Below are 72089 nucleotides of genomic sequence, written 5' to 3'. Positions count from 1 at the left end.
ACAACATTCTAAACAGCGCACCTAATTTGAGCGGTTCCATATGTGACTGAGATAAATCTTCATTAGAAACATAAAGAGGGGAAATCTAATAGCAACAACTAAGATGGGTTGCTAATATGACTAGGATTGTGCATTTGGCTTATGGACAATGAAAGAGTTTATGAACATCAATAAAGCAGGAGAGAAATGCTGGTTAGTGGCATGAGCAAGTCTTGATTAAATAATTACCTCCACATTTCTATGGCTGGACTAGGTTACTTTGAAGCAAGGTCAGACCTTCCTCATTATTTAAAGTCAAATGTTCAAACTCACATTGAAAAGTGGTGGTTGACATGCTGCTAGCCTGCCCATCCACATCGATGGGACAGCATTGGAGAACGGAAGTTTTAAGTTCCTCGGCGTACACATCACGGACAAACTGAAATGGTCCACCCACACAAACAGTGATGTGAAGAAGGGGCAACAGTGCCTCAGGAGGCTGAAGAAATTGGGTGAATTTTGGCCCATTCCTCCTGACAGAGATGGTGTAACTGAGTCAGGTATTTATCCACATACTTTTCCTTCCTCATGAAGCCATCTATTTTGTGAAGTGCACCAGTCCCTTCTGCAGCAAAGCACCCCCACAACATGATGCTGCCACCCCCGTGCTTCACGGTTGGGATGGTGTTCTTCGGCTTGCAAGCCTCATCCTTTTTCCTCCAAACATAACAATGGTCATTATGGCCAGACAGTTCTATTTTTGTTTCATCAGAACAGAGAACATTTCTCCAAAAAGTACGATCTTTGTCCCCATGTGCAGTTGCAAACCGTAGTCTGACTTTTTTATGGTGGTTTAGGAGCAGTGGCTTCTTCCTTGCTGAGCGGTCTTTCAGGTTATGTTGATATAGGACTCGCTTTACTGTGGATATTGATACTTTTGTACCTGTTTCCTCCAGCATCTTCAGAAGGTCCTTTGCTGTTGTTCTGGGATTGATTTGCACATTCTGCACCAAAGTACGTTCATCTCTAGGAGACAGAACTCCTTCCTGAGCGGTATGATGGCTGAGTGGTCCCATGGTGTTTATACCTGTGTACTATTGTTTGTACAGATGGACATGGTACCTTCAGGCGTTAGAAAATTGCTCCCAAGGATGAACCAGACTTGTGGAGGTCTACAATTTTTTTCTGAGGTCTGGGCTGATTTCCCCATGATGTCAATCAAAGAGGCACTAAGTTTGAAGGTAGGCCTTGAAATACATCCACAGGTACACCTCCAAATGAAACCATCCCAACCATGAAGCACGGGGGTGGCAGCCTCATGTTGTGGGGGTGCTTTGCTGCAGGAGGGACTAGTGCACTTCACAAAATAGATGTCTTCATGAGGAAGAAAAATGATGTGGATATATTGAAGCAACATCTCAAGACATCAGTCAGGAAGTCAAAGCTTGGTCGCAAATCGGTCTTCCAAATGGAAAAATGACCCCAAGCATACTTCCAAAGTTGTGGCAAAAATGGCTTAACAAGGACCCATGACTAGTGGAAGCAAAATAGTCCCATAACATCAAAGATCCACCACCATATTTTACAGTAGGGATGAGGTATTTTCTGCATATGCATTGTTCTTTCAAAGGCCAAACCCACCGCTAATGTGCATGGCTGAGGAATTCTATTTTTGTGTCATACTACAATTGCATCGGTTAGAAGTGCCAATACCATTTAGCAAACTCCCGGCGATGCTATGGTCAGATACCATTAAAATAGAGGTCTTTAGCCACGCTCACCAATGGTGGGTTTGGCCTTCGAAAGAACAATGCATATGCAACAAATACCTAATAACAATTGGACCACATAATCAGGAAATTCACCAGAAACAACCATTTAAATAATCTCCGGGGGGCATGCCCCCGGAACCCATTGACCCTGACCTCCCCCGAAACATGCAACACAAAGTAACAACCTTGAGCAGGTCCATGCTAGCTTTACACTTCAGGGCGTCACAGTAAAATTACATCACCATAATCTCTCTCCCTGCCTAGAGAGAGAGAAAGGGAGAGAGGGGGGAGATGGAGGGAGGGAGAGAAAAGGGGGAGAAAGATTCAGGGAGAGAGGGGGGTTTCCATGACAACCAGGTACAGGTTTAGTGACATCGAGCCCATTGGTGATCTGGGTGTTATCCGAGGAAACAGCGGGCCTCGAGGCTCAGAGACACACCACATTGGTCTGCGGACCTTCAAAAGGGGGACTGCGGCCCGCCACTTGCCCATCCCTGGTCTAGTTAATAACAGCCTAACTCCAGCTGAAGCATGCCGTATGAAGAGTGGGTGTATTTGGGGTAGCTATGCGTCACTGGCCTCATCTCCCTGCCAATTTAGCCTGTCCCCTTTATCCTGCCAATTAGTAAGATATTCTGGAGCCAATCAACCCCCCTCACTAGAATCTGTCTGTTGTGTTCAGATGGGCTGCCTCACTCAGTACAGACTCATCCTTTACTCATCCTTTATCAACAACTTAGACCACACGTCAACTGAATTGAACTCATCCTTTAGTGAGAAACAACTAATTTAAACAACACCTCAACTCAACTTCATATTATACTGATACAACAATTTAGACTACACTTCCATTCAATTAATTTGTATTTTTTTTTATTGAGGAACAACAATTTAGACTACAACTAAATGCAACTCAGCCACAGAGTAGGCCTATGCACTCCAGTTTTACTGCCACACACTTGCCACTGAGGACACCATTGACATCATTATGACTGGGACAAGCAATTTGAATGCCACTCTTACTTAGTACCCTCCATGGGTTTCTGCCGCTCACCTCTGGCATGCAGTGTCTCTCGAGGTGTGGTCTGAGTGAGGCACATGGGTAACAACAAACAAAGGCCCCCTCCTTCGCCATGGTTCTGATGACATGGTTCTCTAAGGTCCCGAGACACCTGGTCTCTAAAGCATGAAACACAGCGAGAATCTCACTGCCGATAGACTGCTGAAATGTACTTATCACAGTGGGAAACCGTTCCTTCTCTTGCTAGAACAAAAGCGGTACCTGCTGCATGCTGATCTGGTAGCGACGAACCTACAACAATGCTTCTCAGTGGCTAACAACTTGACTTTGAGCCGATCAGAGAGCACAAACCCCAAATTATTTATTTTTTAAAATAGAGAATTTTCTCCGTACATCCACGGATGAGCCAGTCACACTTCATATGCAATGTAGGCTATGGGATAGTAGCTACTTCCTCCAAGCTAGCTAACAACTGTAGCTAGTATTGAAATTATAAATAAATCACAATGGATTAGCTAGTTTCCATGAAACAGCTGCCTGTGTTATTGCAGTGTCCTTAGCTAGCTAACTAGCTAGCTATATTGTGCTAGCTAATATGCTAACATTAGCTAGCTAGCTACTTAAACATTTTGCTATGGGCTGGCACTGGCAGAATGGAATTAGGGAAAGTGAATTAAATTGTTTCTTCGTCATCTTGCTAGGTAGTTATCTAGATGTGGCCATCTGGGTAGTATCAAAAAGGGCTTTCTACAAAATAGCAACATTAGCGCAGACCATAGCAATACGGACAGATATGCGTTGCCAAACAACACTACTGCCACCTTCTGGTTTGTAGTATTTTAACGCCCTTAATTTCGAGCCCTGGGTCTGACACTGAGTCACATGACCTACATAGAGCCAATAAGCAGAGGGCTTGACTCACCTGGGGGTTCTGAGGGTGTCATGTAATGGGAATGACATTATTAGTGACTCCAGGCCTTCGGGGGGTGTTATTGTGTGTGTGTGTGTGTGTGTGCTAGCGTCCTTCTATGCTCGTCTTTCCCAGGTCCCATTGTGTCAAGGTCATCCACCAAGACCCACAGGGGTAAACTAAACAACCTCTCTAACACTCTCCCGTCTACAATCTGAGTGCCTGGATCAAATCACTGTCCCACATAAATGGACCTGACCTCACAGTGGGACTGAGAACCCTGGCAGTTGGCTGGCTGATGTGAATCGCCATGATTTATATGGCACTGTGTGTTGCTAGCAGGAATCAAGGTACACTACATTAAAAGCTTCTGTTACAAAGGTATATGACTGAAAGAGGGAGGCCAAACCAACTCAGAGCATCTGCAGCACTCTGGAGTACATGCCTTTTTCTCTCTCTCTCGCTCTCTGTCTCTCTCTTGCTATCTCTGTCTACTCCTCATCTCTCTCTTTTACATTACCCTTCAGGATTTCTCCCTCCTAATTCATTATTAAAGAGGGGAGAGTGCTCTGCTGCAAATGGGACTCCAAACTTTTAAGTGAGGACTGGGGAGGGTGAGGGTCACAAAAAGAAAACAATGTGTGTCCTACCCAGCTAATCACACATTAAAGTGTGCCTTGCCTTAGAAGGTGAGGGAGAGTTGTGCGTGTTGTGATCTGATTAAGGAGTTCTGTAGACATTAGAGTCAATCTTTGATCCTGTCCATCTTTAAGAGGCTACACTTCATACAGTATCTCAAAGAGCTGTGTGACTGACGACACACTGATGGTCCACAGACCTGAGTGGGAAAGACGGACTTTGACATTGCTCGTTCTGATACTGCTCATTCTGATATTTCTTGATTTCTTTCTTTTGACTTTTTGGATTATGTGTGTGTATTGTTTTGTATTGCTAGGTATTACTGCACTGTTGGAGCTAGAAATACAAGCATTTCTCTGCACCTGCTATAACATCAGCAAATCGCTGTACTCGCCCAATACACTTTGATTTGGAGAGAGAGAGAATGAAAAAGAGAGAGCATGGGCGAGCACAGCTCTTTTATGTAAGTTAAGCCAGTTGTAACTCAAATTCCCGGTATGGGACCTGAGTGGGCCCAGGATTGTCATAATTCTCTTTGAGCTGAATGGCAAATAACATCACAACATCTCATATTGGTGGGTGTAGGTGCCACTCAATAGGGCTGTAATGACATTGGGAGAGCGGTAAAAAATAGCAGGGACCACAGTATGTCTGTGGTAAACCTGATTTGCTTAAACGGCCGTCTCTGAACCTGTTGGATAACCATTCATATGTCAAGCACCTTCTAACGGCTCTCCTTTTCTCCCCCTCTCTCTCTCTCTCTCTCTCTCTCTCTCTCTCTGTGCCACTCTGTGGAGATGGAGGGGTAATGGTGATTGGCTGGATTCATGGCTGTGTCAAGGCCACTGTGGGGGCGTTGGATTAGATTAGCTACATCTGTGCCTCTGACACTTTGCCTTTTGTACCAGGGCACAGAGGAAAACAGCATTGGTAAATTGGGTTAATGGCAGCAAATGAAATGGACAGAAGGCATATAAGTGTGTTAGGATCTAAGGCTTCATCACATCAGCCTGAGAACAGAGGAGACAGAAGGCAGTTGAGGAAATAACTGTCACAAGTGCTACTAGGAAATATCCCTTGCTACTAAAAATAACAAATAGAAGCTATTTTTCCAATGGTTGGTTCTATATTAAGAAATCATTTGTATGTATGCAAGTAGAATGCAGGTACAACAAAAATTGAAAGTTGACAGATTGACTATGTAAGAGAGAGAGAGAGAGCACATTGCCCCCCCTGAGACTCGTCTAGGTGGTGAGGTGAGGACCATCTCCAGGAGTCAGGCCACTGAGCCCTGCTCTCCGCAGGTCAGGTTAGGTTAGCCTTAGTGGTAGCGGTTGGCTAACAGTGAGGTATATTTTTATAGGGCAGTATTAGTGCTCAGCTAATAGGTGTGCCTATTTATTTTTATTACGTTAGCGGTAGTGTTCGGCTCACAGCTCCAGCTATTTTAATGGGTTTGCGGTAGTGCTTGGCTAAGTCTATTTGAATGGATATGAGGAAGTATTTGCTTTGGATTGGATATAATACCATTCTTAATTATAATACCATCCAAATTGGATATAATACCATTCTCTTCATATCAAAGCTATACTGATCAGCTCTTTCACTGAGATGGGGTTACAAGGGAAATATCTTTGCCTGCAGTATATCTGCTGTAACCACAGTTTGTAGCACGGTGATGGGTTGATGTGTGTGTGTGTTTGTGTGTGATGAGTCAGTGTGTGTGTGTGTGTGTGTGTGTGTGTGTGGGTACATGTGTGTGAGAAGGGCCTGTTGTTGCCCGTCTGTCCCGCCCCCGCTCTGTGCCTCGTATGGAACGTTGTGAGCTATGTGTGTTACTCCCAGATGGCAGCCGTTGGCAGGGGGCTCTGTTCTTGTGCCACACACACACACACACACACACACACACACAGACACAAGCAGGCTGTCTGGCACATGGGCTGGCACACACCTCGCCAACATGAATGTAATGCAAACTGTGGCACAAATGGGTCACAGCTCTCTCACATTCGGACAGGTCCAAAACTCCTAGCAACCTGTTTTCACCTGGCCTAGGTAGTACAGGACTCAATGTGAGCATTGAAACTCAATATAAGGAAGGTGTTCCTAATGTTCAGTACATTCACTGTCCTTTGTGAAATGGTGTGTGGTGATGGTTTTATGAAAATGTATTTGAGCACAGTTTTCAGTGGGAATATTACAGAGCGGCATGTTGTTTGTGTGAAATTGTCTGTTGAGTACTGATTTTTCCCTGGAGTGGTTGCCAAGCCTCTGAACCTGCTGGATAACCATTCCCATGTCAAGCACCCTCTAACAGCTCTCCTTTTCTCCCTCTCTTTGACTTTCTCTCTCTCTTTCTCTGAATCCCTTTCTTTTTCTCTCGCTTTCTTTTTCTCTCTCTCTCTCTCTCTCTCTCTCTCTTTCTCGTTCTCTCTTTCTCCCCTTACAGAAAAAAACACATGATTTCACATATGACACAACGTGAAATTGTGTGAAAACGTGGTTTTGGAACACTTCACTTTTTTTAAATTTTATTTCACCTTTATTTAACCAGGTAGGCTAGTTGAGAACAAGTTCTCATTTAAAAACTGCGACCTGGCCAAGATAAAGCAAAGCAGTTCGACACATTCAACAACACAGAGTTACACATGGAATAAACAAACATACAGTAGAGCAAGTCTATATACAGTGTGTGCAAATGAGGTAGGATAAGGGAGGTAAGGCAATAAATAGGCCATGGTGGCGAAGTAATTACAATATAGCAATTAAACACTGGAATGGTAGATGTGCAGAAGATGAATGTGCAAGTAGAGATACTGGGGTGCAAAGGAGCAAGATAAATAAATAAATACAGTATGGGGATGAGGTAGTTGGACGGGCTATTTACAGATGGGCTATGTACAGGTGCAGTGATCTGTGAGCTGCTCTGACAGCTGGTGCTTAAAGCTAGTGAGGGAGATATGAGTCTCCAGCTTCAGTGATTTTTGCAGTTCGTTCCAGTCATTGGCAGCAGAGAACTGGAAGGAAAGGCGGCCAAAGGAAGAATTGGCTTTGGGAGTGACCAGTGAGATATACCTGCTGGAGCGCGTGCTACGGGTGGGTGCTGCTATGGTGACCAGTAAGCTGAGATAAGGCGGGGCTTTACCTAGCAGAGACTTGTAGATGACCTGGAGTCAGTGGGTTTGGCGACGAGTATGAAGCGAGGGCCAGCCAACGAGAGCGTATAGGTCGCAGTGGTGGGTAGTATATGAGGCTTTGGTGACAAAACGGAGGGTACTGTGATAGACTGCATCCAATTTGTTGAGTAGAGTGTTGGAGGATATTTTGTAAATGACATCGCCGAAGTCGAGGATTGGTAGGATAGTCAGTTTTATGAGGGTATGTTTGGCAGCATGAGGGAAGGATGCTTTGTTGCGAAATAGGAAGGCGATTCTAGATTTAATTTTGGATTGGAGATGCTTAATGTGAGTCTGGAAGGAGAGTTTACAGTCTAACCAGACACCTAGGTATTTGTAGTTGTCCACATTTTCTAGGTCAGAACCGTCCAGAGTAGTGTGACATGTGACATTTCCATGTGAAAACGTGGTTTTGGAACCCTACACATGTGAAAACAAAAATGAGTCGTTATGATCCACACAGTGCTTTTAACATAATGCTTTCAACTTACATATTTGGCACTGTTTGACATGCATGATTTAGATTGTGTATGTTTATACAGTATTTATTATTCAATGTGTCCTCACCTGGGATTTAAACTCCCATCCTCTTGGTTCACGGAATTCCAATCTTTCTGCTAACATTGAAACGGAATAATATGCCCCATCAACATTAGACAACTGTACAGAAAACTCTCAAATTGCTGGAATAAGTAAATTAAATCAATAATGAGAGAATTGTCAGATTAATTGAAAACTAAAATAGCAGTGCAGATGGCACTCTTTTGCCAAGTGCAGAGATAGGTGAATGGGAATGCTACAGACTTTGTGTTGCAGCAGAAAGATTAGTGCACATCAAATCCAGAGGTTGTGAGTTCAAATCCCAGATGGGGTCATAATTTAGCTGAACAGCGTACCAGCAGAATATCCCACTGCTGGCTTTCCTCTGAATTTAAGCAGGGTCGGTCCTGGTCGTTCCCTGGATGAGAGATCAGATGCTGCTAGAGGTGATGTTGGAGGGCCAGTCTTCCCTCAGGTCTTAAGATCAATGCCCCAGGGCAGCGACAAGGATATTTCCCTGTGCAGGGTGCTGTCTTTTGGATAGGATGTTAAATAGGTGTCCTTACTCTCTGTGGTAATAAAAAATACCATGGCACAAATGGTTGTTGTGCATCACCCAGGTGGGTGCCACATATTGGTGGTGGATGAGGTGAGTTTTCCCCTTACTATGTAAAGTGTTTTGAGTACCTCAGTTGGTAGAAAGGTGCTATATAAACCCACTACTAACTTCAAAACCACCATTACTTTACTTATAATGGTTTATAAGCATCTTGACTGGCTGCATCAATATGGCAAATGCTTGGCAACCGCGCGCAATGCGCTACAGAAGGTAGTGAATACAGCCCAGTACATCACTGGGGCCAAGCTCCTGCCATTTAGGACCTCTATACCAGGCGGTGTCAAAGGAAGGCCCTAAAAATTGTCAAACACTCCAGCCACCCAAGTCATAGCCTGTTCTCTCTGCCACCGCACAGCATGTGGTACTGATGCACCAAGTCTGGAACCAACAGGACCCTGAATAGCTTCTACCCCAAAGCCCTAAGACTGCTAAAAATAGTTAACCAAATAGCTACCTGGACTATTTGCATGGACTCCCAATTGTACCAACTCCTTTGACTCATCACATATTCCTCTGCAACTGCTTATTATCTATCCTGTTGCCTAGTCACTTTACCGATACCTACATGTACATACAATAGATTCGGAAAGTATTCAGACCCCTAGACTTTTTCCACATTTTGTTACGTTACAGCCTTATTCTAAAATGGATTACATTAATTTGTTTCCTCATCAATCTACAGAAAATACCCCATAATGATAAAGCAAAAACAGGTTTTTGGACATTTTTTAAATAAGACCCTTTGCTATGAGACTCGATATTGAGCTCAGGTGCCTCCTGTTTCCATTGATCATTCTTGAGATGTTTCTACAACTTGATTGGAGTCCAACTGTGGTAAATTCAATTGATTGGACACGATTTGGAAAGGCAAACACATGTCTAAATAAGCTCCCACAGTTGTCAGAGCAAAAACCAAGCCATGAGGTCGAAGGAATAGTCCTTAAAGCTCTGAGACAGGATTGTGTCGAGGCACAGATCTGGGAAATAATTTCTGCAGCATTGAAGGTCCCAAAGAACATAGCGGCCTCCATCATTCTTAACTTCTTTGGGATAGGGGGTGGTATTTTGACGTCCGGATGAAAAGCGTGCCCAAAGTAAACTGGCTGCTACTCAGGCCCAGAAGCTAGGATATGCATAAAATTGTTAGATTTGGATAGAAAACACTCTAAAGTTTCTAAAACTGTTAAAATAATGTCTGTGAGTATAACAGAACTGAAATGGCAGGCAAAACCCCGAGGACAAACCATCCCCCAAAAAAGAAATTTCATCCTACCACTGATTTCAATGGCTGGCACTTTTATAATAGGGTGAAATCGTGCCCGATTGCAGTTCCTATGGCTTCCACTAGATGCCAACAGTCTTTAGAAAGAAATTGTAGTTTTTCTAGGTGGCTCCCATTTTGGCTGTAATGTTTCCAAACACGTGAATGAGAGCGCGTACTTTGGTATTTTTCTCCGGTAAAGACAATAAGGATTCTCCGTCTTAAATTTTGAGGTTTGATTATAAACGTTGATTGACTTGTTTGGATAAGTTTATTGGTAACGTTGGGATTCATTTTGTATGCATTTTGGAGGAGGGAAACCGAGTGGATTATTGACTGAAGCGCGCCAGCTAAACTGAGTCTTTATGGATATAAAAAAGGACTTTATCGAACAAAAGGACCATTTGTAATGTAACTGGGACCTTTTGGAGTGCCAACAGAAGAAGATCTTCAAAGGTAAGGCATACATTATATCGCTATTTCTGACTTTCGTGTCGCAACTCCCTGGTTGAAAATGATTTGTTATGCATTTGTGTGCTGGGCGCTGTCCTCAGATAATCGCATGGTTTGCTTTCGCTGTAAAGCCTTTTTGAAATCTGACACGGCGGCTGGATTAACAACAAGTTAAGCTTAATTTTGATGTATTGCACTTGTGATTTCATGAAAGTTTAATATTTATAGTAATTTAATTAGAATTTGGCGCTCTGCAATTTCACCGGAAGTTAGCGTCCCACTAATCCGCAAGAAGTTAAATGGAAGAAGCTTGGAACCACCAAGACTCATCCTAGAGCTGGCCTCCCAGCCAAACTGAGCAATTGGGGGAGAAGGGCCTTGATCAGGGAGGTGACCAAGAACACGATGGTCACTCTGACAGAGCTCCAGAGTTCCTCTGTGGTGATGGGAGAACCTTCCAGAAGGACAACCATCTCTGCAGCACTCCACCAATCAGGCCTTTATGGTAAAGTGGCCAAACGGATGCCACTCCTCAGTAAAAGGCACATGACAACCCACTTGGGAGTTTGCTAAAAGGCACCTAAAGGACTCTCAGGCCATGAGAAACAAGATTCTCTGGTCTAATGAAACCAAGATTGAACTCTTTGGCCTGAATGCCAAGTGTCACGTCTGGAGGAAACCTGGCACCGTCCCTACGGTGAAGCATGGTAGTGGCAGCATCATGCTGTGGGGATGTTTTCCAGCGGCAGGGACTGCGAGACTAGTCAGGATCGAGGGAACGATGAACGAGGAAAAGTACGGGGAGATCCTTGATGAAAACCTGCACCAGAGCACTCAGGACCTCAGACTGGGGCGAAAGTTCACCTTCCAACAGGACAACGACCCAGAGCACACATTCAAGACAACTCAGGAGTGGCTTCGGGACAAGTCTCTGAATGTCCTTGAGTGGCCTAGCCAGATCCCGGACATTGAAACCAATCTAGAGACCTGAAAATAGGATATGCAGAGAAGAAAGCTTGTAGCGTCATACCCAAGAAGACTCGAGGTTGTAATCGCTGCCAAAGGTGTTTCAACAAAGTACTGAGTAAAGGGTCTGAATAATTGTGTAAATGTGATACTAAATGTGATACTTTTTGTTTTATACATTTGCAAAAATGTTTTAAAAAAAACATTTTTGCTTTGTAATTATGGGGTATTGTGTGTAGATTGATAACATTGTTTTTGAATAAAAAACTTAATAAAGCTGTAATGTAACAAAATGTGGAAAAGGTCAAGGGATCTGAATACTTCCTGAATGCACTGTATCTACCTCAATTACCTTGTACCCCTGCACATTGACTCGGTACTTCTACCCTGTGAATATAGCCAAGTTATCGTTTCTGATTGCATATTTATTCCTCGTGTTATCTTTTTATTATTTTTCTATTTTTCTCTCTGCTTTGTTGGGAAGGGCCCTTAAGAAAGCGTTTCAAAATCAGATTTGATGGTGTGAAAAATCTCACTATCAGAAAACGTCCTGATGACTGGTAAAACAAATGTATTGACATTCTTACATGGTCCTCACCTTTACGGACAAACCACATGAATTTCACGTGATCACATGTTTTCACATTTGAAATGTCACATGACATGTTCCAAAAACACATGTTTTCACATGTGAAATGTAGTGTTTTTCCCGAAAGGGGATGCCAGCAATCTGAATTTCCTGCTACGCCACCAGGTCTGTGACCATGACAGAGATCAGCCACAGATTTATTGCCAAGAATACATTTCTGCCCCGCTAAAAGCTGCCCAGAATCAAGTCAATAATTGTGTGATTACACCAACAAAAGAGAATCAGTGCTAAGTGACACTTGAAATTAATGCAAGCTTAAAGGGGAAGTTCACACATTTTTACAACTGGATTTAATCTCACTCTTTATGTGATTTTTGTTGATCCCCCTAAACCGTTGTTTTATATATATTTTTTGTTTTGTTAGAGAGACAATTGTTTGTCATACCTTGCTGAGTCATCACTTGCCATAGACTACAGTGCATTATGGAAATGTGTCTAAGCATGTTATAAAATGCTCTAAAACATTCCAAACCAACACCTCTTAAATCCGAATCTCATTCTGGATAATATCTCTGCGCTAATTTTTTTTTTTTATGTCCACTGTCCCATAAATCCATATTTTTGTTGTTGTTGTAAACCGCATCATTCAAACATGGATTTATGGCGCAGTGGGGAAAAAATCCTAATTGAATGCAGTGACATTATCCAGAATGAGATTCTGATGTAATATGGTTTTGAGCATTTTACTAAACTAACATATGGAATACTTTTAAGATGGTCATACCATGGATCATTTAGCTATAGGTTTTGAATTTTAGGACCCCTTTAGGTATAAAAAAAATATATATCTTTATTTTTGATAAAACATTTAATTTGTTCTTTACTACCTCTATAGCCCATAGAAACACATTGAATAACACATTCATAAATGTCAAAAAGGAAGTCAAAAATGTAATCATAAGGAATAAGATTTTGAAGTATCTGTCCTATGTCTAGGAAACATAAGAAAGCTCAGGAATGTAAAAACGTTGGGGACACATATGTCACAAAACTACCTCCATACTTCCATTCATTTGTATGGGTTACCTTCAGACGAGTCCAGTGACTCTTGTGGGGGTCGTAGAGCAAAATTGAGAAATCCATGGTGTTTGTGAGAGTCTCCCCTTTCCACAGTGGGGTAGCCCAAACAGTTTGAACGCTACAGACAGAAGCTGGCACATCAGCATTACCGACTTCAGACGAGTCCTGCGAGGCTTGTGTGTGTCGTAGAGAACACCACAATCTTCGTGAGAGACTGTGGTGGCTAATTTCTGCATTACCAAATGAGGAGAGTTACAAACGCACCAGTCTGAGTTAACTACATCTTTAATAATTAAGATACTTTTGCAAAAGCACTTGACCTTCAATGACGCCATTGAAAAAGGTAGGTCCCAACACAATGGCTACTGAGATATTTTATAGCAAATATCTACCCCCCTTTGACATGACAAACCACAGACATTTAGGAACGGTTCACAAAGAAAGAATGTTTACTTTAGAGAGGAGTATCTACAGCCAGATAGCATTCGCTATAAATTATCGTTCAGTTTGGTCCCTAATGACGAGGTTCTAATCTCGTCCCTCGTACTTCATAGAACAAAAACACAATTTCATCCAATGGCATATATCAATTGTCAACTCTAGATACTCCCATCTCAAGCAAACCCCCTCTTGACCCCACTCCTGGACAGGCCATATAGGCCATATACTATCACAGGATAAGTTCGAGATCTAAGAGAGGACATACAATGGTCCCAGACACTACCATAAACCTCCCCACAATAAAGAAAAGGAGGGTGTGACTTGCTCACAGACATTGTGGAGACAAGTCATTGGTTCCCCATTAATCACGCCATCCCTTCACATGGTTTAAGAATAGGTAAAGAGACATTCACATTTGAAGACAATATTTCATTCTGTCCTCCTCTCTTGCTGATATTCTGCATAGCAACAGAGACATGTAAAAAACAAGTCTGAACTCTCCCCTCTCTGGGCCCCAAGTGACTGAGCCCCAGCTAAGGGAAACATGCAACTGTCAACACCAGAGTCCAAAAGACACGTTCTAATGACAAGTATCTCACATAAGCATATTATACTAATAAAACATCTTAATTATCTATGTTACCCAACTAATTCTGATTCATCCACCACAAGACTCATCTTTCCATAGAGTGGTCATATACGTTTTCGCAAGAACACTAATGTCTCATGGTCTGACAAACACCACTGTAGCTCAGTCACCACCGCACATGCGGAAGGCCCGACATCGACGGATGTGGTGGATTGAGACGCAGCCCATGCAACAACAACAACAACAAAATATATATCTCTAAGCTGAAGGATTTTTATGGGGATTTTTGTATTATGTTAGTTACATTGATGCAAAGGTGTGTCAATAGACTTAATTAAAAGAGAGAACTCTAATCTGACTGTAGGTTATCGGCCAGTGAGTGAGCTGCGCATCATTGGGTGAGTAAGTGAAAGAGGAAAGCTTTTATAGGATTATAATTTCCACATATTGTACAATGTGTCTCCACACACCTAGGCCTAGGCTATTGATGGATTCAAGACAAGGTCATTTTTATTGATTTTAGATTCTCAATTTGTCAGTGACAAAGTAGCCTGTCATTTCAAGCATTTGTGCGGTATTACAAAATGATCTGCTAAAGTCTCCAGTCATAAAAAATGATGTATAATTGCATGAAATGTGTTTATATGCCTGTAGTACTCGTGCTTCAAAAACTCTCGACCATTGTTACTCTCCCTTCTGGGATGGCTACAAGGCTCTCCCCCTCCCTCCCTTCGGTAAATCATATCACAACTCCATTCTGTTCCTCCCTTCCTATAGGCAGAAACTCAAACAGGACGTACCCGTGCTGAGGTCTATTCAACACTGGTCTGACCAATCGGAATCCATGCTCCAAGATTGTTTTGATCACGCGGACTGGGATATGTTCCGGGTTGCCTCTGAGAATAACATTGACGTATACACTGACACAGTGACTGAGTTCATCAGAAAGTTTATAGGGGATGTTGTTCCCACTGTGACTATTAAAACCTACCCAAACCAAAAACTGTGGATAGATGGTAGCATTCGCGCAAAAACTGAAAGCACGAACCACCGCATTTCACCATGGCAAGGTGACTGGAAATATGGTTGAATACAAACAGTGCAGTTAAGCCCTCTGTAAGGCAATCAAACAAGCAAAACATCAGTACAGAGACTAAGTGGAGTCGCAATTCAACAGCTCAGACACAAGACGTATGTGGCAGGGACTCCAGACAATCATGGATTACAAAGGGAAAACCAGCCACGTCACTGACACCGATGTCTTGCTCCCGGACAAGCTAAACACCTTCTTTGCCCGCTTTGAGGATAACACAGTGCCACCGACATGGCCCGCACCTGAGAACAGTGGGCTCTCATTCTCCACATGAGTAAGACGTTTAAGCATGTTAAACCCTCACAAGGCTGCCGGCCCAGACCGCATCCCTAGCCGCATCCTCAGAGCATGCGCAGACCAGCTGGCTTGAGTGTTTACAGATATATTCAATCTCTCCCTATCCCAGTCTTCTGTCCCCACTTGCTTCAAGATTTCCAACATTGTTCCTGTACCCAAGAAAGCAAAGGTAACTGAAACAAATGAATATCACCCCGTAGCACTCACTTGTCATCATGAAGTGCTTTGAGAGGCTAGTTAAGGATCATATCACCTCCACCTTACCTGACACTCTTCCCACTTCAATTTGCTTACCGTCCCATTAGATCCACAGACGATGCAAATGCCATCGTACTGCACACTGCCCTGTCCCATCTGGACAAGCGGAATACCTATGTCAGAATGCTGTTCATTGACTACAGCTCAGCCTTCAACACCATAGTACCCTCCAAGCTCATCATTAAGTTCGAAGCCCTGTTCAGACCGAACCCCATCCTTTGTAACTGGGTCCTGGATCTCCTGACAGGCCGCCCCCAGATGGTGACAACACCTCCACTGCGCTGATCCTCAACACAGGGCCCCACAAGGGTGCGTGTTCAAACCCCTCCTGTAGTCCCTTTTTACCCATGACTGCCTGGCCACGCACGCCTCCAACTTAATCATCAAGTTTGCAGACAACACAACAGTAGTAGGCCTGATTACCAACAATGAGGAAACAGCCTACAGGAAGGAGATGAAGGCCCTGGAGGAGTAGTGGCAGGAAAATAACCTCACTCAACATCAACAAAACAAACGAGCCGATCGTGGACTTCAGGAGACAGCAGAGAGAGCACGCCCCCCATCCACATTGATGGGGACCATTCTTGATACCAGTGGCGACCCGTCATTCAGGGCAGGTGGGGCTTTGAGACCCACATTTTTAGCCAAAAAAAAGAATATATATATATATATATATATATATATATATATATATATACATTATATATTTTTTGGGTGGGGCTTGCATGTTATTCTGCCATTAATATGTGTCACATATCAGTTTGCAAACAATGCAAAAAATACATATATAATTCAGTTAATAAAGCCACATACAACCATGGTCTCTTTTTTGTTTTCTTGAGTAAGGCAGCTCCAAAATGCAGGTGTTACAGCCTAGCTCAGTGCTTTCTGTGGTGGTGAGGTGGGCCAGCAGAAAATAGGAGCATTGCGCTGTGATTGGCTCAGTATTCTGTCACTCATGGGGACATTGCGCAATCACCTAACTTCAGTATTTTAGTAAAGTTAGACATCCAAAATTTCAGCCCTTTGGGTCCAACCATAGAGTTATATTACAAGTGCCATTCAAGAAGGCTCAAGGTCATTGGCCACAGAAATTACGTCAAATCCCGATATAGGTACAGTAGCTTTGATTGGACTGATCATGTCAACATCTTACTTTCACAATCTTAGCTAGCAGTCATCATCGTGAATCAAGTCTACTGGCAAATCCTTTTTAATCCTTGTCCTATGAAGAGAAAATATAGATAAAATGTATCGGTGCTCATCGGCCATTGGACATTACACAACAAGTTGGAAATCGCAAATTCAACAATGATTTGTTTGAAAGGAATCGGTGACAGTGGCTAACTGCAAGCATTGCAACTGGGAAGTCAGACTTGGAAAATGCGTCCAACATGGAATTGTAAATCTTTTTCATTGATGACAAAATTTGCCAACGAAGGACCGCCGCGCACAACAAGGTGAATCCAAAAATGTCTTATGTGCTGCTGCATAAATTATGTAATGTACCAGGAAGATATGGTCGGCCATATAAGCTATGTTTTTTTAAAAAGGCAGTAAACAAGGCTGAATGAAGTGTAGCGGTGGTAAGGATTCACTCCATTGTGCTGGAAAGAAAGCTCTGCTGTTGGGACAGCTTTATGTAGGCCCTAACAGTTTGTGGGCACCGCTTGTCACCGTTATAGTGCAATTCATGTATTGTTTAGTGTTGTGTTGTGGCTTTGCTGGCATGCATCTAAAAAAAGTTTTTGGGAGTTTGCCCCACCAAGATTTACATGCTAAAATCACCACTGCTTGATACACGTGAGAAACTGAATGTGAAAAACCTGCAGCGTTGCAGTTCTTGACACACTCAAACCTGGCACCTACTACCATTCAAAGACACTGAACAAAAATATAAACGCAACATGTTAAGTGTTGGTCCCCATGTTTCATGAGCTGAAATAAAAGATCCCAGAAATGTTCCATAAGCATAAAAGCTTATTTCTCTCATATTTGTGCACAAATGTGTTTACATCCCTGTTAGCGAGCATTTCTCCTTTGCCAAGATAATCCATCCACCTGACAGGTGTGGCACATCAAGAAGCTGACTAAACAGCATGCTGACTGCAGGAATATCCACCAGAGCTGTTGCCAGATAATTGATTGTTAATTTCTCTACCAGAAGCCACCTCCAATGTTGTTTTAGAGAATTACGCAGTACGTCCAACCGGCCTCACAACCACATGTATGGCCGTAGACCACGTGGCGAATTTAGCATGTAAATCTTGGTGGGACAAAGTCAAGAAAACATTTTTTTTAGATGCATGCCAGACCGGAATTCAGCTGGTCTGTCTGTCATTCCTAATGTTTTGTACACTCAGTGTACTGTGTAGCCACACAATCCAAAAAAAGAGTATGGTTGCGGTACAATGTTGTTCCCTGTTTTACATAAAAGGTCAAAGGTACACATACTGTAAGGTACCTTCAGAGGTACACATAGGAACTCACATGGTACTGGTCAGTACCTTTTAGGGTACATGTGCGGATAATCTAGTATAATGGGGAAAAAAATTCTACACATTATATTCAATATAAGGTATAATCATTACTGCACTTTCAAATGTAGGCGGTGGCAATGTGCTGGCTCGAGCTCATTAACATATTTGGGGGCTTGCTGTAAAATATGTTGTATTTGTGACATTATGGTGTGGCAGGGAAGTGAATATTACAATGATATGGTGACTAGCTATGAATGAAATATTGTATGTCCCATGCACTTATATCAGTCTTTAACAAGGCTGGAGAACTGACAGTGTATAAGCTTAGTGTTTATGAACAGAATACAACAGAGCACATTTACTGGGATGGCATTCCCTCTCATGGGAGACCAAAAAGAGCAAGCTGAAAGGCACACCTGCAATATGCTGATAGGGTGTCGCTGCTAAAGTATGCTGCCATATAGCAAGTCATGGTTGTCAACATAAGAGTCAGTAATGGCAGCTAATGGTAAGTTATTGTGAATTTTAAAATAACTATGAAAAATGGTTTCCAGTTAAGAAAATACAAATTCAAAGCAACTTCTAGAAAGAAGTTGTCGTTTAAATTACAGGAAAATGCCATTTTTACAGTGCAGCTCATTGGTGACACAATGCTCTTACAAAGTTTGCAGAACAGACAGTATCAAAGGAGTGCTCAACTTGCATAGGCATAACCATCAAACACTTAAACTGCTATAAAAATTCCTCTGACTGTTGGCCCAAATACTCATATTTTCGATCACATCATAAAATATGCTAATGAGCCCCACCAGTATTGCCTCCCCCTCTCAATGATGATCGTACCCTATATTATAAATATGGGGTAGGAAAGTGACCCATTATACCTAAAAGGTACCAAACTGTATCATGTGTACCTGTGAAGTGTACCTTTTACTTTTTTGTACTCCAGGGAACAACACTGGACTCTAACCATATTCTCAATGACATTTGACACCGGGATATTTACACGTGCTCAAATGTTGTCACGTGTAGTGTCATGGTATCAAATGTTGATATTTGGCATCCCCATATTGTCGCATTTATTTCACAAGATCGCATGTGATCACATGTTAAATTCATGTGGTTTTTCCTTAAGAGTCATAGGCAGGGTAGGCAGTGTTTACCCTGTGAAAATAAACCCCCAAAAACTCTTATGAAAAGCCAAATAAAAAATGCAATTATATAATGCTTTTTTCTCAATGATTCTGGTGTTTTTTATGCTCAAAATCCATGTGCTAAAACTGCATCAAAACCTCAGGAAAGGCGCCAGGGTATTCATGTCTTCCTTTCCATCCATTCAAATCCATTCAAATCGTTGACGGGGCGGGCATTCCTGACTACAGTCACTGTTAATGAACAGGGTCAGCATAGGCATCACTATTTTGCCTAGCTTGAAGTATCTTCATTCATTGCATTGAGCTGATTTTCATATTTTGTGCATGCATATTGCCTAAATATGTTGTGTGGGTAAACCTGTGGTAAGCTCTGCACATTTGGGCGTCTACATAATTTGCCGCTCAAATCCCTTGATCTGAACGAAGTTAGCTAGCTGGCAAAAATAACCTGACAAACCTCACCATACTGTACCTCAAACAATTTTCCAAGTCAAAATAAGGTAACACACTGTTCGGAGGGTTCAAAGAGTGGAATATCAACTATAATGAAAGTTAATTACGACTAGACAGAGGCAGCGTACAGGAGCTCTACAAAACGTGACTTTATTCATGACAGACAACCACGATCTCGCTAGCTGTTGGGCAGCAGAACAGTACTGGACTGTCCACTTGTCTGAAACGTCATTACGTATTAATACTTTTTACCCAGACTTTTACACATCTTGGACATTTACTTTTGCTTTGTGGACGTAATGGGAATGGGGCTGCTCCTGCCACTCAATGCAAGTCCCACTGCCTTGGCTTCTACAAGATGCATGTGACTAACTACATCAATTCTACATGCGTGGCTGCATGGGGATGGACTCGCGTGGGAGGATTCTTCTCTCCGACCGGCTGGATGCCCTAATGGTTGGAGCTGCCTAAATGTGTGCTGCTAACAACTACTGTTTGTGTGTGTGTGACTCTTTGTGTCGGTGTGAAAATGAAACTGAAGGAGGCCTTGGGGATGGGTCTCCCACACAACCGTGGGCCTGCTGTGTGCATACAGAATAAAATAATGGACCTGGGGTTTTGCTGTGTCTTCTACAACTCTGTCATTGAGAGGTTCACACTGAAGGACAGACGATTGGACTTAATTTAAAAGTATTGTTGGCCTAAATGTATTTTCCTCAGCACTTTTAGGATTAGACAACTATTGGATGGACATGAGACTAGACAACATCCCTTTGATGCATTCAATTTATCAAGAAAGAATTTCATTTTAATTAGACACTTTTTTTTGACGTTTTGAACTGCATTTTTGCAGTAATTTTGATTGCTGACATGGACATTTCATTCAAACCTTATTTATAATATATGTGTGCATGTGTAATTATATTTCACATATTCCTATTGTGTGTGTGTGTGTGTGTGTGTGTGTGTGTGTGTGTGTGTGTGTGTGTGTGTGTGTGTGTGTGTGTGTGTGTGTGTGGGGGAGTGGGGCATTGGAAGCATTGTAAATCCATTGTGAAAGGCTATGGAGTTTGCGTTGCAAACTTTTGAGATGAAATGTGTCCATATATTGGTATTTTAGTGCCACCTATTGGTTGTAACAGTGGATGCTACATCGGTCTATGGCTGAGCTGAATTGAGCAGTGTGTAGTTTTGTCTGATATGAAATAGGCCTCTGTCGAAAGTTATAGAAGTAGAATATATAAGGTGCAACTCGAAATTTGGTTGTGGTTCAGCAGTTTCCTCTTGTTATGTCAGTCACTCAATTAGCCATGGTAAATTAGTCTAGCCATAGTCATGGCCATATACCAACCGGGCACGCAGGGCACGAGCCAAAGGGCCCCGACCTCCAGGGGGCCCCCATTGATTTTGTTAGTCACTTTCACTCAGATATCATATTAACATGGTAACAGTTATGGCAAAATGTGTAGAATTGCAGGAAATTAACTTTAAAATTGAAAAAATAAAGTCCACCCCATGGCTTAATGCTCTAAAACTTCAAAAATGTTCTCCATGTCCTATGGCAAATTCAGTAGAATTGCATGAAATTTGTTATAAAAATGTTACATTTTCTCTCCGCCCCATAGCAAAATGTGTAGAATTGCATGAAATTTGATGTAAAAAATTTACATTTTCTCTCCATCCCATGACGAAATTTGTAGAACAGCAGAAAGATTGCTTTAAAAATGGCACATTTTCTCTACACCCCATCGTAAAATGAGCAGAATTGCAGGAAATGAACTCAAATGTTTCTCTCTGCCGTCTAGAGGGGGGCCACTAAAATGTTTTTCCTTGTGAGGTGGGCCCCCCCCCACCCCACCCCCCACCCCCAACCAAATCTTATTTAACTTTGATAATACCCAGTGCCTACCCAGCCACTGACCTCACAGCACATCACTGACAATTACACTCACATATTTTCTAAGAATTGCCATACCAGTGAAATGTGAATGTCAGGGGACATACAGTATAAGGGCTTAGCACAAAATAACATAACATAATAACATCAATAACATAATAACATCAAGCAATAACCACATAGCTACCCAAAGCCCTTTGGCTCATAGCTCTCCTCTTCTCTCATGTAACACTAAAAGCGCCAAGGCAGTCATTTTGACTGCATATGAATGTAAAATTGAAATATTTCTGCCATTTTTGACGTCATGCCCCTCTCCGTCCTTGACTTTTCCTAAATAATGGCCTAAAGGTGAGTGTGCGAGGCTCATATGTTCTACTTTAGAATGCATTGTTTTGAATTCTAATTACCCGACCAAAGCCAGGCAGGTGGGTGGGTTGTCCACTTTGATGCCATGCTCAATTAGAACCTGTCTCTATTTTTGCATTTTCTCTCTGGCCCTGTATTCATACAATTCGAGCACATTTGAATTGGAAAAAGTAGCTAAGGGTTGAGGCTTTACCATACATGCTAAATTAGACCAATTCATCCATTTATGGAAACACAACATCCAGTGTCTTGACTCGGTCTCAGACAGTGAGGACTCATAATTTCTTCCCCAGACCAGCCGAGACCATGCCAAATATATACACTCCTTTCTTGGAACAGAAATATCTTAATAGTCTTTATATCTATTACAGACATGTTTGCGCAGTGGCAAACCTATAGGCCTTCAGTGTGTAACAGGTTCGTGATTCTGAAAGGACAACAACCGTAATACCAGCGCACTCAGGTAGGAGAGTGCACTTTTTATAAAACACAAATGGCCAGTGGTGTAGTGGAGGGTATACACCGTACCCGCATTGTGAATACTCACTTCTTAATGCCTACTGGTGCATATCAAAGTAGTGTAGTGGAGGTACATGACTTAGGGTACTAGGGGGTAGCTAGCCCCCTGGGGTAACTGCCCCCCCCCCCCAAATAAAATTGTATTTGTCACATGTGCCGAATACAACAGGTGTAGACCTTACAGTGAAATGCTTACTTATAAGCCCTTAACCAATAATGCAGTTTTTTTTATTTAAAGTTTTATTAAGTTTTCTTGTTTTTCAATCAACCAACAAAACACATTCCACATTGAAAAAAACGAATAATTATTTTAAATTAAAAAATGTAGTTTTTACAAAATTAAAGTAATAAAAACTAACAATGATAATAAAAATGACAAAAAAATCTAAAAGTAATAATATATATATATATATGTGTGTGTATATATATATATGTGTATATAGGTATGAAAAAAAAGAGAATAATTATTAGAAAAGAAAAAATAATTATATATAAAAATAATTATATATATATATATATAAAGCACTATCAAGGTTCTTATTAGCTATTTCCAGCCTTAGCTGAGACGACGGGCAAATAATTCGTTTTTAGTTTTTACAGCACCTTACACAACATGTATCTGCTCATTTTCCTAATCACCCCATTCACTCTGTCCATTTTGAAATATAGCTGAGTAGTGGAGACCAGAGTCTATCAAACTTGGGCTGTCTCTTGCGGAGGTCATAAGTGAGCTTTTCAAGACGGAGTAAGTCAACAATCTGGTCAATCCACATTTTAAATGTTGGAGAAGTATTAGAGGCCCACAAAAGAAGAATACATTTCTTAGCAAAGTATGTAATAGTCATAAGCAAATTTTCTCAGTCAGGATCAAGAACAAAGTCCTGCTGGGCATTAAGAAGTTTAAGATAGTAATTAGTTGCCCATACAGTGACCCAGTTATCAAAATAAATCTCCCCTGTATAAATCAGATATGATATGTTTTTGTCAATTATGAATGGAACATTCTTATGGATAAGTATGGCTGTACCTCTGCTGTTTGATTTGAAAGATGAGAAATACACCTGTCCCACCCAAGCTCTGCAGAGTTTGGCATGTTCGGCATCACAGAGGTGTGTCTCTTGTAATAGCGCGATGTCTGCTTTTTCCTTCTTTAGAGCACATAGTATCTTTTTCCGTTTTATTGCATGACCTAGACCATGGCAGTCTCATGTCAGTAGATTTAAGGTACTAGTCATCGAAGAGCAATCGAACTTTAGTGCAAGTCATCTCTGTGTAAAGGTGGATAATAGTTACAGCTGCGTTCACATAAAAGGAAAATAAATGCTGTACATAAAATAACAATCTCTGAACACTCCAGCCGAGTTCCCAAACAACTCGACACATCCCGTTGGATCTATTACCCCCCCCCGCTCAGTCTCAAGTCTGCGTTCCAAAAAAAAAAAACGTGAACAGTTAGCAACGCACAACGTCTCCCCCTCCCCACCAAAGAAATGCCTAATCCTCTCCGCCCCGCATTGAGTAAATGACAACGTAGCCCCCGTCCAGACCACATTTAAAGAGGGAGAAAATAAAATCAATAGCCCAGCCTACATATACCTCCCCCAAGGGACATAGGGAACCACAAGTAATAATAGCACAAAAAAAGGGAAATAAAAGTAGGCTGAAACGTTAGTAGGCCTAGGTTAGGCTATAGAGCCTATCCCTCTCAGCTAAAGGAAAATAAATATAGATTAGACGGCTATAATGACATTTAGCGGGGCAGGTGGGTCTTTGGATGTCGGCTATATGTTGTCTTACCTCCTTTAGTAATAACAGTAATCGCATTTAGCCATTGGTCCATTTCTCATTGACCAGGATTGTCTTTCAAAAAACTTTTTGCCTCTTCGGGAGTTTTGAAGTGTCGCAGGGCTCCTTGGTGAAGAATCCTGAGCTCGTTTGGGTATTTGAATCCCCTAAAGATGCCTCGGTCAATGGAGTATTTCTTCACCTCGTCAAACTCTCGGCGCTTTTGGTATATTCCAGCTGACAGGTCCTGGTGTAAAGTGAGTTTGGCATTTCCCACTGTAATGGTTTTGATTTTCGCCACCTGAAGGACTCGTTCCTTGTTGGTGAATCTCAGGAAACGTATGGTGATTGGGCGCGGTGGTTGTCTGGCTGCTGGTGGGGGCCTCAATGCTCGGCGAGCTCTCTCGAGTTCTTTGGGCCTGTCGGTGGACAGGTGGAGCCACTCGGGAAGTTTGTCTTGCAGGTAGCGGATCAGTGGCATGTTTCCCTCTTCTTTTTCGCCCAGATTTAATACAACACAATTATTCCTTCGCCCCTGTTTTCCAGGTCCTCTGTTTTCTCTTCCAGATGCTCTATTTTCTTTTTAGCATATGCTATTGTTTCCATGGCGTCTGTCAGTAAGTTTTCCATGGATAGGATTCGCCCCTCTGCCTCGTCCAGGCGCCCCGCGTTGATGGCTATCTTGTTGTTGACGTCAGGCAAAGCATTTTCCAGGATTGTCACCTTGCCCCCTATCGCACTGAGCTGAGAGTTAATGGCATCTAATTTATTGTTGAGTTCTGTACGTTGGGATCTCAGCTCAGAAAGGATGTCTTCGACAGAGTGCGAGGTTGGCATTTGTTGGGCCTCGGGGGGTCCTCTTGCTCCTGGCTAATGACGCTAGCTTTTTCTGAAGCTAGCTGCTTCTTGGAGGCTTTTTCCGCCGCTAATGCTCGAGTCCGGGTAAAAATGTCACCTGTAATGTCGCCTTTTGTAGCCGCCATGACTTTTTGACTAAAGCTAAAGGAGTTTAAACTTGAAGTGGAGGTAAGATTAGGAATTGGAAACTACTTGTGCGTAGCTCTTAGTTCATGCGGCCATCTCGTTCAAGGGTCACGTGATCCCCAATAATACAGTTTTAAGAAAATGCATTTAAAAAAGTAAGAGATAAGAATAACAAATAATTAAAGAGCAGCAGTAAATAACAATATACAGGGGGTACCGGTACAGAGTCAATGTGCGGGGGCACCGGTGTCGAGGTAATTGAGGTAATATGTACATGTAGGTAGAGTTATTAAAGTGACTATGCAGAGAATAGCAGCAGCGGAGAGGGGGGGCAATGTAAAAAGTCTGGGAAGCCCTTTGATTAGATGTTCAGGAGTCTTGTGGCCTGGGGGTAGAAGCTGTTAACCTGTTGGGGCTAGGGGTCAGTATTTGCACGGCCGGATAAAAAACGTACCCGATTTAAACTGGTTACTACTCTTGCCCAGAAATGAGAATATGCATATATTTAGTCGATTTGGATAGAAAACCCTCTAAAGTTTCTAAAACTGTTTGAATGGTGTCTGTGAGTATAACAGAACTCATATGGCAGGCCAAAACTTGAGAAGATTCCATATAGGAAGTTCCCTGTCTGACAATTTGTTCTCCTTCTGTGGCATCTCTATCGAAAATACAGCATCTCTGCTGTAACGTGACATTTTCTAAGGCTTTCATTGGCTCTCAGAAGGCGCCAGAAAGTGGAATGACGTCTCTCCTGTCTCTGGGCGAAAAACAGCAGGAGATTTTGTGAGTGGTCAGGCTGTGAACAGTGACACTGGAGATGCGCGTCCACGAGACTACTCCATTTTTTTCTTTCAGCCTTTGAATGAATACAACGTCGCCCGGTTGAAATATTATCGCTATTTTACCTGCTTTTTGCCTGCCCCTGTTCGATGAATAAACTGTTGTTACTTCGACGTTGTCTGCATCTGGGTCTTACCTGAAACGCGATAGTACGAACTGGCCATGACTGACCAGCTGCACAATGCCATCTCCTCCTAAGGAGCCACCATTGGTAGGCACGAGGAATTGCTTTGTGGCCTTATGGAGGGGATCCACACATTGGCCGAACGCCATGACTGGGCGTTGAACATCTTGCTGGAGCAATTTCGCGGGTTGGCTGGGAGGCAGCCTACTACAACGGTAACCTCGCACAGTCCCTCAGTAATTCGGCTTTCAGCAGTGCCGCCTCACCAGTCACTCTGCCTTCCCGGGAGCCCCGCTTACCTCCCCTGGACCGCTTCAATGGAGAGCCGGTACTCTGTCGGGCGTTTCTAGCTCAGTGTGCCCTCATCTTCGAGCTTCAGCCCTCCTCCTTCCCCTCGGACCGCTCTAAGATAGCATACCTTATCACGCTGATGTCCAGGAGGGCGCTCGCATGGGCTACTGCTGTATGGGCGCAACAGCCGGCCAAATGGAGGAGGAGTTTGTGGGAGAGGTCCAGAAGGTGTTTGATGCCCCATTCTCCGGGAGAGAGGCTGCCCGGAAGCTATTCCGGCTTCGGCAGGACTCCCGCAGTGTGGCAGACTATGCGGTGGATTTCCACACATTGGCAGCTGAGAGTGCCTGGAACCAGGAAGCGCTGTTTGACATGTTCCTACACGGAGTCTCGGAGGAGGTGAAGGACGAGGTTGCAGCCCGGGAATTATTGATAGATCTCGATTCCCTCATCGCCTTGACCATCAGGATCAATGAGCGACTACAGGAACGACTGAGGGAGAGGAGATTCGATTTCGCTTGCCCGTCCAAGGATTCCACCTCAACTCCGAGGCATCCCGGAAGTTCCCGACGGCCCTGTTGCAGAGAGAACCTGAGGCTACCCGAGAGTTGCCGACGAAGTCTGAGTCACTGTTTCCTGAGCTTATGCAACAAGGCAGAGCTGGGTTGTCTCCAACGAAACGGCTATACAGGCTCAACACTAAGTGTTGCCTGTATTATGGGACTCGTGGTCATTTTATGTCATTTTGTCCGTTAAAAGACCAGGCTCACCGGTAGGAGCAAGTATTCTAGTGGGTCATATTGAGAGCTTTTCTGATTGCCTTACTCACACTCTGTTTCATGCCATTCTGCTGTGGGGAAACCAGTCAAAATCTCTCTGGATCCTCATCAACTCTGGGGCCGATAAGAGCTTTTTGGACTCTACCCTGGCTTCCGAGCTGGGCATCCCCTCTCAGCCCCTCTCCATTCCCATGGATGTTAGAGCGCTGGACGGGCGCTCTATAGGCCAGGTCACCCACAACACCACTCCCATCAACCTACATGTATCAGGGAACCACAGCGAGGCTATCCAGTTCCTGCTTATTAAGTCTCCTAAGATTCCCGTGGTATTGGGATTCTCCTGGCTCCAGCAACACAATCCCCTCATTAACTGGTCTACTGGTGCCATCACCAGTAGACTGCCAAGCCCATTGCCTGAAGTCAGCACAACCTTCCCCGGGACGTCTTCCCGGGGACTCGGAAGTTACCCCGGACCTCTCCGCCATTCCCACGGAGTACCAGGACCTCCGGGAGGTGTTCAACAAGGCCCGGGCCACTTCGCATCTGCCGCACCGACCATATGAGTGCGGAATTGGCCTTCTCCCTAGCACTACTCCGCCCCTGGGACAACTGTTCTCCCTGTCGGGACCAGAGACCAAGGCAATAGAAGCCTATATTGGGGACTTCCTGGCTGCAGGATTCCTGTCCTTCTTCCTCTCCCGCCGGTGCATCGATTACCAGGGTCTCAATGACATAACGGTGAAGAACTGCTACCCCTCATCTCCTCTGCCTTCAAGCCGCTCCAGTGGGCCACCGTGTTTCCCAAGCTGGATCTACGGAACACCTACCACCTGGTGCGGATACGGGAAGGGGACGAGTGGAAGACCGCCTTCAGCGCGGCCAACGGTCCCTACGAGTATCTGGTCATGCCATTTGGCCTTACCAACGCCCCTGCTGTGTTCCAGGCTCTGGTTAATAATGATCTCCGTGACATGTTGAACCAGTTCGTCTTTGTCTACCTCGATGACATCCTTGTCTTCTTCCGCTCCACCCAAGAACATGTGCTCCATGTCCGACAGGTTCTCCAACGCCTCCTGGAGAACCAGCTGTTTGTAAAAGCAGAGAAGTGTGAGTTCCATCGCTCCACCATCCCTTTTCTGGGTTACATCATCGCTGCAGGGAGAGTACAAATAGATCCCGAGAAGTTGAGAGTGGTGGTGGATTGGCCCCAGCCTACTTTCAGGGTGCAGCTGCAAGGTTTCCTGGGGTTTGCCAACTTCTATCGCCTCTTTACAGCACCCTGGCTTCCCCTCTGTCAGCACTCACCTCACCCAAAGTTCCATTCACGTGGTCTCCAGCTGCTGACCAGGCGTTCCGGGACTTCAAACACTGCTTCACCACAGCTCCCATCTTGGATCATCCTGACCCATCCCATCAGTTTGTGGTGGAGGCCGATGCTTCGGATGTTGGATTGGGGGCTGTCCTGTCCCAGCGCTCTGCCATGGACCTCAAGCTACATCCCTGCGCCTTCTTCTCCCATCGCCTCAACACCACGGAGCAGAACAACAATGTGGGGAATTGTGAGCTTCTTGCGGTAAAGATGGCGTTGGAGGAATGGAGGCACTGGCTGGAGGGAGCGGAACATCCGTTCATCATGTGGACCGACCACAAGAACCTGGAGTATCTCCGCACCGCCAAGATGGAGGGCCCTGCTGTTCACACGGTTCAACTTCTCCCTCTCGTACCGGCCGGGATCCAAGAATGTCAAGCCGGATGCGCTGTCACGCCGCTATAGCCCCATGACTACAACCCTGGAACCCGAGACCATCCTTCCCACTTCGTGCCTGGTGATGGCACTCAGCTAGGGAATAGGGAAGCAGGTCCGTGATGCGCAGCCTTCCCAGCTGAACCCCGGGGGGGGGGCCTGATAACCGGATGTTCATTCCTGACGCCGTCCGTTCCACTGTCCTGGAGTGGGCCCACTCCTCCAGGCTTGCCTGCCACCCGGGCTCCCGTTGGACCCTGGATTTTGTGCGACAATGCATACTATGGTCCCTGACGTGTCCGCATTCAGCGCAGCTTGCACGGTTTGTGCACAGAACATGACTACTCGGCAAGTTTTAGTTTTCCTAACAATTACATTTTTCTCTTTGTCTTCATAAGGGTTACCTCGTTGGAAGCCAACAATCTTCTCCAGTTGGACGGTCGACCACTGAAAGCACTGACGCCCTACTGTCACGGTTGTCGTCGGTGGAGGACCAAAATGCCGCAGGTATGTGTAAACTCATCTTCTTTATTATATGGAAAGAAGGAAAACCCCAAATAAACACGTATACAAAAGAAACACACCGACAATAAACAGTCCTGTAAGGCTTGATGCTATACACGGAACAATCTCCCACCATTAAACAGACAAACACACCCAACTAATATAGGACTTCCAATCAAAGGCAACACCACACAGCTGCCTTCAATTGGAAGTCCACCCCAATTAACCAAACATAGATCAACATAGAAATACGTAAACAAGGAACAGTGCCCAAAAACCCCGGAATACTTAAATCAAATGCCCTTTTTTAGAAAAACACCACCCCTAACCACATAAAACAAATACCCTCTGCCACGTCCTGACCAAACTACAATACCAATTAACCCTTATACTGGCCAGGACGTGACACCTACATTTCGGTGAAGCCCGTGAAACAAAGTATGTTAAGCTTTGGTTGACATTTTGAGAAAACAAGAAATGATAGTTATGCTGGTAGTTATGCTCATACAAATGTAACTCTTCAATTTATCTCTCCAAATTACTTTTGGACCATCAGCTGTCCGAGCCACCCAGGAGGTATCCCATCCACCGGAGCCAGTGAGTTCAGATCAGTCTGATTCTTGAGGTAGGCTATACTTTCAAAAACTGTTGAAAAGTGCATATCTCCAATTCATAACACTGCACTAATCCATCAAATGTTCTCACAGGTGGCTTGCATCTGACTGAAGGAACAGGGGCAGGTAAGGCCAGTCACAGGACTAGAAGACACTAGTGAGGTTCTCATCACTAGTGTTCAACAGGGACAGATAAGGCCAGCTCCTCTCTGTGGCCAGATGGAGGACCTTCGGGGGGGTCATTCTTGCGTCACTCTCCTGGTTAGACAATTTTACAATTGAACATGCTCAAGCTCTTTTGCAGGTGCAGCATCCAGAAGGAGGAGGCTTCCTAGCGGTGGACAGCATCGCCATGCTGTCAGCAGTACCAAAACTGGCCCAGGGGTTTGTCCAGATAGTCAATCTCAAGGGTAACCACTGGGTCACGGTAAGTAACCTTTGCTGCCAGGTAAGTACTGATAAGGTGTATGACTCCAGTGGTCCCCGTCCTGGGTCCAGGCCTCCCAAGGTGTCCACACCCTACACAACAGAGGTCAGCGTCCACTGCTTCTGTCAGAAATACGTGACAGAAGGTAAGGAGGTGGCCCGGTGCAGGAGATGCGGCAAGCATTTTCATGTATGTTGTTTGTCTCATGTCGTCAATGTGCGTGAGTTTGTCTGTCCGTCGTGTCCATCGCCCGTCCTCTGTTTTATCTGGTGTTTTCCTCACACTTGTTTTCACTGCTCTTTCTCACCTCTCCCTCCAGATGAAATTCTGCATCTCACACTCATCCATCCCCTCCTCCATCTCATTACATCATCTAAAGATACTGTTATTGTCATGTTGTCATTATCTGCTAACAAAGTTTGCTAGCCGTATCATACTCGGAATATAATATGTGAGATACACAGATGAACTAAAAACCACTAGCACTGCAAACACTCAGAACGAAGAGAGTAGCAGTGCCTGGACGTTGCAGTCTCCATCTTCAAGTCCCCCTTTCGAGACTGCCTGTTGAGAACAAGTGACAGGCAGAACCTCCCAACCGCACAGCACCCACCTCTTTATTCCACACACCAGAATTAAGTATTTCAGGCTCATTGCCATGTGAGTGTACAAAAAATAATCTGTGAACATAAATTAATGACACAACTGTACCAAAAAACAATCAAAGTTTATGTATTAAATATCTTAAATATTGCCAGGTTGGTTTCACAGCTGTTTCACAAGGTGTTCATTATTGTAAGTTGTAAGGTATCCTTTGATGGTATTTATTTGTTCCACATTATTCCTTGTTGTATCCTAGGACCTACAATAGATACATATATATTCAACCACAAGGTTTATACTCATGAGCTATGTGTAACAGTATAGCTTCCATCCCTCTCCTTGCCCCTACCTGGGCTCAAACCAGGGACCCTCTGAACACATCGACAACAGCCACCCTCAAAGCATCGTTACCCATCGCGCCACAAAAGCCACGGCCCTTGCAGAGCAAGGGGAATAACTACTTCAAGGTCTCAGAGCGAGTGACGTCACCGATTGAAACGCTATTAGTGGGAGCCACCACTAACTTGCTAGCCATTTCGCATCGGTTACATATGCAAGATAGAATTTTTTTTATCAGAGTAGAGGACTACTGAAATTATATTATTTCAGTGTAGATAAGGGAAGGACAGGTTAAAATATTACCATGACAGCCAGACAAGCCAATGTATGAATCAAACAGATTTGCATATGAATGGAGTGGAAATTAGCTGACTTCCTGATCTGAAAGGTAAGTAACTTTAATGTGTCAAGCAGATTACACATTTTCTTTGCCATTTCCGCAATGTAGCAACGTTTAAGACATGGATTTCATGTTGTAAGGTTAACAAGGTACTAAAAAGTAGTTAGAATTAATGTTTTCATTTATTAGCTGAACAAAACTTGTTTTAAACAGCGAAATTCTCGTGGAAATCAGCCTTGTTTGCACAGCGATGATGAATAGAACGTAATTTAGGCTGTAATGGTCTCCAACAGTCTAATCATTAGGTCATCACACCGTTGATATAGCAACGGACACTAATAGTTTATCGAATCCCATTGTAACACCGTTGATATAGCAACAGACGCTAATAGTTTATCGAATCCCATTGTAACACCGTTGATATAGCAACGGACACTAATAGTTTATCGAATCCCATTGTCACGTAAAGAGGGACACTATTTGTCCGGGGGACAATATTTGGCCGGTAATTTGACCATGATAACAAGTTTAGATAGCTGGCCGCTAAACAAATTTAGCAATCTGAAAAAGTTTAGCTGACATGGGCTAATTGACTGACATAACAAGAGGAAAAACTGCTGATGCACAACATTTCGAAATCGCACCTTGTGTATTCTACTATTTTAACTTGCAATACTAAGTTGAGTACCGGACTGAGTTCCTAAAAAATTACTAATATATTTATTTTTAATTAATTGGTGGAAATTGATCCGAGGGCCTTCATGGTGCTTGTCTAGGCTCTCCAGCACCATGAGTCTGTCTGATTGTGAGTGACAGGAAATCTTGAATAACAACAGGAAGTGGAGGCTGAGTGACTGATGACCTGTTACCACGGCACTCTGACTGCTTGCCCCTTTCTGTGCTGGACCGAGCAGTTGCCATGGTGACCAGGCATGAGAGGTACACCTTCGTGGACGGAATAAATGAGTGTCCCCCCAATCCCCTCCATCTCATCAATCCTAACCACTACACACGCACACACACATACACAGGTCTGTGATTAGTCATTGAGGAGCATGACAAGAGCCAGTCACAGAGGGCAATCAATCACTCCGCCCCCCCTTGTCGGCCCCTCTCCAGCACCTTGGCACAGATGAGTCAAATTACAGCCCTCTACATGTCATTCAAACACATAGAGAGGGAGGGAGAGAGAGGGAGCAGAAAAAGGAAGGCTGGTCAGTTTTACGTACTAGAAACAGGGTTTTATCCCCTGAAGACCTACCAAGAAAAGCATACCTGTAACCTGATTACAGCATGAGGGCTTTAAAAAAAATCACTTTAATTACATTTAGCGTATAATGCAGCAAGAAATGTGATAGAAACATTTTATTAATTCCATTTCATGTGAATGGTTTTCAACATTCCACTTCATAGTGTTGCTACAACCAAAGCCCTACTTTATCACCCCTAATACCATGACACCAAGTACATGCGTGGTGCATGTACGTCAGTTTGTATATAGATTATCATTGACATGTCTAGTACATCAACATTACATATATAGATTATCTGCACGCAACATGATTAAACCCTGTGTACTCTCCCACTGATACCGCATGTTGCATATCACAGTACATAAAACACCAACGATGCTCTTACCCACGTCATTATGCAAACAGCATAATACACTACCAGCCATAAACCCTCATGGTGTCTGTCCCCTGAGGTTTACCGTACAGCCCTCTACTCACTAGCCAATTACACTACAGCCATACAGTACCTAAATACTGACTGGATTTCCTCTGGGGGAAAGATATTATGGAGATAGGGGAAGGGAGGGCTCGTTAGAAAGCTTTGAGCTCCTCTTTTTAATCCATTATTTGAAAAATTGTGCAGTCTTGGCTAATGGCTGGTTTCTCACACACTGGGTGACAGGGAGGGACACAGCACAGCCAGTGTTAGTGTTGCAGTCTGAGCCTGGCTAGGGTTCTCTGTTTATGTCTACAGGAAACACACACACACACATACAGATATTCTATTAGACCCTAACAGGATGGAGTGAGATTGCGTGACACTGAGCTCAAACTAACAGGACACTCTGAATTGCATCAATTTAGGATGTGACTGGAGTCGTAAATCACATTGGCAAGAGCCTCCATCGTCACACACATGCTGCACTTATGTACCAACACATAAAAACAATAATACACACACACCGGGGTTTCCGTTAGCCGGTAATAGCCAGCTTTTGGTCAATAAAAAAATATATAGAAAAGCCGATAAATAAAATTGCCGCTGGCAAATTTTTCGGGAGAAGAAGAAAAAATCCCATTACGACATAACGCTTTTTAGCCTACTCATTGATGGAAATACCAGTCGATGTAAATACATTTGACTGGTCATGCTTATCGCTCTATAGGTGAATTTGCATAGTTTAGTGGAAATAAATTGGCACGTGGGTACAGTGCGCTGTATTCCTTATGTAGGCTATTTTATTTATCACATGCTTACAGCATGCAGATACAGAGAGTTTGAGCTGACAAGCGCGAAAGCTGCTGCTACAGCATCTGAAACAGCAAATGCGTAGGCAACAGAAGGAAGGCTTCGTCATTATGGAACGGACATTCACGCGTAGCCTACTGCCTAATGTGAAGAAATAACAGTTGATCAACATTTAAGGCTAAAAGTTTTGATCTGTCGCATCAGACTCATTGCTTTTTAATGTTGTTTTTTTAGCCTAGGCCTACTGGTTGTATGAATTTGGGATCTATCGTCCCACAACTGTCCCAGAGTCTGTTTGGAATAGGCTATTTCTTTTTCGACAAGTTGACCAATAGAATAGGTAAACTTTTCTACTATGGGGAATAGCAGAAACCCCAAACAGCATAGGCTAGTGATTTTGCTATTCGTTACTTGTCTTGTTGCCTGAGGAAAAGTAAATGTGGACAGTTATTCTAACATCTTCAAAGTGCACATCAAAGTGACAATTCGGGTAAGAAGGAAAACACATCGTTGCATCCTTGACTTAACCCTGACACACATATATAACATATAAATGCACGATGTCGCCAGTATGTTTGTGTGTGATTAATGACCTGGATCCTGAGCAGACGGTGTGAAGCCATCAGCCACCTCGGTACCATGGCGACAGACCCACCCGACGCCGCAACGGCTGACAGTTGGGTTTAGTTTTTCTACCACTGCACCACACAGGGATATAGAGCAGGGCAGGAAATGGGTCACTCACACAAAGTAGGTATTATGAATGTGAAACACCCTACATTTGAAGTCATTTAGCAGACACTCTTATCCAGAGCGATTTACATGAGCAATTAGGGTAAAGTGCCTTGCTCATGGGCACATAAACATATTTGTCATCTAGTCGGCTCAGGGATTCGAACCATTGAGTCTAAACCAGTCAGATTGCGAGGTAGGAACTACCCCTTGTATAATCTTCCATAACTACATTAATATTCTTACTCCTTGAGGACCGCCACAGAGCATTACTATGGGTAAGAATATTAATGTAGTTATTTAAGGAAGGTTATACAAGGGGTAGTTCCTACCTCGCAATCTGATTGGTTTAGAGTCACTGATTGATATATCATGATACACCATACCCTCTTTATGCTAACAAAGAGTTATTACAATGTGTTAACGTTTTAATTGAATTCCCCTTCAATTGTTCGGAAATGTATGTTACTCTCAACAGAACTGCCAAAATCTTGAAAAGGGATGGGAGAACTGCGGATGGGGCATCATCGTTAAAGGTAAGCCTCCTCTGGACTCAGAGGAGAACTACACAACCCGCCAGAGACAGAGAGAGGGGAAATCAGAGTGGGTTATTGTAATCTCTAACTAGAGGAATGTTGGATGGTGGGGGTTGGAGGGGGATGATGAACTGGGGCAGATGCTGAAAACATCTTACTCTATGATCTGTGGAATGACGATGATGATGACGACACTGATTACGATAATAATGGTTACAATGACAAAGAGGACGAGGCTTGAGGACAAGGCCTGAGCCCATTAGCAATTCTGAATAACATGGATGTAAACAAATTTGTGCACAACATTTGGGATGAATAAGCTTTTTGTGCGTATGGAAAATGTATTGGATATTTTATTTCAGCTATTGAAACATGGGACCAACACTTTACATGTTGCGTTTATATTTCTGTTCAGTACAGAATAATGGTCTGCTAGAGCCTGCACTGAAGTAATATCTACCGTGACCCTTTACAGACATAGAACGCAGCTACAGTAAAATGTCAATACCGACAATTGATAACTTTACAGACAATTTTTAAAAAGTGCTGCATCAGAAGAATCTGTGCCATTTCAGACAGTTGAATTCTGCTCCTGTATATAATGTTCTATAAACGTTGTTGCTTGATGTGCTGATGTGTTGTTTTTATGCCGTTTTTAAGGATATGGTAGCCAGATGTGCTTTCTTTCTACTAAGTTTCTTGGTAAATCATGGTATTTAAAGAACTTTAAAGTACTTTCTTAGGGGAGAGTGGGCTGAGCGCAGGCAGCTGGCAGGCAGGCTGCGCACAGCACCTCGAGATTATTTGATTGACAGTTCTGGTTGCCTAGTGATGGAAATTTGTCCGGTTTCAGAAGCAGCATTACTTACTTTACAGGCAAGTAAAATGTGGTTCATATCTCCAGATAAGGTTTCATGTCAGCATTTAAAAAGCTGTAGTGTGGCCAACCTTAACAAACAAACAAACATGCTGTAGCCGAGGCGCTTTCAAGGGCCCACATTCCATTATATCTGAAAAGGGTAGCCTAATCGATACAGTCTATAGGTAGCCTACTGTAATTTCATATTATGAGACAAAAACACCCCCACCCACTCAGCAACGAAGAGTACCCCGTGCTCGCAAGACTGGCCATCTGTAGCCCGGCGACATCAGTCTCATGAATAAACTAGGATATTCTACAGGCAACAGACCAAAGATTGAACACACACTGGCATCATTAGTGAAGATAAAGAGCAGACAGGCCAATACAAGGGAGAGAGAAGAGGGGCAGGCAGAAACTTGCACATAAACTAAAATGAAACTTCCCTTTTTCAGGACCCTGTCTTTCAAAGATAATTTGTAAAAATACAAATATCTTCACATATCTTCATTGTAAAGGGTTTAAATACTGTTTCCCATGCTTGTTCAATGAACCATAAACAACGAATGAACATGCACCTGTGGAACGGTCGTTAAGACACTAACAGCTTACAGACGGTAGACAATTAAGGTCACAGTTATGAAAACTTAGGACACTAAAGAGGCCTTTCTACTGACTCTGAAAAACACCAAAAGAAAGATGCTCAGGGTCCCTGCTCATCTGCGTGAACGTGCCTTAGGCATGCTGCAAGGAGGCATGAGGACTGCAGATGTGGCCAGGGCAATATATTTCAATGTGCGTACTGTGAGACGCCTAAGACAGCGCTATAGGGAGACAGAACGGACAGCTGATCGTCCAGCGCAGTGGCAGACCACGTGTAACAACACCTGCACAGGATCGGTACATCTGAACATCACACCTGTGGGACAGGTACAGGATGGCAACTGCCCGAGTTACACCAGGAACGCACAATCCCTCCATCAGTGCTCAGACTGTCCGCAATAGGCGGAGAGAGGCTGGACTGAGGGCTTGTAGGCCTGTTGTAAGGCGGGTCCTCACCAGACATCACTGGCAACAACGTCACCTATGGGCACAAACCCATCGTCGCTGGACCAGACAGGACTGGCAAAAAGTTATCTTCACTGACGAATCGCAGTTTTGTCTCATCAGGGGTGATGGTCGGATTCGCGTTTATCGTCGAAGGAATGAGCCTTACACTGAGGCCTGTACTCTGGAGAGGGATCGATTTGGAGGTTGAGGGTCCGTCATGGTCTGGGGTGGTGTGTCATAGCATCATCGGACTGAGCTTGATGTCATTGCAGGCAATGTCAACGCTGTGCGTTACAGGGAAGACATCCTTCTCCCTCATGTGGTACCCTTCCTGCAGGCTCATCCTGACATGACCGTCCAGCATGACAATGCCACCAGCCATACTGCTCGTTCTGTGAGTGATTTCCTGCAAGACAGGAATGTCAGTGTTCTGCCATGGCCAGCGAAGAGCCCGGATCTCAATCCCATTGAGCACGTCTGGGACCTGTTGGATCAGAGGGTGAGGGCTAGGGCCATTCCCCCCAGAAATGTCCAGGAACTTGCAGGTGCCTTGGTGGAAGAGTGGGGTAACATCTCACAGCAAGAACTGGCAAATCTGGTGCAGTCCAGGAGGAGGAGATGCACTGCAGTACTTAATGCAGCTGGTGGCCACACCAGATGCTGACTGTTACTTTTGATTTTGACACCCCCTTTGTTCAGGGACACATTATTCAATTTCTGTTAGTCACATGTCTTTGGAACGTGTTCAGTTTATGTCTCAGTTGTTGAATCTTGTTATGTTCATACAAATATTTACACATGTTAAGTTTTCTGAAAATAAACACAGTTGACAGTGAGAGGGCATTTCTTTTTTTGCTGAGTTTATGTCTTGGTAATCTGCATATCGCAATATCTTGTCTTGCATGCCTTGCAAATTCACCAAAGTAGCTTATATTTAAATTACAGGCCTTCATAGCCATATAGTCTAATAGGGTATAACACAGAAAATATACTAATATTGCATTGTTTGTGATAACTGCAATGTGATTTTCATTATTTGGGGAAAACATCGTTTTCTGTTAGGGATTTTTCTTAAAGTTAAAGATTCCAACTTCGTTTAAAAGTTCACACCCCTAAATCACATAATTTAAAAAAATATATATATACATTTTACTTTTATTTAACTAGGCAAGTTAGTTAAGAACAAATTCATATTTACAATGACGGCCTACACCGGCCAAACCCGGGCCAATTGTGCATCGCCCTAAGGGACTCCCAATCATGGCCAGTTGTGATACAGCCTGGAATCGAACCAGGGTGTCTGTAGTGATGCCTCAAGCACTGAGATGCAGTGCCTTAGACCGCTGCGCCACTCAGAGACCCAGTTTAATACAGTCCAGTCCAGACTCCAGCAGTAGTTATTGGGATGAACGTTAAAGTAAGGCTAAGTTATAGTACAAGATAGCCCCCTCCCTAAATAAAAAAGTTACACTACATGACTCACATTGAGCATGGAACAACTGATATTTTGTATTTTGAAATTGTACGTGTTTTAGAAATGTCTGAATCTGCTCTTTCTGATACTACATAGACATCTAAATATCTTACCTGCATGTGAATCTGTAAGAGGATTTGAAAAAGTGACTTTTTGATGCTCCGTTTCCCTGTCAATTACAAGCTATGCCTATCCCTTGTTGTAATAATCCCACTGGCCACAGAAGTCAGTTCAACATCTAGTTTTGATTTACATTTGGTTGAGTTGTCAACTAATGTGAATTGAACATGAAATCAGTAAACAAATTACCATGCCATTGGATTTAGGTTCAAATAAATTTGAGATTCCCATTGATTACTTTTTTCAAATTCAATCCGTTTTCCACGTTTATTCAACTTCATCACCATTTTTTGTTGTTGTTGTTGAAATTGTTCATTAGTCTGTGACTGCGGTTGCGGGATGACATTCTTTGGAGGTGCACATGAAAGTCAGAATATATTTAAGGATAAGAAGTGATTAGTCAACTCTGGAAAGTTGTGGATTTTTATACATGCTAATAGCCCCTAACTGTCACAGCCTGATCTGTTTCACCTGTCTTTGTGATTGGCTCCAGTTTTGTTCATCAAACCTACCAGCGTTTTCCCCCTTGCTCCTGGCTTGTCTATAGTTCCTGTTTTTCTAGTTTTCCTGGTTTTGACCTTTCTGCCTGCCCTGACCCTGAGCCTGTCTGCCGTCCTGTACCTTTGCCTGCCTGTGTTCGATTTAATAAACTTGTGTTGCTTCAACACTGTCTGCACCTGAGTCTTACCTTCAAACCTGGTACTAACACCTTGTCTATTGTCCTCATATCATGCCCCAGTTCAGCTCAGCAGGTAATCTACTCTAAACAATTATTTAGTAGGCCTATAACCTAGTTCCTACATTTTAAAAATGTCTTAATAAGAATGATAGACTATAAAGTTAATTGAGTCTATATTCCTACAATCATCAATTAAAGATCCAATATGAAATCAAACTTAAAATCAAACTTAACTTCATGTGCATTTAAATTAGCAACACACTTAAAACAGTAAAATGAAAAAACAAGCACGGCAATAAAAGAGATGTTATCTGTCACGTCCTGACCAGTAAAAGGGGTTGTTTGTTAGTGTAGTTTGGTCAGGGCGTGGCGGGGGGTGTTTGTTTAGTGTGTTTCGAAGTTTTTGGGGTAATGTTCTATGTTAGTCTATTTCTATGTCTGTGTCTAGTTTTTCTATTTCTATGTTTAGTTTATTGGGTTGACCTTCAATTGGAGGCAGCTGTTCCTCGTTGCCTCTAATTGAAGGTCCTATTTAGTAGGGGTGTTTTTACATGGGTTTTTGTGGGTAGTTGTTCCGTGTGTAGCTGTGTGCCTCACAGGACTGTTTTTCATCGTTGTTTTGTATTAAGTGTTTATTTTGGTTTTCTTCGTAATAAAGAAGATGAGTATACACATTCCCGCTGCGTTTTGGTCCCATCCTTACGACGAACGTGACATTATCAAAGAACATAAAACACAAAGGCATCATTCATTAAAGGCCAAACTAAAAAGGCTGGTTGATAAATGGGATTTTAACACCTCATGCAGTTTCACAGTACAATGCAAAGTTCCATATAAAAAACAAATAATAAAACGTATGAAAGTATTATACACTTTATAAAATAAACACAATCAATGATGAAACCATTAAACGTTTATTACCGCTACAATTTAAGAAATTAACAGTCGCTTTTCTCATAGTTGCAACTACAGTTAGCCTAATACCTAAAAAGCAGCCCTGCTTGAAACTGGTACTTCAGCAGATACTGTCTCTGCAGTCCTGGCAAATTGCACAATATACCGGCAACATGCACAGCGCTTCATAATTCTCTGAACTGGAATAAACTGTGCCTCTGATACAGATTTAAATGCCTAGCCTCAAACCTCAACAGGGGACTTAACCTTTTACTGTTTTGGATGTTTCAGGAAACAATTCGTGACTCGTTTCAGGAAACTAAGTGTATGTTGCATGTCAGAACTTTACAGGAGAGGCATTTGAGTATTATTATTACTGTCACGCCCTGACTTTAGAGATCCCTTTTATTCTCTATTTGGTTAGGTCATGGTGTGACTAGGGTGGGAAATCTATGTTTTCTATTTCTTTGTTGGCCGGGTATGGTTCTCAATCAGAGGCAGCTGTCTATCGTTGTCTCTGATTGGGGATCATACTTAGGCAGCCTTTTTTTCCACCATTGTTTGTGGGATCTTGTTTTTGGTACTGTGCTGTATGCCCTACTGAACGTTACGTTTTCGTTTGTATTTTGTTTTGTTTCGGTGCTCATTTAATAAATGTAAAATGTACGCCTACCACGCTGCACCTTGGTCCAATGTTTACGACGAGCGTAACAGAAGATCCCACCACCAAAGGACCAAGCAGCGTGGCCAGGAGGAGCAGACATCCTGTGCCCGGGAGAAAGGGGAGTGGAGGACATCATGGACATGGGAGGAGGTTATGGCAGGGGACAAGACCCTGCCATGGAAGCTAGCGGAGGCAGCGAAGGAGGATCAACGGCGACTCCGAAGTTCACGACCACGACGGAAGACCGAGAGGCAGACCCAAATTTTGGGGGGGGTCACACGGGTTGGTCGACGAAGCCGAGGGGCAAGTCTGAGAGCGAGGAGGAATATTGGGATAGACTGAGCGAGGAGTATTGTGACATAGTTGAGGGGGTTGATGAGATAGAGTGGATGCATTGGTGTCTGGAGCAAGACAGTCGCCGTGAGGAGTGTGGGACCAGTCAGGCACCATGTTTTGCGGAGATACGCAATGTGTCTCCAGTGCGCATCCACAGCCCGGTGCGTTCTGTGCCAGCTCCTCGCACTTGCAGTGCGAAAGTGAGCATTCAGCCAGGACGGGTTGTGCCGGCTCAGCACTCCCGGTCTCCAGTGCTCCTCCTCGGTCCAGGATATCCTGCGCCAGCTCTACGCACTGTGTGGCCAGTGCGCCTTCACAGCCCAGTGCATCCTGTGCCAGTGCCCCGCACTTGCCGGGTTAAAGTGAATATCCAGCCAGGACGGGTTGCGCCAGCTCTACGCTCCAGACCTCCAGTGCGCCTCCATGGTCCAGTATATCCTGCACTGGTTCTACGCACCAGGTCTCCAGTGCGCCTCCACAGCCCAGTACGTCCTGTGCCTGCTCCTCGCACTCTTCCTGAAGTGCGTGTCCCCAGTCAGGTACGTCCTGTGCCTGCTCCCTGCACTCGTCCTGAGGTGCGTGTCACCAGTCTGGTGCCACTTGTCCCGGCTCCATGCACCAGCTTCTGGCGACAGTTCCCAGTCCAGAGCTTCCAGCGACAGTTCCCAGTTCAGAGCTTCCGGCGACAGTTCCCAGTCCAGAGCTTTCCGGTGACAGTTCCCAGTCCAGAGCTTTCCGGCGACAGTTCCCAGTCCAGAGCTTTCCGGTGACAGTTCCCAGTCCGGAGCTTCCGGCGACGGTCCATAGTCCGGAACCTCCTGAGACGGCCCACAGTCCGGAACCTCCTGAGACGGCCCACAGTCCGGAACCTCCTGAGACGGCTTACAGTCCAGAACCTCCTGAGACGGCTTACAGTCCGGAACCTCCTGAGACGGCTTACAGTCCGGAACCTCTTGAGACGCTCCACGGCCCAAAGCCTCCAGTGATGATCCATGGCACGAAGCCTCCAGTGATGATCCATGGCACGAAGCCTCCAGTGATGATCCATGGCACAAAGCCTGCAGTGATGATCCATGGCACAAAGCCTGCAGTGATGATCCATGGCCCGAAGCCTCCAGTGATGATCCATGGCATGAAGCCTCCAGTGGTGATCCATGGCATGAAGCCTCCAGTGGTGATCCATAGCGCGAAGCCTCCAGTGACGATCCATGGCCTGTAGCCTCCAGTGACAATCCATGGCCCGGAGCCTCCAGCGACGATCCATGGCCCGGAGCCTCCAGCGACGATCCATGGCCCGGAACCTCCAGCGACGGTCGGCGGCCCGGAGCCTCCAGCGACGGTCGGCGGTCCAGAGCCTCCAGTGGGGGTTCCCAGTCCGGAACTTTCTGCGGTGATCTACAGTCCGGAGTCTCCAGCGACGATCCACGGTCCGGTTCCTCCAGCGACGATCCACGGTCCAGAGCTTCCGGCGTCGATCCACGGTCCAGAGCTTCCGGCTACGATCCCCGCACCAGAGTCGGATCCGCGAGCGGAGCGGGGTCTACGTCCTGCACCGGAGCAGCCACCGAGGCTAGATGCCCACTCGGACCCTCCCCTATAGAGTCAGGGGGGTTACTGTCATGCCCTGACCTTAGAGATCCCTTTTATTCTCTATTTGGTTAGGTCAGGGTGTGACTAGGGTGGGAAATCTATGTTTACGACGAGCGTAACAATTACTATGTATTTTTTGGGCAGAAATGCCTTCTGGAACACGTGAACTTTCATGTGCCTTAATAACAAACTTGTATTACATCTGAAAATATGAATACAATTGTTAAATTAAGAGCATAGTTCGTTTAGCCACAGAAAATATCAGGAACCTTCCCGCTAGGCATGATTAGCTGAGATAATGAATGGACTGGACATGCCGAGAGACGAGTTTGGATTGGTCTGCCATGTAGCACCTTCTGTCTATAACCTGAGCCGCTCGGTATGTGTAGATAATCCTTTCAACTGCAGCTTTTTTGAAAGATATCATGGAGAACTGCAAAAGTGTTGCTATTGCTCTCAATAACATTCCTGCCCTGAATTTATCTGATGACAGTGATGGGGAAGAAACAGCAATCAACAGTGTTGTTGTCACAGAATAAGTTGACCAAGTTTAAAAATCAGTGGAATCCCCGGTGGAAGCAGAGCATGATAAGGAGAAAAATACAATTCTGGCATTTGATTGAAAATGCGGATGGAGTCGAAAACACAGAAGGCTGTTTTATAAAACACCTGTCTACGGGCAACCATGGCATCCATGACAGATAGGGAGAAAGATCTGATGATTTGTATGGCATTGAACACGGTCAGTGTGAACCAGAGTGGCTTGACACAACGGGCCAAGCAAGCTGTACAAATAAAACGGAAACGACACAGGACGTCTTATTTAATGAAAGGGGTTGCAGTCTGCCGTGAAGCGTGCATCCATGTATACGGGTAGGAGTCTAGCTACATTTTCAGATATTATACGTTTCTAATTTAGTCAGAAAGTTGTTTTCCTTGCAAGTTAAAGCGTACTGTTAGCTAGCTAGCTAACGTTAGTTGGCTGGCTCGCTAGCTAACATTACATGTATGATCTGTGTAGTAATATTATCTCAGAAAGCTATTTTTATTGATAATAATAGCCTAATGTCAGCTGGCTAAATAACATTGAACATAGTTAGTTAGCTTTAGCTAACTATGACAATCGGTTTGTATTGCTAGTACTCTATGGATTGGGATTATGGTTCATTGTTTACGGCCATATATTGTATAATAATGCAAAAATATTTGTATCTGGAATTTGTCTTTCAGCATCAGTAGAACACGCCTGACTCTCCTCCACCAGTCATTCAAGGAGAATGGTCTAATGCCTCCCATCACAAAGAGAGCCGGCCCAAGCAAGCACAGGTTACACTTGAAGCATGAGGACTTGCAGCGAGTTGTGAACTTCATCAACAACTATGCAGAGGATAATGCAATAGTATTACCAGGACAAAAACCCAGGACACAAACACTTGGGTGGAAAGCTGCTGCCATGTCATGTGACAAAAGCAGCGGTGTGGCGTCTCTACAAGGAATCGATGACAACACAAGGTATGTAAACAACACATCTTTTGATTATTTAATTTACCTCCAACATGATTTACACTACTTTAATTGTATTTTTTTTGTTTATTTTTCAGGTACCTGTTGTTCCTTCAGGAATCTGTGGACTACCTGCCACAGATCAAGCAGTACCAGCACTTCAGGAGACTATAAATTTCATTGCATTGTGTGAGGTTATTCTTATTATCTAAACTTGGGAGGTCAATGGATGTTACGCAAGGATGTAATGTCTTCTCAATTTTTTTTTATATTTTCCTGTTTTACAGCTTCGATGCTCTGGAGCCTGGTGTTGTTGTCTCCAAGGAGTATTCGGACTCAGTCGGGACCAGATTTCAGCTGCTGCGCAACGCTGACGTCCTTCCTCCCATAGATGATCTGCCTGTACCAGCACCAACTGGACACAACTAGACAAACTTATCTTTATGAGAAGATCAGGGAGTTTTGTGACAAAGAGGCCATGGACATCACATGCCCTGCACCAAAGTCAAGGGCAGGACAGAAACAGGCTCTCTGAACATACAGTGCATTTGGGAAGTATTCAGACCTCTTGACTTTTTCCACATTTTGTTATGTTACAGCCTTATTATAAAATGTATTAAATACATTTTTTCCTCATCAATCTACACACAATTCCCCTTAATGACAAAGAAAAAACAGCTATTTAGAAATATTTGCAAATGTATTAAAAATAAAAAACAGAAATACATTATTTACATTCAGACCCTTTACTATGAGACTCAAAATTGAGCTCAGGTGCATCCTGTTTCCATTGATCATCCTTGAGATGTTTCTGCAACTTGATTGGAGTCCACCTGTGGTAAATTCAATTGATTGGGCATGATTTGGAAAGGCACACACCTGTCTATATAAGGTCCCACAGTTGACAGTGCATGTCAGAGCAAAAACCAAGCCATGATGTAACGCGGGTCGTATAAAGGGGACCAAGGCGCGGCGTGTAGAGTGCTCATATTACTTTAATGATAACACTTAAACAGAAAAAACAACAAACGACAGCCAACAGTTCCGTCAGGTAATACTTACAAAACGGAAAACAACTACCCACACCAACACAGGAAAAACAGGCTGCCTAAGTATGGCTTCCAATCAGAGACAACGTAAACAGCTGCCTCTGATTGGAAACCATACCTGGCCAAAACATAGAAAACAAAAACATAGAATGCCCACCCATCTATCACACCCTGACCTAACTAAACAGAAAAACACAGCTCTCCTAGGTCAGAGCGTGACACATGAGGTGAAGGGAAGTGTCCATAGAGCTCCGAGACAGGATTGTCTCGAGGCACCAAAACATTTCTGCAGCATTGAAGGTCCCCAAAAACACAGTGGCCTCCATCATTCTTAAATGGAAGAAGTTTGGAACCACCAACACTCTTCCTAGAGCTGTTCGTCCGGCCAAACCGAGCAATCGGGGGAGAAGGGCCTTGGTCAGAGAGGTGAACAAGAACCCGATGGTCACTATGACAGAGCTCCAGAGTTCCTCTGTGGAGATAGGAGAAACTTCCAGAAGGACAACCATCTCTGCAGCACTCCACCAATCAGGCCTTTATGGTAGAGTGGCCAGATGGAAGCCACTCCTCAGGAAAAGGCACATGACAGCCCACTTGGAGTTTGCCAAAAGGCACCTAAAGACTCAAGATTCTCTGGCCTGATGAAATTAAGATTGAACTCTTTGGCCTGAATGCTAAGAATCACATCTGGAGGAAACCTGGGACCATCCCTACGGTGAAGCATGGTGGTAACAGTATCATGCTGTGGGAATGTTCTTTAGAGGCAGGGACTTGGAGACAAGTCAGGATCTAGGGAAAGATGAACAGAACTAAGTACAGAGAGATCCTTGATGGAAACCTGCTCCAGAACACTCAGGACCTCATACTGGGGGCGAACGTTCACCTTCCAACAGGACAACAACCTAAAGCACACAGCCAAGACAACGCAGGCGTGGCTTCAGGACAAGTCTCTGAATGTCCTTGAGTGGCCCAGCCAGAGCCTGGACTTGAACCCAATCTAACATCTCTGGAGAGATCTGAAAATAGCTGTGTAGCGACTCTCCCCATCTAACTTGACAGAGCAAGAGAGGATCTGCAGACAAGAATGGAAAAACTCCCCAAATACAGGTGTGCCAAGCTTGTAGTGTCATACCCAAGAAGACTTGAGGCTGTAATCACTGCCAAAGGTGCTTCAAGAAAGTACTTGAAGAGTAAAGGGTCAGAATACTTATGTAAATGTGATATTTCCATTTTGTATTTGTAATACATTTGCAAAATGTTCTAAAAACCAGTTTTTTGTCTTGTCATTGTGGGGTATTGTGTATAGATTGATGAGAAAAAAAACAATTTAATACATTTTAGAATAAGGCTGTAACGTAACAAAATGTGGAAAAAGTCAAGGGGTCTGAATACTTTCTGAATGCAGTGTAGATTCCATGGTTCATGGGTGGTGCAGACGGACCAGTTCATCACTGGAGGCGAGTTCCCAGTCATCCGGACTACCTGCAGTGCCTCTATGCACATTCACATGACTCATTCCTAACACACACACGCCATATGTTGCTGCTCCTATTTTTTTTTATCCTGCTGCTCAGTCACTTTCCCCTTTATTGTATGCATATAACTACCTTGTCTATCACCAGAATCACTGATATCGTTATTGATATTGTTCTTGTACATACTGTATATTATTTTGTTCTTTCTCTACTGGCATTGACACTTTTTGTTCATATCTTTTTAATATTGACACTTTCAATTTTTGATATTGCTACTATGCAAATATGCAAGTAACCATTTCACTGTACCATTTACACCTTCAGTATCCTGTGCATGTGACAAATAAACTTAGATTCTATTGGATATAGTGTGTGTTTACCAGAGATGGTAATGTGAAGAACAACCTGACCTGCACCAAAGTCAGATTAGGATATAGGCCAAGGACTAGATAAATTGTATTTTTACCTGGAGTTTTTCCTTATTGTAGGCTACTACTTTTACCACTTTTAGTCTTGACATCTTTGGTTGTTTAGTACACTACTCACTCTGTTTAGCACATGGCCTCACATGTGAATCATTAAAGAGATTGTGGGGCTAAGCGAGTGTGTGAACGATGCTGAATGGGTGTAGACAAAGAAGAGCTCTCCAGTAGGTACCAAAACATTCAAGGGCCATTTTCTCAAAAGTGGGCTAACAAGTTTTTCAACTTTCAAAGCAGAAATACTTTCCCATTGTTCCTCAAATGCAGTTTATAATATACAATTATCTAGTTCTGAGTCTCTACTTTTATCCAATGTAAAAAAAAAAACAATTTCAAATGTTGCTACATAAGACCGAATCGAGGCGGTGAGTCACATTTACCCGACCCAGAAATGTGTGTGTTTTCATGTGCTGGACCAACAAGCACATCGCACTATGCCTGGTATTAGCTCCACATCTGGTTGAATGCGTGGTAGGGTTGTCTGTCTGTCAATGGCGAACCACTTTACAAGTACACATGATGAGCAAAAACCTTATCATGTTGTTCATATGCAACACTGGTCACAGATCAGTATTCTCACTCTGATCAATGGCATGTCAGTACGTGGTACCATCAGCACCTACATGTATGTCATCTCTCTCATGACAGCCTGTTAACAAGTTTCTCATATCATCAAAGGCAGTTGGCCAGACCATGCTCTTAAGTGCTTGCTGTGTAATGTCTATCCTTCCTTTCAGTCATCCTTTTCTCCCCAACCTTGAAACACTGTCGAAGAGGTCTTTCATTTCTCTTTCATTTCTTCTCCTCTTTAAATTCTTTATCCTTTATGTGCCGGCATGGATGACAAAGACAGTTTAGAATGCTAGTTTTCTGCTTTGTAGTGTAATTAATGCCGTTAGTCATGTGATGGTGGAGGGACCTAATACCATCAGGGACATCGTGCTAATGGATGACCTTCAAATGCCAACCTGTGTCTGGGGCTGGTCTGGACTGGCCACATGTATAAACGTATGATACCCATTTAAAAAACGTTCCGTTTGAACCGGTCAGGAAACTTATGGCTTCGTTCCCACAACCAATGTGAATCCAAAAATATACGTTCCTACAACTTCCAAGGAACCAAATGTTAGCACAGACTTGTTATGGGTAGAGGCAGACTAGTTATGTTAAGGAACACACACACAAACAGACCCCTCAAGGTTAAGCAATGGTAATATTCTCCAACACCGTCCTGTGCTTGCTAATAGTAAATGACATGGTAGTAAGCATGACATGGTAGTAAAGTGAGTCCTTGCTCTGATAAGACAATAACTTGGACCTGTGTCCTACCTTATCTACCCAATGTACACCGCCCTCGGAACGAATCTGTGCCACTAGAATTAAATACCCCAGTAAATAAATATAAGGCTCTAGGAAACTACAGGTTGTCGTATGGAGAAGGAGACAGCATGTTGAGGGAGCTTTATTTTCATGCAGTTCTCTTCATAGCAGAGACAGGGAACTGAAGTGAGAGCATACTGAATAAACTTGGAGAGGGATTGGAGATTCAGGTTTGTGAGACTGGAAGAAAGGGAGATATCTAGTCAGTTGCACAACTGAATGCCTTCAACTGAAATGTGTCTTCCGCATTTAACCCAACCCCTCTGAATCAGAGAGGTGCGGGGGGGCTGGCTTAATCAATGTCTTCGGCATCCGGAGAACAGTGGGTTAACTGCCTTGCTCAGGGGCAGAAAAACAGATTGTCACCTTGGGGATTCGATCCAGCAACCTTTCGGTTACTGGCCCAACACTCTAACCACTAGGCCACCTGAAAATGATAGGGGTATGTGTCACGGTTGTCGTAGGATGAAGGAGCGGACCAAAGCGCAGCGTGTGTATCGTTCCACATTTTCTTTATTAAACTGTGAAACTATGCAATAGATACAAATAAACTGAATGAACAAAACAACAAACCGTGACGAAGAGTTACAACATACACTTACTCAAAATCAATCTCCCACAAACCCAGGTGGGAAAAACACCTACTTAAGTATGATCTCCAATTATGATCTCCAATTAGAGACAACGATGACCTCTAATTGGAGATCATCCCAAACAAAGCCCAACATACAAAACTAGAACATAACATCGTAGAAAATCTAAACTAGAAAAAAAAACCTGTCACGCCCTGACCTACTCTACCATAGAAAGCCTACTCTACCATAGAAAAGAACAGCTTTCTATGGTCAGGACGTGACAGTATGTTTTCTGACATTTTGTGTAATTTAGTGTTAGTGGCAGGGGGGTGTCACCTTTGTGAAGACCTATCTCCGGTACATTTTATTGATTTTTGATTTTATTTCACCTTTATTTAACCAGATAGGCTAGTTGAGAACAAGTTCTCATTTGCAACTGCGACCTGGCCAAGATAAAGCAAAGCAGTTCGACACATACAACAACACAGAGTTACACATGGAATAAACAAACATTCATTCAATAATACATTAGAAAAATCTATATACAGCATGTGCAAATGAGGTAGGATAAGAGAGGTAAGGCAATAAATAGACCATGGTGGCGAAGTAATTACAATATAGCAATTAAAACACTGGAATGGTAGGATGTTCCGAAGATCAATGTGCAAGTAGAGATACTGGGGTGCATAGGAGCAAGATAAATAAATAAATACAGTATGGGGATGAGGTAGATTGGATGGGCTATTTACAGATGAGCTATGTACAGGTGCAGTGATCTGTGAGCTGCTCTGACAGCTGGTGCTTAAAGCTAGTGAGGGAGGTAAGAGTCTCCAGCTTCAGAGATTTTTGCAGTTCGTTCCAGTCATTGGCAGCAGAGAACTGGAAGGAGAGGCAGCCAAAGGAAGAATTGGCTTTGGGGGTGACTAGTGAGATATACCTGCTGGAGCGCGTGCCACGGGTGGGTGCTGCTATGGTGACCAGTGAGCTGAGATAAGGCGGGGCTTTACCTAGCAGAGACTTGTAGATGACCTGGAGCCAGTGGGTTTGGCGACGAGTATGAAGCGAGGGCCAGCCAACGAGAGCGTACAGGGCGCAGTGGTAGGTAGTATATGGGGCTTTGGTGACAAAACGGATGGCACTGTGATAGACTGCATCCAATTTGTTGAACAGAGTGTTGGACGCTATTTTGTAAATGACATCGCCGAAGTCGAGGATCGGTAGGATGGTCAGTTTTACGAGGGTATGTTTGGCAGCATGAGTGAAGGATGCTTTGTTGCGAAATAGGAAGCCAATTGTAGATTTAATTTTGGATTGGAGATGTTTAATGTGAGTCTGGAAGGAGAGTTTACAGTCTAACCAGACACCTAGGTACATGTATGTGTCTGCGAGACTCGCACACGCATGTGTGTGTCTCCCTCTCCTGATGCCCGTCTTTCTGTCTGTGTGTTGTGGTGTGTGTGCCAGGCTGTCTGTGCGAACGCAGCTGTGGAAAAACACCAGCTACTGGGTGCTCTGGAGCCCACTGCTCTGATCATGGGTGACCAGCTGATCCTAACCAGCTGCCACACTGTGCCCCCTCTACCCTGACGCACTATGCTCATGTGCGCGCACACACACACGCACAAACAGAAGCACACACACACACGCACTCACACACAACCACCAGCCAACCGTTCTGCAACAAACTTTTTTGAAAGAACCATGGTACATGCAAATACAATCCTCATCTGACCGCACCCTGCCATGTCATGGCCCTGTTAGGCACACACAGTCACACACACAGTCACGCACACACTCACAAACAACCAGTGGTGGAAAAAGTACCCAATTTTCATACTTGAGTAAAAGTAAAGATACCTTAAAAGAAAATGACTCAAGTAAGAGTGAAAGTCACCCAGTAAAATACTACTTGAGTAAAAGTCTAAAAGTATTTGGTTTTAAATGTGCTAAAGTATCAAAAGTAAAAGTATAAATCATTTTTTATCCCTTATATTAAGCAAACCAGACGAACACGATTTTCTTGTTTTTTAAATGTACGGATAGCCAGGGATAGCACAGTTCAATACAAAACAAAGCATTTGTGTTTAGTGAGTCTTGCAGATCAGAAGCAGTAGGGATGACCAGGGATGTTCTCTTGAGCAAAGGGTCTGAATACTTATTTAAATTATATTTTAAAAAAAATTATCAATTTGCAAACATTTCTAAATACCTGTTTTCGCTTTGCTATTATGGTGTATTGTGTGTAGATTGCTGAGTATTTTTTTTAATTTAATACATTTTAGAATAAGGCTGTAATGTAACAAGATGTGGAAAAAATCAAGTGGTCTGAATACTTTCAGAAGGCACTGTATCATAAAGCCTTACTTATTGGCCTAGTTTTACACAGTGATGTTATGGAACTCCTGGTTTACAGGCCACATCAGGTCTGCAAGTCACATTATTTGATGTGTAATTCCTATTGGATTTCAAGGATGCAAACTGGTGAGGGCCCAAAAAGGTGACACTTTCACACCCCCACTGAAACATACAAAAAATTCCCTGCTTGGGGGAAATGCAGGTTAACTAATTAAACAACAAAGAATATGATCTACATGCTCAGTCTCTGTGTGTAAAATAAAAAGTGGTTAATGTGAATTTAACTCACAGCTAAAAAAAATATTTGTTGCCTAGACTTTACTGCAAATGACACTCAAGTCTTGAGGAAAAACAATACACTAATATTGCAGTTAGCCGTGACAGCCTTCATAATAGAACGCTTGTGACCACACACTAAATATTGCACTTGGAGAAAAAAACATCTTAAAGTAGAAATAGAATGAAACAAACAGGCATTATAGTTTTGCTCTATTATAGTGGCCACTATAGTAGACATCGATCAAGTGCACAAGGCTACATGTGCAACAAATAACGTTCACTGAGTAAAACATTTAATAATCTTCCCTCACTCACAAGTGTTACTGTTAAGTTCAATACAACAAAATCAATATCTTTGGGCTACACTGCACATTATTACATTGTACACTTTCTGACTGTGGACATCTGTTCTACAATGTGCCAGCAGAGCATGATACCCTTTGTTGGCATAATTAATTTATCTCTTTCGGGCAGAGAGTATACCTGGCATACCCCTTTTTATCCACTGTATTGAAAGTGAGAAAGAGGGAAAATGTGTGGTGTTCCTTTCACCTCTTGTCACGTCCTGACCAGTATAAGGGTTATTTGTTATTGTAGTTTGGTCAGGACGTGGCAGACGTTATTTGTTTTATGTGGTTCGGGGTGGTGGTTTATTTAGTAGGGCGTTTGATTTATTATTTCTGGGTTTTGGTTTATGTTCTGTTTTGTACTTCTATGTTCTTTCTGGGTTGGTGTATTTCTATGTGTAGGTTAATGGGGGGTTGGACTCTCAATTGGAGGCAGGTGCTTTCTCGTTGCCTCTGATTGAGAGTCCTATATATGGGTAATTGTTTGGTGTAGTGTTTTGTGGGAGATTGTTTCTTGTTTTGTGTGTGTGAGCATGACAAGACTGTTTTGTTGTTCGTGAGTTCTTCATTTTGTTATTTTGGTGTTCACTTTATTTTAAAATAAATACAAGATGAGCATCCACATTCCTGCTGCGTTTTGGTCATCCATTCCCGACGACAACCATTACAGAATCTCCCACCACAAATGGACCAAGCAGCGGAGTAAGGAGCAAGGGGAATTCGATATGGACTGGCGGGAGAAATGAACCTGGGAGGAAATTCTGGACGGGGCTGGACCTTGGCACCAGGCTGGGGAATACCGTCGCCCACGGGAGGAAATCGAGGCAGCCAAGGCGGAGAGGCGGAGGTACGAGGCCTTGTACGCGCTGAGGGAGAAGCACGAGAGGAACCCCCCAATAATTTTTTTGGGGGGGGGGCACACGGGTAGTTTGGCTGGGCCAAGGATGAGCCATAAGCCAGCTACCCGTGTTTATATGGAGGACCGTATGGAGTGGAGGGTGCCGTGTTTTGCTGAAGTGCGCACAATCTCGCCCATACGCACGCACAGTCCAGTGCGAGTTATTCCAGCCCCTCGCAGATGCCGTGCTAGAGTGGGCATTCAGCCTGGTAGGAGGATGCCTGCGCAGCGCGTCTGGTCACCGATGTGCCTCCTAGGACCAGGTTACCCTACGCCCGCTCTACGCACGGCAACCATCAGGCCCCTGCACAGCCCAGTTCGCCCTGTACTAGCACCCCGCTCGTACAGGGCTACTAGTTCCATCCAGCCAGGACGGGTTGTGCGCCTCCATGGCCCGGTGTTTCCAGTTCCTGTCTCTCCTGCGGACCCGGAAGTGCGAAACGCCAGTCTGGCACATCCAGCACCACGCACCAGGCTTCCAGTGCGTCAACCCAGTCCGACTCGGCCTGTTCCCGCTCCCCGCACTACCCCTGAGGTGCGTGTTCCCAGGCTGATACCTCCAGTACCAGCACCACGCATCAGGCTTCCAGTGCATCAACCCAGTCCGACTCTGCCTGTTCCCGCTCCCCGCACTAGCCCTGAGGTGCGTGTTCCCAGGCTGATACCTCCAGTACCAGCACCACGCATCAGGCTTCTAGTGCGTCAACCCAGTCCGACTCGGCCTGTTCCCGCTCCCCGCACTACCCCTGAGGTGCGTGTTCCCAGGCTGATACCTCCAGTACCAGCACCACGCATCAGGCTTCCAGTGCATCAACCCAGTCCGACTCTGCCTGTTCCCGCTCCCCGCACTAGCCCTGAGGTGCGTGTTCCCAGGCTGATACCTCCAGTACCAGCACCACGCATCAGGCTTCTAGTGCGTCAACCCAGTCCGACTCGGCCTGTTCCCGCTCCCCGCACTAGCCCTGAGGTGCGTGTCCCCAGACTGGCACATCCAGTACCAGTACCACGCATCACGCTTCCACTGCGTCAGCCCAGCCTCGAGAGTTCGGCAACGGTGTGTAGTCCAGAGTATCCGGCAACGGTGTGCAGTCCAGAGTATCCGGCAACGGTGTGCAGTCCAGAGTATCCGGCAACGGTGTGCAGTCCAGAGTATCCGGCAACGGTGTGCAGTCCAGAGTATCCGTCAACGGTGTCTAGTCCGGAACTGGGTGGGTCTGCCTGTGACCCGGAACCGGGTGGGTCTGCCTATGACCCGGAACTAAAAATGATTAACTATGTATTTAATGAGTCTGCCTACAGTGTGGAAAGGAAGAGGTCTGCCTACGATCCGGAACAAGGGGAGTCTGCCTACGGCCCGAAACTAATCAAGTCTGTCGGCATTCTGAAGGACAGTAGGCCGGAGCCAGAACCACCTCCTGTATAGGTGGGTTGGGGAGGGGGGGGGGGGGGGGTAGCACAAGTGCCGTCGGTGACGGCAGCCACCCTCCCTTCCCTCCCTTTAGTTAGGGGGATTATTATTTTTTTTTTTAGGTGCATCCGGGGTATGCACCTTTAGGGGGGGGGGGCTCCTGTCACGTCCTGACCAGTATAAGGGTTATTTGTTATTGTAGTTTGGTCAGGATGTGTCAGAGGGTATTTGTTTTGTGGTTCGGGGTGGTGGTTTATTTAGTAGGGCGTTTGATTTATTATTTCCGGGTTTTGGTTTATGTTCTGTTTTGTACTTCTATGTTCTTTCTGGGTTGGTGTATTTCTATGTGTAGGTTAATGGGGGGTTGGACTCTCAATTGGAGGCAGGTGCTTTCTCGTTGCCTCTGATTGAGAGTCCTATATATGGGTAATTGTTTGGTGTAGTGTTTGTGGGAGATTGTTTCTTGTTTTGCGTGTGTGAGCATGACAAGACTGTTTTGTTGTTCGTGAGTTCTTAATTTTGTTATTTTGGTGTTCACTTTATTTTAAAATAAATACAAGATGAGCATCCACATACCTGCTGCGTTTTGGTCCTCCATTCCCGACGACAACCGTTACACCTCTATAGTGGCATCCAGCTTAAGCCAGGCCCAGCTCCAGCTACACTTGATCCCTGAATCCACTTGTTTAATAAGCAACGCCTCATTTTCACCTGATTCTCTCATTCTGAAAATGAACCACATACTGTAGAGGGAAAACATTTTTCACAGATAGTAGTTAGTTCGTTAGCTAGTTAACTAGTTAACATTTCACACAGATTGCCAGGGTCCAGTAAGCAACTAACGCGTTATAACTTGAGGAACGGCAAGGAGTCGTATACCAGTTAATGCTATAGCAACTTGGTTAGGTTACTAATGTTAGCTCATCTGATGTTGTAATGTTAGCTAGCTAACATTTGCTGTCTGACTTTATTAACCAGCTAATTTTCACACCATAAACTTAATTATTTGACCAGTTAAGTTGGCTAATGTTGCTCAACATTTCTCTGGCTAGCTAATAGAAAATTCGATCCAGCTAGCAAGATACTTAACAATGCTAACATTACTTGTTCCACCACACTTTCTCCCTCACCTCAAACTTTCCAAATGCCAGTTGTTTTTCGGTTACAGCTCATGAAGTACGGTTCATCACCTTCTCACCCCCGTCTCCGTGGTCAGGCTTCTCACGACCTCTTCGTTATCGTTCAGGGGATGTGCTGATGTAACTGGCAAACTGCCTTTCCACTCTCTACTGTCTTTCAAGAGCGCGCGCTGATGCTGTAACGAGCAAATTGGTTGTCTCGTCTCCAGTCGCGTGCTGCATTCTGTTATGTGAACGATTGGCTGAGCCTTGGATACAGCCAGTATTGCTCCAAACACGCATCACTTGTTCGCTTATAGCCAGTGGTGATCCAAAGCCCCCTCCCAAACTTGTCTCATTGGATCTACACGAATCACGTAGGTCACATATTTTGGATTCAAAACTGCGAATTTCATCGAAAGGTGACTAGTTTGCATCCCTGAGAGTTAGGGGATCCAACAGTTGGAATTTTTATTCACCTGCAACCTGCAAACCTGCAATGACTTTCAGTGTTAGGAAACTTCATAAGAAACACTACCGAAACAATTTAAACTGGAACAACCATTTCAATAACAGGTGCAATAAATCTAACTGATTGGATTAGTTTAGAAAAATATACGTTATTTATCTTCGTGTAGCATAAGATTAACTAATTATTAACACCAACAGTTATTGACACCAACACTGGGGATTATTTTACACCACTGAGTGTTAATTTCACTCTTACTGAGTGAATTTAACTCCTGAATCAACATTAGAAATGTTACACTGAAAAATCAACACGGGCCATTTTGCTGTGGCAGAGGTGGCTTACTACAGCAGCCCTGTATCACCTACAGCTCTTGGCTTTTTAGAAGCAGGTAATACAGGAATACATTTGTCTTCATTACTGTACATTACACTGCTGTCCATCTCTCTCTGTCTCTTTCTCCCTCCCTGTGTGTGTGTGTGTGTGTGGGGGGGGGGCTATTTTTACCATATTTAATGACTAGTGTAGCCAAGGCCATATGTACTGTAACTACACTATAAGCGGCATTACAAATGTAACATTAGCATAGGGGACATGGAGACAGGGAGTAGAGAGAGAGAAAATGGTGATAAGAGCAAGAAATGGAGGGGAAGAGAGAGGGAGGGAGGAAGAGGGAGCAAGACAGGGGATAAGAGAAAAAGAGAGATGGAGATGGGGTAATCAAAATGGGAATATAGGGACAGTGGGCTTTAATCTGATTCAAGGGGCCATATATATTACGTTTTCATGGAGGAAATGCAATTGTGTCATTAACTTATTATAGATAAGTGTGTGCGTATTACAGATGGTTAGTAGATAAGTGTGTGCGTATTACAGATGGTTAGTAGATAAGTGTGTGCGTATTACAGATGGTTAGTGTGTGTGCACGTGAGTGGCTGTGCTTGTGTGCACGGTGCACCTGTCCCCATAGGAGAACCCTTTTTTGTTCCAGGTAGAACCCTTTTGGGTTTCATGTATAACCCTCTGTAGAAAGGGTTCTACATGGAACCCAAAAGGATTCTACCTGGAACCAAAGGGGTCCTTCCTGCAACCAAAAGGGGTTCTTCAAAGGGTTATACTATGAGGACAGCCAAAGCACCCTTTAAGGTTCTAGATAGCACCTTTTTTTAATAAGAGCGTAGCTGTGATGAGACAGGGAGAGAGGAAGAGAGAGGGAGGCTGCATTAATTGTACAACTAATAGATGTCTGTCTGCAGACAGAGAATGAAAGGGAATTGCTGTGACATCCTCTCCCTCTCTTTCTCTGAGGTTTGGAGCACAGTGTCACTGCAGACGAAGTGTTGTGTTGATTACATTATTCAACGATCTCAGAGCGACCGGAATTGGACGACCTGAGTGACAAGCTATAACAGCCAGGTATAAATAAAATACAGACAGCGCTGGTAAACAACCTAAGTGAAGAGAAGTCTATTCCTGGAGAAGTAAGCAAACAAACACACCTGTTGTCACAGGATGACTAACCCAGCTCCCAAGCACACAGCTGGCTGTCAGTGATACAAATGGGTTTTGGCTACCTGCCCTTGATGGAAGATCTAAAAAGCCTGCCTTGGCTGTTGCAGAGGTGTTCCAAAGAGGGATTGGTACATTTACAAGAAGCTATTCCTCTAATGGAAGTGTGAATCAGTGTTCTTTGTAGATAACAAGCAATTTGCTGCACCTGCGGTAACATCTGAAAATCTGTGTACGTGACCAATAAACATTGATTGGATTTTAACAGCCTTCTTCATCACCACCACCATCATCATCATCATCATCATCAGCCACTCTCCCACACATTCCACCAGTTAGTCAAGTTTACCGAAATGTGTGTGCGTGTGTGTATGTAACCCACTCTCCTGTCTGTTTGACTCATCTGAAGACGCTGTACATCCTGACAGCAGACCCATGGGGTGACGCCCACCCACACAATGCATACTGAGAAGCAGACAGAGTGTTTGTATTCTGCAGTCAGTGGAGGGGGTCCTCTCTCCTGGCTCTCTGATGATGAATAAAACAGGAGCCATTATCAGAGCGGCAACCTGAGTGGTTCAATGTGTGTTTGGGTGCCGTGCTAATGCTATTTTTATCGCACTCTGAAGTAGGAAAACATGTTCTGATATTATTTACATTTACATTTTAGTCATTTAGCAGACGCATTATGTGGGGGTCCCTCATGAATTTGCTATCACAAAAGGTGACCCGAGGCCAAAAGGTTTGGGAACCCCTGGTCCAACACACCTGCACCCCACTACAGCCAAAGAGCTCAGAGAGTATCATTGTGTACTGTAGCAGAGCAGCTTGGTGAAGAGTTGTGCTGTGACAGATGGATGCCCTGTGGCCACAGTCTGATGATGACAATGTGCCTAGCAGGCCCATGACATGGCAGGGTGGAGTCAGATGAGGATTGTGTTTGCATATACCATGGTTCTTTCAAAAAGGTTTGTTACAGGGTGGCTGGTTGGTGGTTGTGTGCAGTAGTGTAAAGTACTTAAGTAAAAATACTTGAAAGTGCTACTTAAGTCATTTTTTTGTGGTATCAGTACTCTACTTTACTATTTATATTTTTGACAACTTTTACTTTTACTCCTGTACATTCCTATAGAAAATAATGTACTTTATACTCCTTACATTTCCCCTGACACCCAAAAGTACTCGCTACATTTTGAATGCTTAGCAGGACAGGAAAAGTGTCGAATTCACGCACTTGGCCTGAATGCCAAGCGTCACATCTGGAGGAAACCTGGCAACATCCCTACGGTGAAGCATGGTGGCAGCATCATGCTGTGGGAATGTTTTTCAGTGGCAGGGACTGGTAGACTAGTCAGGATCGAGGGAAAGATGAACGGAGCAAAGTACAGAGGGATCCTTGATGAAAACCTGCTCCATAGTGCTCAGGACCTCAGACTGGGGCAAAGGTTCACAATCCAACAGGACAACGACCCTAAGCACACAGCCAAGACAACGCAGGAGTGGCTTCAGGACAAGTATCTGAATGTCCTTGAGTGACCCAGCCAGTGCCTGGACTTGAACCCGATCGAACATCTCTGGAGAGACCTGAAAATAGCTGTGCAGCAACGCTCCCCATGGGAATGGGAGAAACTCCCCAAATACAGGTGTGCCAAGCTTGTAGCATCATACCCAAGAAGACTCGATGTTGTAATTGCTGCCAAAGGTGCTTCAACAAAGTACTGAGTAAAGGGTCTGAATACTTGTGTAAATGTAATATTTCATTTTTTTATTAAAAAAAATAAATGACCAGAAATGTCTAAAAAACAGTTATTGCCTTGTCATATGGGGTATTGTTTGTAGATTGATGAGGGACATTTAAAAAAAATATACATTTTAGAATAAGGCTGTAACGTAACAAAATGTGGAAAAATCAAGGGGTCTGAATACTTTCCGAAGGAACGGTATATGTAATATTTTGTATTAGTTCAATTTTTAATGATAATATTTGCCCATGAACTCACTTGGTGAAAGCCACAGGCCTTTAAAACGAAATATTTCAATATCCATGTGTCTGTAACGTCTGCTTCCAACTCACACTCTCAAATACGTAGATCCCCTGAACGCAGCTCACGCTCCAGATCCCAATCACCTGAATTCTGATCACCTGTTCACACACCTGTATGTCCTTATCACACACTATTTAGTTCAGTTCTTTGCACCACGTCATTGTGAGGTATTGTTTGTTTTGTGACACACTTCTATTTGGAGCTCTGTTTTTCCCGTAATTGAATCCTCCCGTGTATGATAGTTTTCGCCTGCCTCACTAACGACGCCTTTTGCCTATTCCCCGCCTGTACTTTAGCCTATCAGATCTCCTGTTATCTACTCATTGCCTGATCTCCCGGACTACGTTACTAGCCTTTTCCCTGCCTGTACTGTTGCCTTGTTGGACCCCCTGTGTATGACCTTCTGCCTGCCCCCGGACCCAGCTACCTGCCTCCTCCTGCGGTCCTCTACAAATAAACACCTGCTGCACCCTGTGCTTGTATCCTGCTGTCTGTCTCCCATCGTGTTCATTACACCAACAATGATTTACTGTAGAACTACAGGTGTTCATTTTTTTACACTGAGAAAGTGTAACAGAGTCAGCACTACGCCAAGTGAGTCCAATTTACTGTAAATCAAGTGTTATGTTTCACACTGTAGGTGTTGTGTATTACGATACAGTAGAACTATGCAAACACCACAATCAATTTAATTTGAACACTTTAAGAGTGAAATGGGGAACACTGCAACAGAGTTAAATCTTAAACAATTTCAAGTGTTATTTTAACACCAGGGACTCACATGTTCACTGACAATAGTGTACATTTGACATTTTCAGAGTTAAATGTACACCATTGATTTTGCTGTTCAGTTCAGTTCTAACCAGTAGCCACCTCCTAGGTTTTGTGAGCACAAATAGCATTATTTCCATACACACAGATGACCCACAGAAGACAAGGGAGAGTGTTGTGTATTAATAATGATTACTGGTTATCAAAACCATATATTTTCTGTCCCTCTATAAATTGTTGTTTAAATGGGATATATCATCATATCATTCAAAAGTTGCTTTGTGAGCAACAACAGTCCCATTCACAAGGGATGGGGCTCAGATAAATCCTCATGAAACGACATACTATTATTGATGTGGACACAGGGCCGTGTAAACGACACATCAATCTCTTTTCATCTCTCCCTCTCCATCACTTTCTCCTCCTTCCCTCTCTCTTCGTTTGACTAATGACTTCCACCGCTAATTATTGTTTCTTTATCCACGATGTCTGCCTTTATCCACGATGTCTGCCTCAAACACTCGTTGCGAAAGTGAGGAAAGTCAATGAGTATGAACGCAACAGCACATACACGCACAACCGTACGCACATAGACCCCCCCAGAAATACAGTGTGACTACATAACATTTCGTGTCTCCTTATGTTAAGGTGTGAAAATAGTTTTCATTGGCACACAAATCCCCCAAAATGTATGCGATCGCAAAATCGAAAGCTTCTAACCGAAAGAGCCACCTTGATACTTAAAACCTAAATCTATACCGTCATTAACGTGGTTCTTCAATAATTATGCATAATACTTGTTGAATGCGCATTTGGTGTCGAGCTGTTTAATTATGGCATGATATTTTCACACATCATCATCTGATTCAGGAAGGAATTTTCTGAATGACAGTCAAGTGACGAACATGTCGTAATAGCCCATGCAATGCAATAATAGCCCAAGTGCCGGGAAAAAAAAGTGTTTGCGAGGAATGTCCAGAAAATAGAGTATGTTGGTGTCTCATTCCCTGGTGAAGACAGTTGTAACTGGATCCCTGTTGGATCTAATATCCCTAGCGAATTGATGTTGATCATCTGTTGTTGTCTGCTTGATTTACAGTAAGGTCTCGTTAGATTTAGCAGAGAAAGCATCAAGGCAATGAGTTGTCATATGTTTGTGTACCTCTAATCGGACACCGAGTCTACTGTGCACAATTGTGTAGGGTTGACTAATGCGCAACGCCCAACGCTATTCTTAATTATTCTGGATATAATGACAACAAATTACATAGCCTAGTGGGCTTATTCATAATATGATCTGTTAATGAAATAACATGACAAATACATTTTGCTTTCCATGTTACACCTGCCATTTTAAACAATGCAAGGGGCTTGAAGTAGCCTACTTGAATTTGAAATAGGAGCTTAGAAATTCAAGTACTGGATGGAATAGGTCTACCTCGAAAAAGCAGACAATTCCACAATTTGGTCTTTGAAAAGTCCTTGTATTTATTGTAGCCAATTTATTATTTCTCCTGCTTTATTATAATTAGACATGATTTCATTTTTTATCCGTTTTTGTGAATTTCCCGACGCTTCAATTGAAGGGTGTTGCGCGGTCAAACCACCTGCGGTTATTATGAGGACGACAGCATCTAATGCTGGCTTCAACTTGGCTTTCCATACAAATCCTTCCATTATAAAAGTAACCTGGTTTTTGGTCGCTTTCTCATTATAAAACAGCGATGGTGAGATTCAAATGGTGAGATTAATGCAACCGCTATTCATGGGTTTATTAAATGAGTATGTGTCCGCACAGAAAAATCGCCATGCCTGCATCCAATTGATTTAGTCAGGAAAGTCCACATTATTCCCACATATTTTCGAATGTAATAATAATTTGAATATCAATTAATTGGCAAGGGGGGGTTCTATATTAGGCCCTATATGTACAATTATATAGATTATACAATTGTATAACACTGAGGTCCTTGAAAATTACAATTAAGTGCTTAAAAAAAAGTCCCTGAATGCCTTGAATTTGACTTGCCAATGTCTGTATGAACCCTGCTAAAAGATGTTTAGTCCTAGGCCTATGTTGTATAGGTGGAGTTATGGGCCAATTTGCATATATTCACACATGTGGAACTGCAGGAAAATCCTTCTGATTTTTGTTTCAAACCATTTTCAAATGTTAATCCCAATGTCACACATTGGCCCCATTATTTATAGAAAGACCCATATACACTGTGTACAAAACATTAGGAACACCTGCTCTTTCCATGACAGACTGACCAGGTGAATCCAGGTGAAAGCTATGATCCCCCTTTGATGTCACTTGTTAAATCCACTTCAATCAGTGTAGATGACGGGGACGATTGAGACAAGTGTGCCATTCAAAGAGGTAATGGGCAAGACAACATATTTAAGTGCCTTTGAACAGGGTATGGTAGACAGCCAAGAACGGTCCACCACCCAAAGGACATACAGCCAACTTGACAGAACTGTGGGAAGCATTGGAGTCAACATTGGCCAGCATCGCTGTGGAACACTTTCAGCACCTTGAGTCTATGCCCTGACGAATTGAGGCTGTTCTGACAGCAAAAGAGGGTGCACCTGAATATTTGGAAGGTGTTCCTAATGTTTTGTACACTCAGTGTATATTGGTTGTATTGAGAGAATTTAGCCACAGAGCTGAAATAATTCAACAGCACAGAAATGTGAGCAGAGAAATTCCAGTTCTGAGCAGTGCCTGACATTAAAGTAATTTCCTTACCAATCTGAAAAATCTTGCTCGGTAATGGCTTCCCTGATCTTGTCACGGTATCACTGGTGTCTGCCCCCGAGCTTCCCTGAGACAGGAACAATGCTCCCAGATCCCCAGACCCCCCCAGACCCCCCCCCCCCCCCCGTCTCACTCCTCTTCTCCTCCCAACCGGAATATTCTGCTTTCCAGTCCGGTAGGTTAGCTTGGCTCAGGGAGCAGAAACAGAGAGCTAGAGCGTGGTGGACTGAGCCAAGCCGAGTGAGAGAGGAAGAGGAAGAGGAGGAGGAGAGAAATGAGAAGTGACATGCCAGAGTCTAGGGTAAACAAACCAGTAAAGATACATCCCCCTGGGGGGGGGGGGGGCTGCAGACAGAGGGGAGACAGAGCATCTGGTTAAGAGGAGACACACACAGAGGAGATTAGCTCTTTCTTATTCATAGACAGACCCCAAAACATAGAGAGAGGACATTATGCGCAGGAGTAAACAGGAACATTAGTGTGCAGGAGGGGTGGATGAGGATGAGAGAAAGGCTCGAAACCCCAACAGACACACACACACACAAACACACACATTCAGTTTACGTCATCTCATCTTCACCCGATACCTTGGCACCACAACCGCTCTTGGTCCCGACCATACATGGTCAAGACAACCACAGCAGTGGTCCAGTAGGTGACTGACCCAATATCCAAGAGAATCTCAGAGAGACAGACAGCCATTACATATTCATTCCTTTGGAGAGGCCCTGCCTCAGAGACTGAGATGCGCACAAAACCCCATATGCCCCCTGTAGCCCTTTGTCCATCATATGACCCCTATGTCCTCTTTGCCCATATGCCCCCTACACCCCCTCTAACCCCATACACCTGTGCCCCCCTCACCTGTAGGCCTTTAGCATTGGCACAGTGAGCACCCAGTACCAAGTCCCTAGGGTGTTTTCACACTTGGTCCCTTCCAGACAATTTTGTGAACTCAGCTTTATTTTTTGTCCAGTGTGAACACTCCAAAGGAACTCATACCCCTCAAAAGAGCCACCAAAGCAAACCGAACTGAGACCATATCGAGAGGTGGCCTGTGTTCGGTTTGCTTAAAATCCTCGGTACGGTTCCCTTTTTATTATGGCAATGTGAACACAAAGCTCCCCAGGTTCGCTTGTCATTATTCCCGCACCACACTCCAAACTACTGCAACACCATTTCCCCTGCAATACCCCTTCTATTGCTTCCACAAAGGAGAAAGGATGATGATATGCAGGTTCGCAGAAAAAACTTGTGCTGTTTTGGGATATAAATTAGAGGTTTTCAGGGATGCACAGAAAGTTTTTAATTCAGATTACTTGTTTTCTATATGTGATCAATAGGCAAAGAGCTTCATAAACTGTTTATTCGCTTGTGGGGTTTTGTTCAGTATGCACTGAACAAAAATATAAATGCAACATGCAACAATTTCTAAGATTTTACTGAGTTACAATTCATCAGTCAATTTAAATAAATTCATTAGGCCCTAATCTATGGATTTCAAGACTGGGAATACAGATGTGCATCTGGTGGTCACAGATACCTTAAACCAGTCAGTATCTGGTGTGACCACCATTTGCCTCATGCAGTGCGACACATCTTCTTTGCATAGAGTTGATCAGACTGTTGATTGTGGCCTGTGGAATGTTGTCCCACTCCTCTTCAATGGCTATGCGAAGATTCTGGATATTGGCAGGAACTGGAACACTCTGTCTTTAACGTCGATCCAGAGCATCCCAAACATGTTTCGGTGAGTATGCAGGCCATGGAATAACTGGGACATGTTCTGCTTCCAGGAAGGATTGTGTACAAATCCTTGTGACATGGGGCCGTGCATTATCATGCTGACACATGAGGTGATGGCACCGGATGAATGGCACCACAATGGGCCTCAGGATCTTGTCACGGTATCTCTGTGTATTCAGATTGCCATCGATAAAATGCAATTGTGTTCGTTGTCCGTAGCTTATGCCTGCCCATACCATAACCACACCTCCACCAAGTGGCACTCTGTAGGCACTGTTGAAATCAGTAAACCGCTCACCCTACATGCTGTCTGCCATCTGCCCGGTACAATTGAAACCAGAGATTCATCCGTGAAGAGCACACTTCTCCTGGTGAGCATTTGCCCACTGAAGTCAGTTACTACGCCTAATTGCAGTCATGTCAAGACCACGGTGAGGATGATGCATAGATGAGCTTCCCTGAGACAGTTTCTGATAGTTTGGGCAGAAATGCTTTGGTTGTGCAAACCCACAGTTTCATTAGCTGTCCGGGTGGCTGGTCTCAGACGACGAGGTGAAGAAGCCGGATGTGGAGGTCCTGGGCTGGCGTGAGGCCGGTTGGACGTACTCTCTAAAACGACATTGGAGGCGGCTTATGGTAGAGAAATTAACCTTCAATTCTCTTGCAACAGCTCTGGTGGACATGCCTGCAGTCAGCGTGCCAATTGCACACTCCCTCAAAACTTGAGACATCTGTGGGATTGCGTTGTGTGACAAAACTGCATATTTTAGAGTGGACTTTTATTGTCCCCAGCACAAGGTGCAAATGTGTAATGATCATGCTGTTTAATCAGCTTCTTGATATGCCACACCTGTCAGGTGGATGGATTGCATCATTTGTCCAAAAATGATGCAGAAAAATGTATCCATGCTTTTGTCACTTCTAGGTTAGATTACTGCAATGCTCTACTTTCCGGCTACCCGGATAAAGCACAAAATAAACTTCAGTTAGTGCTAAACACAGCTGCTAGAATCTTGACTAGAACCCAAAAATGTTATCATATTACTCCAGTGCATGCCTCTCTACACTGGCTTCCTGTTAAGGCAAGGGTTGATTTCAAGGTTTTACTGCTAACCTAGAAAGCATTACATGGGCTTGCTCTTACCTATCGTTCCGATTTGGTCCTGCCGTACATACCTACACGTATGCTACGGTCACAAGACGCAGGCCTCCTTACTGTCCCTAGAATTTCTAAGCAAACAGCTAGAGGAAGGGCTTTCTCCTATAGAGCTACATTTTTTTGGAATGGTCTGCCTACCCATGTGAGAGACACAGACTTGGTCTCAACCTTTAAGTCTTTATTGAAGACTCATCTCTTCAGTAGGTCCTATGATTGAGTGTAGTCTGGCCCAGGAGTGTGAAGGTGAACGGAAAGGCACTGGAGCAACGAACCGCCCTTGCTGTCTCTGCCTGGCTGGTTCCCCTCTCTCCACTGGGATTCTCTGCCTCTAACCCTATTACAGGGGCTGAGTCACTGGCTTACTGGTGCTCTTACATGCCGTCCCTGGGGGGGTGGGTCACTTGAGTGGGTTGAGTCACTGACGTGATCTTCCTGTCCGGGTTGGCCCCCACCTTGGGTTGTGCCGTGGCGGAGATATTTGTGGGCTATACTCGGCCTTGTCTCAGGATGGTAAGTTGGAGGTTGAAAATATCCCTCTAGTGGTGTGGGGGCTGTGCTTTGGCAAAGTGGGTGGGGTTATATCCTGCCTGTTTGGCCCTGTCCGGGGGTATCGTCGGACGGGGCCACAGTGTCTCCCGACCCCTCCTGTCTCAGCCTCCAGTATTTATGCTGCAGTAGTTTATGTGTCGGGGGACTAGGGTCAGTCTGTTATATCTGGAGTATTTCTCCTGTCTTATCCGGTGTCCTATGTGAATTTAAGTTTGCTTTCTCTAATTCTCTCTCTTTCTTTCTTTCTTTCTTTCTTTCTTTCTTTCTTTCTTTCTTTCTTTCTTTCTTTCTTTCTTTCTTTCTTTCTTTCTTTCTTTCTTTCTTTCTTTCTTTCTTTCTCTCTTTCTCTCTCTCTCGGAGGACCTGAGCCCTAGGACCATGCCTCAGGACTACCTGGCCTGATGACTCCTTGCTGTCCCCAGTCCACCTGGCCGTGCTGCTGCTCCAGTTTCAACTGTTCTGCCTGCGGCTATGGAACCCTGACCTGTTCACCAGACGTGCTACCTGTCCCAGACCTGCTGTTTTCAACTCTCTAGAGACAGCAGGAGCGGTAGAGATGCTATGAAAAGCCAACTGACATTTACTCCTGAGGTGCTGACCTGTTGCACCCTCGACAACCACTGTGATTATTATTATTTGACCCTGCTGGTCATCTATGAACATTTGAACATCTTGGCCATGTTCTGTTATAATCTCCACCCGGAACAGCCAGAAGAGGAATGGCCACCCCTCATAGCCTGGTTCCTCGCTAGGTTTCTTCTTAGGTTTTGGCCTTTCTAGGGAGTTTTTCCTAGCCACCGTGCTTCTACACCTGCATTGCTTGCTGTTTGGGGTTTTAGGCTGGGTTTCTGTACAGCACTTTGTGACATCAGCTGATGTAAGAAGGGCTTTATAAATACATTTGATTGACTATTTCGGCAAAGGAGAAATGCTCACTAACAGGGATGTAAACACATTTGTGCACAAAATGAGAGAGAAATAAGCTTTTTGTGCATATGGAACATTTCTGGGATCTTTTATTTCAGCTCATGAAACATGGGACCAACATTTTACATATTGCATTTATATTTTTGTTCAGTATATTTGGTGAAAATCACAACATAGGGTGTACAATTTTCAATTACAGCATTATTTAATCTGCAGTTATTCTTCTGCTATTTATTCTGTTACCAATAATATTTATATCTTAACAGTATCTTCTGATTACAATTATTATGACTCATCTTTTAACTAAATGGAATCTATTTGCTTCCAACATGTATGTAGGTATCTGTCTGATAACATGTTCTGATGGAATGGCTTGTCCTGCACTCAGAGTGCAATGAGTGAACGTTGGAAAAATTATTTTGGTGAATGCAAAGAGGACTCGGACCACAAAATAGGTGAAGTGAACTGGTAAAAGAGTTGAGTCCTCATTCAAAGGCAAGGGTGTGTGAATACAAGGGTGTGTGAATCACCTTCTTTTTTTTTTTTACGCCAGAGTTCACTTTAAAGTGGACTGGACTGTATGTGAAAACCCCCACCCAGGCACAAGTAGTTTTCAGATAATGAGGCATCTCTCTTTCTGCCTTTCTCTGTCTCTCTGCAGCCTTCAGGGGCTGTGTAACACAACCCTCACCAGAGTAATGTTAGAGTAGAGTACTCAGTCAACACACCCACAACACAATGCAGTGAGGGCAGCCGGGGGCAACACACCACCACAACAACACCACCACAGCACCTGCCACTTCCATTAACAACACTCTGTTAGAGATTAAGTCTGCCTTCCAAATGGAACCATTTCCATATATAGTGCATTACTTTTGACCAGGGCCCATTTGGCTGTATAGGCAATAGGGTTCCATTTTGGACGAGGCTGTCCATTATAACAATGTGGTTGTGAAAATGGCTAGAGACAAAGTGCAGAGGAAGGAAACAACACAATACCAGGTCATGGTGGCATGGATTTTGTAGAAGGGATATTAGTTGTGACATTTAAACTGAGACATAGCCGGGGGCTGTGTGCTGAACCTTATACCTCTGGTGTGCAGTGGCTCTATTTGATGTTACAGAATGTCTACTGACATTTTAGAATGTCTCTAGGAGTGTCTCTGACCCTATCTCTGTAAGTGGTGTAATGCACTCTATGTACAGGTGCTAAAATGCTTTTTCCCCTCTTTCTTTCTCGCTCTCTCTCTCTAATGCAGTCTCTCTCAGTGGGGGGACCTAGGTACCTCGGTTGCACATTAAACATTAACGTAGCAGCTTGTTAGAGTGCAGGGTGGGAGAGGTGGAGAGGCACTGTGCTCCTGGTTGACACGTAATGGCCGCAGAACCCCACAGAGCCACACTGACCCAAACACAGCTGCCTTTGTCTGAATGCAGGGAGAATGGTCAGAGAATGCAACTGAGTTCACCGGTCGGCTCCCCGGAGGTTTCTCATACCTTCAATAGACAGCATCTCTCTTTGTCTGAAATATAGCCATGTCATCACTACATCACAATACGAAAGAGTATTGAATATCCACATCCAGTTTCATTGACTGAAAGGCTTTGTTTATTCCACAACAGCAAATCTGATACAGGCCCAATCCTGATGGATCCTATTCAAACCACCCTAGGCCAATCGGTAGAATGCGAATGACGCAAGGTATCATGGTTTACAGAGCCATATGAGACAGATTGGGTGTCTCCCAGTGTCTATTTCAGCGTGTGACTGTCCACGTGAAAAAATACTACAGTTTACGATAGAATACTACAGTACTTACTATAGAGCTCTATAGTAAACTGTAGAATACTATACTACACACTGTAGTATCCCTCGATCATGAGCAATACTTACTATATCATTTTGTAGTATACTGTAGAATACTATAGTAAATACTAAAGTATACTACAGACTGCAAAAACACTACAGCAAATACTACAGTAACGAATGTGCGCAAAAACACTACGGTACATATACCCTGTCCATTCCCATTCTCATATCCCAATTTGTACCACCCAGAGTGAGAAACATATAGACCTTATATTGTGTTCCCTACAGGTTATAGAATAGAGCAGATGAGCTGAACTATCTGTTCAGACCTCATTCATACCTACAGGTTATGGAGCATATGGTTTTTGTGGTTTGTCCAGTAGGTTTCCTCAAGGAGAAAACAAAATACAAAATTCTATATAGTAAGTACTACAACATGGTCGAGGGATCATTGCTATGTCAAATATAATAAAGCAAAAACACTACAGTAAATACTATAGTACAGTATATACACATTTTTTTTACTACCGTATTTATACTATAGCAAACTGCAAATACTACAGTATAATACAGTCATTTCCGCAACACTACAATACAATCATGTCCGCAACACTACAGTAACTTTAGTCCGCAAAAAACACTACAGTGAATACTATAGTATCTATACCATAGCATACTATAGTATTCTTTCATGTCGGTATGTAGCTGAGCACTGGCCCCTTTGAGGTATTAGAACAGGCATAGTCATTGCGTGTCTCAGAGCCTTAATTGGCGGCTCGCGTAATATTACAATTTTACATGTGAGACCAAATACAGCACAATCTCAAATAGATTCTTAACAGTCAAATTTCACAAACATAAACTGCACTATTTTGCTCATCCAATAGGTGGCAGTAGATGATAGATACTGAGCTTTGCATCAACGTGAGGTTGGGTAAACTCTTGCTTCGCCCTCCACGAGGATAGCTACGGAGGCGGGAGGCGAAGGGCCAAGCGAAGCAGTAGTGTATCACACTCGAATGCACATGTTTTGGGGCGCATCAAAGTGAGTGTTTATCACCATCTTTGGCCAAATCGAACTACCTGGCAATGAACATTTAAAATGGACCGATTTGTAGTAGTCAAGCACAATCCAAAAAAACGCAACAGAAATGAGCAACCTGCCACTAGAACTGAACAGGAAAATGAGGAGGGTGATGGGGAGGAAGCTAGTGGACTTGCACACACAAATGATGAGGGACAAGCTAGCGAAAAGAAAAAGACACGGCTGCAGTTGAATGTGAGGTTATTGAACTGGAGGCAAATGACACCCTAATAGCTGAGCTGAGAACAGGTCTTTCCCACTAATGGCACATGGTCCCTGACACAGAGTACCCAGCTCTGAAGCAGTGCATGCAAAAGGTAACGTCCTTTTTTAATGACTTGTGAGTCAACATTTTCAAAAATGACATTTTGAAAATAAAACACAGGAGTAGGCTGACCAATGCATATCCAGACTGCCATGTCAATGTACAAGTATTGCATACGGAGAGTCAAGGAACAGCATGCACACTTCCACTCATCAGACTAATAAATATGCTCTTCAGTTGGGGTGTGTATACACCACGATTTGTTTTATGTGCTATATTTGGAGTTTACTTCTATTAGAAGTATTGCATGAGCAGACAAAACAACTTAATTGAGGTATGTCATGTCAATTTGCAGTTAAAGTGGTAAGGTGGTGGCTCTCTCAGTGTTCAGAATTTTGCCAATGAGGCTCCCTGGCCAGAATTAGTGACTACCACCACATTAGACTATAAGGAAGGTTTAAGACGACAGATGTAAAGGTGATTGAAACATCCACTTCCACATCGCAGTCACCCAATTGGACTAAGACATATGCATGAGCACAATATCTTTCTGGGGCTTGAAATAGTGAACCTATTTGGGCGTGTGAACCATTGCAAATTACAGCCATTAGGGTTCTTAAACATTTGATTTTCTATTACATTGCCATCTAATAACACATGACATCAGCAAGGGTCTTTCTTCACAGCTGTAAGTCAATGCAACATCAAACCCTTCAAAGCCTGTCTCGTTGTGGGTCACAACCCCCACTGTTGTCCCTATGGAGTCCTTATGCTTTCTATA

The sequence above is a fragment of the Salmo salar genome, chromosome 23, assembly GCF_965601325.2.
Source record: "Salmo salar chromosome 23, fSalSal1, whole genome shotgun sequence".
Classification (NCBI taxonomy): Eukaryota; Metazoa; Chordata; class Actinopteri; order Salmoniformes; family Salmonidae; genus Salmo; species Salmo salar.
The sequence above is the reverse complement of the archived record's forward strand: the minus strand, read 5'-3'. Positions refer to the sequence as shown.